The sequence below is a fragment of the Erythrolamprus reginae genome, chromosome 1 (genome assembly GCF_031021105.1).
Source record: "Erythrolamprus reginae isolate rEryReg1 chromosome 1, rEryReg1.hap1, whole genome shotgun sequence".
Classification (NCBI taxonomy): domain Eukaryota; kingdom Metazoa; phylum Chordata; class Lepidosauria; order Squamata; family Dipsadidae; genus Erythrolamprus; species Erythrolamprus reginae.
The window spans coordinates 41,351,163-41,423,251 of NC_091950.1; the positions used below are offsets into that span (position 1 = coordinate 41,351,163).

General features: G+C 40.1%; 2 protein-coding genes across 2 annotated transcripts in view; one reads left to right on the top strand and one right to left on the bottom strand.

Annotated features, from left to right (window-relative positions):
• Window positions 1-14,851: 14,851 nt before the first annotated feature.
• Window positions 14,852-51,829, bottom strand: LOC139166720 (homeobox protein SIX4-like). The gene is made up of 3 exons (XM_070750675.1): window positions 50,573-51,829; window positions 32,665-33,368; window positions 14,852-24,191 (listed from the first exon to the last, which is right to left on the bottom strand). The coding sequence occupies exons 1-3, from the start codon at window positions 51,481-51,483 to the stop codon at window positions 23,392-23,394; spliced, it is 2,415 nt and encodes an 804-aa protein (XP_070606776.1). The 5' UTR covers window positions 51,484-51,829; the 3' UTR covers window positions 14,852-23,391.
• Window positions 51,830-61,966: 10,137 nt separating this feature from the next.
• Window positions 61,967-72,089, top strand: part of MNAT1 (MNAT1 component of CDK activating kinase) — a 144,890-nt gene continuing 134,767 nt past the window's right edge. The window contains exon 1 of the mRNA XM_070750689.1: window positions 61,967-62,160. Within this exon, the coding sequence (XP_070606790.1) occupies window positions 62,072-62,160 (89 nt within the window). The 5' untranslated portion in view covers window positions 61,967-62,071. The remainder of the gene's footprint in view (window positions 62,161-72,089) is intronic.

Consider the following 72,089-nt stretch of genomic DNA (forward strand, 5'->3'; position numbering starts at 1 on the left):
CCAAGGATCTACTACTCTTTCAGTAAAATAATATTTTCTCATGTTGCTTTTGATCTTTCCCCCAACTAACTTCAGATTGTGACCCCTTGTTCTTGTGTTCACTTTCCTATTAAAAACACTTCCCTCCTGGACCTTATTTAACCCTTTAATATATTTAAATGTTTCGATCATGTCCCCCCTTTTCCTTCTGTCCTCCAGACTATACAGATTGAGTTCATTAAGTCTTTCCTGATACGTTTTATGCTTAAGACCTTCCACCATTCTTGTAGCCCGTCTTTGGACCCGTTCAATTTTGTCAATATCTTTTTGTAGGTGAGGTCTCCAGAACTGAACACAGTATTCCAAATGTGGTCTCACCAGCATTCTATATAGCGGGATCATAATCTCCCTATGTATTGAACTAAATAAATAAACATAGAAACATAGAAGACTGACGGCAGAAAAAGACCTCATGGTCCATCTAGTCTGCCCTTATACTATTTCCTGTATTTTATCTTACAATGGATATATGTTTATCCCAGGCATGTTTAAATTCAGTTACTGTGGATTTACCAACCACGTCTGCTAGAAGTTTGTTCCAAGGATCTACTACTCTTTCAGTAAAATAATATTTTCTCACGTTGCTTTTGATCTCTCCCCCAACTAACTTCAGATTGTGACCCCTTGTTCTTGTGTTCACTTTCCTATTAAAAACACTTCCCTCCTGGACCTTATTTAACCCTTTAATATATTTAAATGTTTCGATCATGTCCCCCCTTTTCCTTCTGTCCTCCAGACTATACAGATTGAGTTCATTAAGTCTTTCCTGATACGTTTTATGCTTAAGACCTTCCACCATTCTTGTAGCCCGTCTTTGGACCCGTTCAATTTTGTCAATATCTTTTTGTAGGTGAGGTCTCCAGAACTGAACACAGTATTCCAAATGTGGTCTCACCAGCATTCTATATAGCGGGATCATAATCTCCCTATGTATTGAACTAAATAAATAAACATAGAAACATAGAAGACTGACGGCAGAAAAAGACCTCATGGTCCATCTAGTCTGCCCTTATACTATTTCCTGTATTTTATCTTACAATGGATATATGTTTATCCCAGGCATGTTTAAATTCAGTTACTGTGGATTTACCAACCACGTCTGCTAGAAGTTTGTTCCAAGGATCTACTACTCTTTCAGTAAAATAATATTTTCTCACGTTGCTTTTGATCTCTCCCCCAAATAACTTCAGATTGTGTCCCCTTGTTCTTGTGTTCATTTATAAATAAGTAAGTAAGTAAGTAAGTATGTAAGTAAGTAAGTAAGTAAGTAAGTAAGTAAGTAAGTAAGTAAGTAAGTAAGTGTTGGAGCGCTCACAACCTCCGCAGGGAAGCTGTTCCCATCATCAGTGGACCATTGAGCAGACCCAAGAAATTCTGGGATATTGGTGGAATCTCCAATATATTCAGATCCCTTGATGCCCATTAGATTCCTTGTCCTCTTTGAGGAATAAAGAACTAAAACAGAAATGTAGCTGGCATGCAACAATGCAAGTATTAGCCTCCAGAATTATCATTATTGTCAAGAATGACGTTAGAATGGTTAAGCTCTCTCTGTGTATTTAGAAAATAAAACTAACAAGTGGTTTCAGCTGCAGCCAATGCTTTTGTTGTAAAGGTAGCTGCCTGCTAAGGGAAAAAAAAATAAGCTGGGAGTTCATTATGTGGGTTAATGGGGGAGGGGACAAGGAACAACATCACAAATTTGCTTGTTGGTATATTGTTAGGTTATGCCTGGCTACAGTCACCATGGTAGCCATTTCCTGAATGGACAAGCTTAGGTTATCAATCTGATACAATAAAACGAAGTCAAAATCACAGCCAAAAAAAGAGCAATCAAAGCTTTGACTGTACTGTCACCTTGACTTTTTTGACCCATATCACATCATCATCATCATCATCATTATTATTATTATTATTATTATTATTATTATTATATGCTGCCCTTCTCCGAAAAGACATGCCCTTGAGGAAACTCTTTTCTTTGAACATTCTTTCAAACTTTCAGCTGACACCTGGGAATCTCTTAGTTTATGGCTTTGTATGTTGTTGGCATCCAGCTGTTTGCAGTTGAGACTCAAGAAACCATAATTAAAGCAAACTGGGTTAGACTAATTTGTGAACTCAGCTCTTGGATTAATTTTTCAAGCAACTTGAAGGTATAAATGTGGATGGTTGTTTTTTTATAATTAGTTTTTTTAGATTAGTTTTGGGTTTCTTCACATTCCATTGTATTTATTCTTGTTTTGTAAGCGGCCCTAAATCTACGGAGAAGGGCGGCCTAGAAATCCAAATATTTAATAAACAAACTAACTAACAAAACAAACCAACCAACAAACAAATAATAAATAAATAAATAATATTTTAGTGAAAATTATTGCAAAGAGAGATGTAAATAATGATGTAGGTAAAAGCTTTGAAGGCCTTTTATCCAATTGTTGAAAATACGCTGACGTTCGCATGGGGAGGGGGCATTTCATACATTTGGTAGTGAATGCAGCTCCTATGTACTGTATATTGGTGGATACCAACCTTTTACATTACATCAGAGAAAAAATATATCCTATTTCTGTGCAAACTCCATTTGGTGAAAACAGAGTAAGGGCATACGTTCCAGGGGAATTAGTGGAGAGAAAGGTGACATGCGAGTTGAATTTTCCACCCAGATGCCAATATTGTTGGGGCAACCCTCAACTAAGGCCAGAAATGGGCTTTGTGCCAGGATGCAGAAATACAAGCCACCGCTTAAGCAGAGAACTATTTATGGATGCAAAAGACACATTCAGTTCATAACCTCCTTGTTCAGAATAGCTTCTCTGTCCTCTTGTACCCCAATGTGAAAGAGCTAATTTGGGTTCAAATCCCATTCCAGTCTGGATACACGGACTTGTAGGCAACGACTTGGCTGCTGTCTCCTGGGAGCTTAATGCAGTCTCGAGGAAGGGAGCAATGGTAGCATGCAACCACTGATGGTGTTTAACAAACAGCCCCCTTTGTTTGAAATGACAATATTTATTTTTCCTCTAGCAAACTCCTGCAGCCTCCTATTCTGCCCCCAGACACTGAAAGAGCAGCAGGGAAATGAAAAGCAGACACAACTTACAGCAGAGCTTTAAAAAGAAACCAAAAACCCGGCACAAATACATCAAAAATGTACTTTATACTTAAGGATCCTATTGCATGTGCGACTTCTATCCGTGTTTATAGCTCGACATGATCAGAAATATTCCAGATTGTTTCAGACACTAATTCAGGATTGTTTACGCTGAAGGGAATCCCAGATTGCTTTGAACGTTCCGCTCTTGGATATTCCTGGGTGACCATAAGATGCTTCCTGCAAATTCTGACCTCCACTTTTTAGGGAGTCAGATAGGAAAGTAAATTCTCTGTGTGATGCAGCTTCATGTGAGATGCAATGGGAAAGGTCTTGGCCGGCTATGGGAACAGTTTGATCCTGTTGGACCTGATGAAGTGGGAAGGGTTTTTGATGATGTCAGTGCAACCACCTGTCAATTAGATCCCTGTCCCTCAGGGTTGGTGAAAGCAGTTGGGATGGTGACTGCCAGGTGGACTCAGGCAATGATAGATTATTCATTGCGGGAGGGAACATTCCCAGAACGTTTTAAGGAGGCACAGATTCGCCCCCTCTTCCAAAAGCCATTGCTTGATCCCAAATGTCTACACATTTTTGTCCAATTTCCAGGCGGTTGCTTGGCAGCTTTAGAAGGTTCTGGATGAAACGGATTATTTTGATCCCTTCCATTCAGGATTTAGGTCCAGTTAAGGGATAGAAACAGTATTGGTCAGACTTGTGGATGATTTCTGCTGAGAGTGGGATGGGAGTAGAGCAATCATCCTGGCTCTCTTTGACCCCTTAGTGGCCTTTGATATCATTAACCATGGTATTTATTTATTTTATTTATTTTATTTATTTTATTTATTTTATTTATTTTATTTATTTTATTTATTTTATTTATTTTATTTATTTTATTTATTTTATTTATTTTATTTATTTTATTTATTTTATTTATTTTATTTATTTTATTTATTTTATTTATTTTATTTATTTTATTATTTATTTTATTTATTTTATTTATTTTATTTATTTATTTATTTATTTATTTTATTCAATTTTTATGCCGCCCTTCTCTTTAGACTCACAGCGGCTTACAACATGTTAGCAATAGCACTTTTTAACAGAGCTAGGCTATTGCCCCCACAATCGGGGTCCTCATTTTACCCACCTCGGAAGGATGGAAGGCTGAGTCAACCTTGAGCCGGTGATGAGATTTGAACCGCTGACCTTCAGATCTACAGTCAGCTTCATTCATTCATTCATTCATTCGATTTCTATGCCACCCTTCTCTGCAGGCTCAGGGCATAATACAATATATAAGAAATCTAAACTTAAACATCAGATCATTAAAACAATCATCCACATTCATCCCATATACATTCCAATTGTTGGTCAGAACCAAGTGTAACACTCAACGGCCCCAATCATGATGGCAAAGGTGAGTTTTTAAAGCCTTGCAGAAGGCCAGAAGGATGGGTAGTACGAATACCTGGAGGAAGGTAATTCCAAAGGGCCAGAGCCGCCACAGAGAAGGCTTTTCCCCTAGGCCCTGCCAGGTGGCATTGCCTGGCTGCCAGGACCTGGAGAAAGCCAACTCTGTTGGGCCAAAACCGGCCGTTGGGATTATTATTATTATTATTTATTACATTTGTATGCCGCCCCTCTCCACAGACTTGGGATACATGAAGCAGAAGGCGTTTCCGGTATGTTTTTTATTGGCTATGGAGTTTGGGGCTGGGCAGCACAGTCTTCCACTGGCTTGACTTTTTTCTCCAAAGTCTGTCCCAATTGGTGCTGATGCGGAGTGAGAGATCCATCACTCCTGGGCTCAGTGCTCCCCCCCCCCATTTCTTCTCCAATAAACGTTTGGGTGAGTTCATGTGCCACCATGGGATGAGTTATCTTCAGTATGCTGATGATACTCAACATTACATCTCCAGCCCTGGTGATCCAAGTGAGGCTATTGTCCTGTAGTGACTTGGCCATGGCGAGTTGACCACAGAGAGTTGGCTGCAGCAAGTTGACTGCAGTGAGTTATCTCATCACAACAGATTAACTCACTGCTGTCAACTCGCTGTGGTCAGCTCACTATGGCCAATTCACTGCAAGACAACCTGCCATGGCCAGCTGGCCACAGGACAACTCACTGCGGGACAATTCAACAGTTCAACCTAATTATTTAAAATAGCTAAAAAAATATTTTCATTTTTGTTAATCAGATTTCATTTTGTCCCTCCTTTGGCATCCTTTCTTTAGTGATTCTGCTCTACTAATTTCTTCAATATTAGTGTAGCTCTTGTCCTGCAGTGAATGGTCCCTTGGTGAGTTGGCCATGGAAAATTGTCCTATGGTGTGAGTTAGTTGTGGTGAGTTGGCTTTGGGGGTGGGGGTGGGGTCTGGATGATGGGGACAACAGGCTTCAACTAAATCCTTGTAAGAGCAAATGGCGTTGATTGCATTGTGCTTCAAAATCCAAAACATCTGCAATTCTGGGTAGATTTGCACTACTGCAGACACACTCAGTGAGCAACTTGGAGGATTCCTGCACAAAGAACAGGTGATGGCCATGTTGTGTGCCAGATGTGCCTTTCCTACTTCTGGATCTCCAGCACTCAGTCACTGAAGTCCCGATCATCTCATGCTTGGACTAATGCAATGCGCTGTATATGGAGTTATATTTTAAAAGAACAGTGTCCCCTCGATTTTCGCGGGTTCGAGCTTCGCGGATAGCCTATACCACGGTTTTTCAAAAAATATTAATTAAAAAATACATCACGGTTTTTTTTCTATACCATGGTTTTTCCCGCCCGATGATGTCATACGTCATCGCCAAACCAATAATGTTTGCAAATAAATAACAAAAAAATTAATTATTGTTAATAAATAATTATGTTTATAAATATCAGGATCACTAAGTGTCTTATTCAATAGTGAGTACCAGTAATAATGGTGAGTAAGTGGGTGTTAAGGGAATGGGAAATGGTAATTTAGGGGTTTAAAGTGTTAAGGGAAGGCTTGTGATACTGTCCATAGCCAAAAATGGTGTATTTACTTCCGCATCTCTACTTAGCGGAAATTCGACTTCTGCGGGCGGTCTTGGAACGTATCCCCCGCGAAAATCGAGGGAACACTGTATTCAGAAGCTACAACTGGTGCAGAATGTGGCGATGAGGGCCGTTCTTAGGGTCTTTACAGTGGCCCGTGTTACATTGCTGTTCCACAAGTTGCATTGGCTGCTGGCTTACTTCTGAATACAGTTCAAGATGTTCGTTTTCATCTTTAATCCCTTCATGGTATGAGCCCAGATTATCTGAGGAGCCATCTCACCCTATTGGGATTGGCTCACCCCTCTTTGCTGGCAGAAGGGGCGTGTGTGAGTGCTGTCAGTCAAGGAATTGTATTGGTGGGGGGTGGAGTCATGAAGAAAAGTCTTTTCTGCCCCTCCCCCTTCTGACCTTCCATAAGGACCTGATGACCTGGCTCTTCCAGTTGGCCTGAGGCCCCAATGGGGATGCATCACACTGGAAGTGGCTGACGAATTATGACAAGGTCCCATCTCCCCCCACCCCCCATATGCACCTTGCTCAGTAGTGGGTTCAAAATCCTGTTGTTACCTGTTTGTTCATGTGTGTGTGCTTGCACATGGGTAACGCTTCTGCACATGCCCAGAAGCCTCCTGGGTGGGTGGATGGAGAGTTCCCAGGTGGGTGGGCGGAGCCTCCCGTTGCTGCCACTATTGGTTCATGGAACTGGGCTGAACCAGAAGCAACCCACCGCTGATCCTGCTATCTGCCTCCTCGCCTTTTAATTGCAAATTATTAATATTATTATTATGTGTTGTGGTTGGCTCTGGCCCAGCTCTTGCCCCAAGCAATGTGGAGGTGGAGGTGGGGAAAACATTCACATGCCACAGGCCTGTTTTGCTCATGATAGAATCTCCCAATGAAGTCTCCTCTGACGAAGGAAGCGTGAGTGGCAGGGAAGAGGGGAGTTTTGCAGACAGCCCAGGAGGAGATCAATCATCCTTATCATCCCTGGATTCTGAACAAGAATTTATGACAGACCCACGCATTTGTAGAGTGATGCATAGAAGAGAACAACTGAAGGATTATTACAGGAGATAAGTGGGGCTGCTGTAATTAGTGCTACAGATAAAAAGAACAGCATGCTGGTTTAGCCTTGTGGAAGTTTATCTGATTCATAGTTTCATCAAGATTGTGGTTTTGCTGTTTCCCTCTTCAAGACTGTGTGGACTCTCTGGACTTTGGAATTTGGACTCAATTTCCCAGTTACTGGGTGAGAAATTGGATTGCATTTAACCTGTGCCTTGTGTGTACCAGAAAATCCCTTTGACATTTAAAAAGGGAGTTTTTTCTGCTTTTCTGTTGATAAAGACTTTTGGTTTTCCTTCTATCGTGTGGTGGGTGTCTTTTTGGACTAATTACCCTGTAATTACGGGCGATTGGGACACGCCGGCATAACAATTATGTATAACTTCAATGTTTGTGAGACACCCAGAGCTGCCTCTAGGTGAGATGGGCAACAAACAAGTCAAGTCAGTCAGTAAGTAAATAGTAAAAATTTAAAAATAATTAAATGTGCATTTAAAAATGAATAAAAGCTAGAAAATCAAATAAGACTCTTGGAATATTCTTGGGAAAAGTCAACTATCCTCCAGTATGTATTGTCTTCCATCAATACAGTGTTTCTCAATTGTTTTCTTTATGCCCCTCCAGGAAGAGATAAACATTTAGCTGTGATGTCATGATGTCACCAACAGGTCGCTACTAGTTCATGTGGGCCGGTCCCAACCAGGAGGCACCCACCTCTGACTGTGCCTAATGCCCATTAAAGATGAATTGAGGCTCCAGCCAATAGAAGATTAGGTAGAAAGCAATACGATTATACTTTCATAAAATCTGAAAGTTTATTATTTATTTATTTATTAGACTTGTATGCTGCCCCTCTCTGAGGACCTGGAGCAGCTCACAACATGCAATACAAACAATATGTATACAAATCTAATAGTTAAAAACAGTAAACTGTGGCAGCTCCTTGAGTGTTCAATGTTGTGTGTCTTTGTTTGTCCTTTTTAAAAAATGCAATAAAAATATTTCAAAAAAACAAAACAAAACAGTAAACTAAAATCCCATTATGTAAATAACAGTCAGTCTACTGAATCACATCCACACATAACATTTAACGGTCAGAGAAGAAGGGGGCATTATCTAGCTGCCCCATGCCTGGCAACATAGATGGGTCTTAAGGGTCTTGTGAAAGGCGAGGAGGGTGGGGGCAGTGCGAATCTCCGGAGGGAGCTGATTCCAGAGGGCCGGGGCTGCTACAGAGAAGGCTCTTCCTCTAGGCCCTGCCAGATGACATTGTCTGGTTGACGAGACCTGGAGAAGGCCAACTCTGTGGGATCTTATCGGCCACTGGGATTTGTGTGGCAGAAGGCGGTCCTGTAAGCAATCTAAAGTTGCTCTTCAAGTGAGTATGGGGAGGATCAATTTGGGGTTCGCCACATGCTTTTATAGCCTAAATAATTTAGAAAAATAAAACAAATGCTTGCTTGTCACATATAGAGGAAGGGTTCTTTTTTTCAAGCAGTGAATAATACCAATGGCTCGTAGCAGCAAAATTGTCAATACCATTTTGATTGAGACAGACTTTATTTTTGTTCTGGCTTCCTATCAGGCTTTCAGCTTGCCAAGTTACAGCCTTCAGCAAATCCTGGTTTAGAACTCCCTTTTGATGTAATCCCTCCTGACCTTTACTTCTTTCCCTCTTGCAGACCAGAATGGCATTATTGGCACCTGTTTGTAAGTACATTCCTCCCCTTCTTACAAAGCCAGTCTGATGCTGTAAGGGATACATTAAATGCTACAATTGCCCACAGGACTATTCTCAGTCTATAAACATGTGATGCTGAAGGGGGGGAAAAAACCTCAAACCAGAATGCAACTCATAAGATCAGCTAGAACCAAGTTGATGACTTTTTACTTGTAAAAGTCCACCATTCTTTTCTTCAGAACCTGCCAAATTATGTGGATGCTAAAACTCTATGGGATTTCTATTAAGAATTGTTTTAACTTATTTGAAACATGTGTATTCTACCAACCTATCAAAAATATTTGATTGAGCTTTGTCATTTAATTTAGTCTACTAATTGTCTTTGAATTTAATGTAGACACATGGAATGGGTATTTCTGAATTTAGGTTTCTAATATATTCTTTATTCATAGAAGTGGGACATAAATATTAAACTAGAGCTGTGTATATGAAGGACATATACTGCTCTGTTGAGTACAGTGTGCCAGAAGGCTAGTACTTATAGTAAAATTGGCCAATCAAACCAAGAGGTTTCTTGATGTTTACTAAGCTAAAACGTTGACATACTTGTCATGTTTCAAGATTTTAACTTAGATTTCAGCTATCAGTTTTGATGACAAGCTTCAGAAATTTTCTGAGCCTGGAAAATTGAGTCTCCAAAACCTGGAGTAGCTAAATTTATATTAAATGTATTAATATAAAACTTTAACCAAAAAACATAGCAAGCCCTGAAAACAATCTGCAGGGATTTGCTTCAAGACTTAAGTTGGTAGACATGTCTTTCTTGAGATCTGTTGTAATCATGTAGTTCTCCTGGCAGTACAAGCAACATCTGCCTTTGCTTGGAAGAATCAGAGGTTAAATGTCAAAATTTCCCTCCCAAAATTTAGGATTTTTTTTCTGTCTAGCCTTTTTAAAGTAAAGTAAAACACTCACAAAGGTGTTGGATGAAGGTGGTGCCGTGGATATTGCCTACCTGGACTTCAGCAAAGCCTTTGATACGGTTCCACATAAAGAGCTGATAGATAAATTAGTGAAGATTGGACTTAATCCTTGGATAGTTCAATGGATTTGCAGCTGGCTGAAGCGTAGACATCAGAGAGTTATTGTTAATGGCGAGTATTCTGAGCAGAGTCAGGTTACAAGCGGTGTGCCACAAGGATCTGTTCTGGGTCCTATTCTTTTTAATATATTTGTGAGTGACATAGGGGAAGGTTTGGTAGGGAAGGTTTGCCTATTTGCCGATGACTCTAAAGTGTGCAATAGGGTTGATATTCCTGGAGGCGTCTGTAATATGGTAAATGATTTAGCTTTACTAGATAAATGGTCTAAGCAATGGAAACTGCAGTTTAATGTTTCCAAATGTAAAATAATGCACTTGGGGAAAAGGAATCCTCAATCTGAGTATTGTATTGGCAGTTCAGTGTTGGCAAATACTGTACTTCAAAAGAAAAGGATTTAGGGGTAGTGATTTCTGACAGTCTCAAAATGGGTGAACAGTGCAGTCAGGCGGTAGGGAAAGCAAGTAGGATGCTTGGCTGCATAGCTAGAGGTATAACAAGCAGGAAGAGGGAGATTATGATCCCACTATATAGAATGCTGGTGAGACCACATTTGGAATACTGTGTTCAGTTCTGGAGACCTCACCTACAAAAAGATATTGACAAAATTGAACGGGTCCAAAGACGGGCTACAAGAATGGTGGAAGGTCTTAAGCATAAAACGTATCAGGAAAGACTTAATGAACTCAATCTGTATAGTCTGGAGGACAGAAGGAAAAGGGGGGACATGATCGAAACATTTAAATATATTAAAGGGTTAAATAAGGTCCAGGAGGGAAGTGTTTTTAATAGGAAAGTGAACACAAGAACAAGGGGACACAATCTGAAGTTAGTTGGGGGAAAGATCAAAAGCAACATGAGAAAATATTATTTTACTGAAAGAGTAGTAGATCCTTGGAACAAACTTCCAGCAGATGTGGTAGATAAATCCACAGTAACTGAATTTAAACATGCCTGGGATAAACATATATCCATCCTAAGATAAAATACAGAAAATAGTATAAGGGCAGACTAGATGGACCATGAGGTCTTTTTCTGCCGTCAGACTTCTATGTTTCTATGTTTCTAATGTATGTTGATGTATAATTAAATAGAGAACTTCTACAATAGACACGGTTAAACATAAAAAGTATAAATCAAGATTTTTTTAAAGAACCCTGGGCATTCTCAGTATGTTAACCAACTCCCAGAATTCCACAACAGCCATGGTCACAACTGAGAATTCTAGCAATTAATACACTTGCTGGCAGTGTATTAAAAGTATCTGACACTTGCTGGAGGAAGATCAGATTGAAGATTTTCCAAGGGGTATATACATAAAATAGTTTTCTCTTAGTTCTATGAACTTACCGGTATTAGAAGACTCCGAAAAGGAATTTGTTTGGTTGCTTCCAGGGCAAAATATCTACTCTTCGTGACTACTAGGAAAAGGGTATTTCCTTAACACCAATTAGTCTCAGTTGATTCGCCTTGCAACCTCAAAGCACCATTATCCCTTTTGCCAAAAAATATAATGAAATAACTTTCCCCAACTGGTGCCTTTCACCTGCAGTTTCCAATATGCATACACATCTAGGAATTCTGGATTTTGCAGCCCAACACATATGGAGCATCCAAGCTGTCATAGAATTCTCGTGAATCCACTGGATTGCAGTTAGGGAGAACCAATGAATCGATCAAATACTCATAACAAGGATTTGGTAATAGCCATATTAAAATGAGTCTTTAAAACAAAGACCTGTTTCATGTATGTTTGCATGTATGATTGGTTTTATAATAAGGGTTTTTAGTTGTTTTAGTATTGGATTGTCACATGTTGTTTTTACCACTGTTGTTAGAGGCCCCGAGTCTGCGGAGAGGGGTGGCATACAAATCAAATCAAATCAAATCAAATCAAATATATATATATAAATAATATAATATAATATAATATAATAAAATAAAATAAAATAAAATAAAATAAAATAAAATAAAATAAAATAAAATAAAATAAAATAAAATAAAATAAAATAAAATAAAATAAAATAAAATAAAATAAAATAAAATAAAATAAAATAAAATAAAATAAAATAAAATAAAATAAAATAAAATAAAATAAAATAAAATAAAATAAAATAAAATAAAATAAAATAAAATAAAATAAAATAAAATAAAATAAAATAAAATAAAATAAAATAAAATAATAAAATAAAATAAAATAAATGTCAACTTGGATATGGTCCTACTATTTGCATGTCCTCAGGGGAAAAAAAGTTATATTATTACTGTACTATTATTTTTATTGTTATTTTAAACCCTTCTTTAGAAAAATGAGATTTCCTCTGGAGTTTCCGTCCCTGTCCTAATGTTTCCCTCTTATTAGTACCCATCTGATGTATATAAATAGTGTTATATCTATGTATACTACCAATACCTATTTGACAAAAAAAAAAAAACTGTCAAGAGATTGAGTATCAAGATCCTCAATTTATAATCATAGCCTCTCTTTCCTGGAACCTTCCTCATGTGGAACAGTATCTTCTTTGGTAGAATCTGGAGTATACTTAAATCCATAGGCTGATCTAATTTTTGCATCTCTTGCTCTTAAAGGAAGGTCTTGAATGCTTTTAGAAAGCTCAATATAGGTCAAACTTTGTGGTTTAAAACCTATTCCATTGTGATCCACTTTATGTACTTTAATAGATTTCTCCCCATCAGCATCTGTAAGCTAAGTGCTATTACAGAGCCAACCTTTTGCTTTCATTTTCTTGTAACTTGCAGTTAAATGGAGTTTACTCCTTTGGAAAACTATAGATTATTTATAGTCACTAAAGAAGAGGCACAAATGCTGGCTTGCTACTGTGGTTGCTTTTAAAGGCTTTTTATTGATTAATGGTTTGCTCAATTCTTCCTGCTACACCCTGAACACTAAATCAAACATTCTAGTTTCTCAGAGGTGTTTGTTTTGGTAGACGATAGACTATATCGACGACAGGAATCAGGTACTGTACCTGTAAACTAGAAGAGGACAAAAAAAATCTACAACTTGCAAATAAGTGTACAGATTGTTCTAAACCCACCTGCGCTCACAAATCTCCATTGCTTATTTTGGTGCATTTTTTTTAAAAAAAAGATCTGCCAGTTTCAAGAGTTTTCTTCCTCTCTTCGTTGCTTACAGCTGAATTGATACCACAAGTGAGAGGTTAAGAGATTATTCACAAGCCTGGGCAAGAATACTTGACTTAAATGGGTGTAACAAATACAAGCACATTTTTATAGTGTTTTGACCTCTGCATGGTACTTGTTTCCTGTCCATTTCTGACCCAACTGAGAATATTTTTACTGACGCATTAGGTCTGATTTAAAGAATTGTGCTTTAGAACAATCTTCTCAAACCTTTCTGTGCTTCTCCTTCTATGTGATAGAAGAGCTCCTAGGATGATTTCTTTTCTGTAAGACGTTTTGCAAATGACTTAGAAGACGTTTTTGTATCAGCAAAGCACCTCTGCAGTTCAGACTCAAGTGAGAAGAAATATTTATTTTGAACTAGTCCCCGGTGCCCAAAAGATTGGGGGGGGGGGCACTGGGCTAGGGACTTTCTAGAATAGAATTATTTATTGGCCAAGTGTGATTGCACACACAACGAATTTGTCTTTTGTGCATATGCTCTCAGTGTACATAAAAGAAAAAGATACATTTGTCAAGAATCAAGAGGTACAACACTTAATGATTGTCACAGGGGTTGAATAAGCAACGAGGAAACAATATTAATGAAAATCTTAAGGATACAAGCAACTTAAACAGCAGTTTTATGTTTTAAGGTAATAAAGATCATGGCAGATGAATATGGGCATTGTAACCAGTGGGGTAAAATAAATGTAGCGTAAAATAATGCATTTGTAACAACAACTCCACCAGCTTAACTGCTGCAGTTACCAACACCTGATTGGTGTGCCAGCTCAAGTCTCAATTCCTGAAAATTTAGCAATCGGCTCCTCCTGTGAGTGGATATGAGCAGGCTCCAGCATACCACTGAATGCAATCCAGAAGCAACTAAAAAAGAAAATCTAATCTAGGCACTGCACTCACAAAAGCATTGCTCCCATTAATTCCATTATGTATTTCACTGATTAGATCAGATTAGGAATACACTAGTCTACCCAGTTTTGGTGATTGCAATTTAAAAGGGACATAGCGAAATTGAAAAGAGAGCTGTTGAGAAACACTTAAAGCTGGACACATTTTGCTTACTAATGAAGACCTAAGGGAAGTTGTAACCATGTTTACGTACAAATATTTTATCCCACCTAAGATGAAATATACAGTGTATTATCCCCATGTAAGATGAAATGGGACAGCTGAGAGATCAAGTTAAAATTTAAAAGGTCAGCCTGAGTGTAAAGAGGCATAAACTGTACAGCAGTGAAACAGATTGGCTAGCTAGAACAATGATGGACTCACTACTCTATCTGGAGGTTTTCAAACACAAGTCAGATAGCCATTTGTTAGGCATGATTCAGTCAATCCCAGCAAATGAAGAGGCTGGATTAAATCACCCACCATAGATTTCTTTATTGAAGTTGCTTGTTTTATACATGTATAGGTAGGAAATCAGAGTAGTTGATAACTGCTGTGAGAAATGTTTCTATAAGAACAATTAAAATGCTGCAATAAATGATCTAGTAACTTTTGACACCCAGATTATACTATTGTTCTGCTGCAGAACAGTGGACAAATAAAAACATTTTTGGTGAACAATTTCTCTCGCTCATTTTTCTCAGAAGAAACTGTTGCATAAGAGTTGATTCTGCAAAGAGTTTCTTTGACAAAGTAGATGCTTTACCATGGAAAATAGCAACACAAGCCATTTATAAATATAAAGTTTATTCAGTATATATTGTTTAGAAAAATAAGTTCACATTTCAGAATACAAACAAAAACACAATTTTCCAGGCACAAACCTCTACATCAATGTTTCTCACCTGTGACAACTTTAAGATATGTGTTATTCAATGCCTAGCCATACCTTGAAGTTGCAAAGGTTGAGACGCACTGCTTTGTTCAGTACAACATACGTACATAATTTTCCAATCTCTTTGGTTTGGGAGCAAAGCACTACAACCTCTCCAGAAATGCAATGCATCCTTAACAGTGCAGCAACACGCATGCCTCCTAACATCTACATTCCATGTAATTTTCTTCTTTTGTCATAAGGCACAATCAAAACCATATTGATTTACCAAAATAAGTTTTGTTCCAGGCATACAATTTGTGGGCAACAAATGGACACGGTCCAAGCAGACTGAAATATTAACATGCTTTTCTTTCTTGATTAAGTTGAGAAGCATAAAATTAAGTTAGTAAAATATTACCAGAAATTTAGAAAACATGTCAATCTATCCTTTAAAAATATGACTGCTGAGTGATGAACTGCAGAAACAGCTTAGGCATAGTTCAAAACCTCCACTACCTCTAGTAACATGCATTCCCCTGATAGCAGCAAAGAAAGACTGCTTTATTCCTCCCACAAACAGATTCTTGCTTACTTGTATTTAGTTGGACAATAGCCATTTACTGAAGGCTGGTTACTGTGAGATACACATCGTGATAAAAGGATAACTTAACATTCTTCACTAGCAAACTACATAAAGCTGAATGGAGCTGTGAAGGATTCCACAGGCTTCACACTGGGTCCACAATTGTTCACAACTTTTATGAATGACTTGGATGATGAGATGGTGGTGCTTGTTAAATTTGTAGATGACAAAACAGTAGGTTGTAGAAAAAAAGCTACCACATCCTCCAACCCCCCCCCCCCCCTAAATTTCAAAATATTCTGAAGAAGTTAGAGAAATGGGCTAAAGACAAAGAATGAAATGTAGCAGAAGCAAAGATAAAGCAGAATTGATGATGTTATTTGTGGAGGGGCAAACCTTGGAATTACAATTGGTAAGAAACACTACAATTGTCTGATATTACAGTAAAGAAGACAAACGGCCCTTGTAGGCTGAATCAAAAGAAGAAAGTTTCCAAATTACGAGCTGACAGATTTCCTTTATTTTGCATTGGTCAAGCTACATTTAAAATAATGTTTTCCAGTTCTGGACAGCATACTTTATAAAGGATTTAGTTAAACGGGAAAAGATTTAGAGAAAGGCACTAAAGATGACCAGGGAAGAGCAATTTACTGAATATATTAAACTTGCATTCTTTTCAAAGCAGGAAAAATATTGATTCCCATTATAAAGGAAGGATTAGTTAAAGCAGAGGCTAAACAGACATTTATTGGAGACATTTTAATCTGGGTCTCTGTACTAAACATAGGATTGGAATTGATGACCCAAATGGCTCCTTCCAACTCTATAGATATTTTTGCTGCAGAATTGTAAAATTGTACAATTTTTCTTTTTCATTTGGGCAAAATATAACAGAGAAAATAAATTACACAATAAAATAACTCAACTGTTTTTGCTGTCAATAGAAGCCTGACAAAATGCTGTGACTAGGTGTCCCAATAAGTTTTCACTCTTTAAGTGTCATATTTTATTCAGCCTTACCTGGAAGGCTGGAAAAGAGGTAAGACTGCATTAATGAATAGTCAAGATCCGCTAATGCTTATGTGAATTGTGAAACTCTTCTTCCTAGTCATTTTTTATGACTATGATATTGTATGGGATTGTAGCTTGAATGGGAATTAAAATTGTATTTTAACATGATACACTAATAAAAATATCAAGTTTTTAATAAATGGAATCCAGATGATATTGCAGTTTTGCAATATTTTGCAATGTTAGTCAGTATTCATATAAGTCAACTTCTACTGGAGAAAATTTGGAACAAAATATGATGCAAAGCTCGATTTTTTTCATGTCACCCAATTCCTTCCAGTTTCTCATATAGTATAGGTATATGTATGTGCCCATCAACATATAAAAAGAATGAATGGGTTTTCTAACTGTTTAAATCAGTGGTTCTCATCCTGTAGCTCACAGCAATATTGTTGTGGATTGGGGTGGTGGTGTTTGCCCACAAAGGTTTGAAGAAATGTTATGATTTAAATCAGGTCTTGGGGGTCCGTGGTCACAAAAAATATTTAAAGGGGGTCCCATAGTGAAGAAAAGGTTGGGAACCACTGGTTTAGATGAAGGAATGTTCACTTTTGGATACATAATTGTTACAAACAAATCCAGCCGTAACTTTTTAAAGCAACCAAAATTATTTAAGAGTTCATCCTGGAACAAAGCAGCGTGCATGGCTGAAACCGCGACATTTATCATCTACCACAGAGCTTTTTTGTCATAGCCATCATGATCACCTACAAACTATCACAAACCATTTCATAGAGCCCTGTAACTTTTCTTGGTTGAGCCTCTCTTGTATCCCTTTCAACCAAGTAACCGGGGAGTGCAGAAACATATTCCTTGACCAGTTTCCTAACTGCACAAGTATGTATTCATAAGTTGGATTTTTTTAAAGTGACCAATTGCCACGAAGAGTGATTGCACAGTTGTTCCCTCCTCCTGTTATTAAGTCAGGGAAACAATGCTGTGGCTGTCAGCCCTGGAGGGCATCTTTTTCTTTGGATCTTCAGGGCTGCCACACTTAGGACTGTGGGAAACTGGGAGGGGGGATTGCACGGAGTTGCAGAGATATCTAGCCATAACAACATTCTTTTCTCTGGGAGTCAAGGAGGTTCAGACTGCATCTCTAGTGGCATGACTAGGAGGCATTTCCAGTTGGGACGGTGGATTGATTGGACCATGTGATGGGCATGTTGGGTGCAGAAGAAGGGACTTTGACTTTTCTTTGGGTGGGGAAAACCTGGAAGCTTTCAGATTCGGGTTTTCCCAGATGTGCCAATATGACATCTCCAATAAAGTGGAACTTTGAGGAATTTCTAGCCTCGGATTCTTCTTTCAGTGGGGGTGTTACTTGGAACCCTGACAGTGGCCTGTTGTCTTTTAACCTCAGGTGGGAAAGGAAGAGAGCTTGGGTCAAGGCAAGTTCATTTACAGTATTGACAGCAGCACACGACCACATAGGTGGGTAGATGTGGTGGGAATGCCACATTTGGAGAGCATCTTCGTGGTCTTGAAACTGGATGCTCTGTTCCCCCCCTCCCCTCCAATTATTTCAAGCTAGAAATTCTAAACCTGTTTGGGTTTTTTAAATCATAGTTTCTAGGATGCATTCACAGCAATTGGAAAGTGCATTTCTGAGATGAAATAGCCATCTTGTGGGCAATTCTCGCCCTCCCCACATTTTACACAGTGAAGGGGTTAGTACATTTTCCCATTTCAAAAATGGCTGTGGGAATCAGGAAATCGTGAGTTTTATTTTCCTTTAAATAGAGTCCTTTACATCTTGGGAAGCCTCTACTGATTTCTGAATAGGAAGTGATGCTAAAGTGGAAAGGATAATCTTTCTGAATTACAGGCATATGACTTCCACAATTCTACTATGCATTTTTCTACATTACTAGAGAAATGTTCATCTCTTTAAAATAAGCTTACAGTACAGTACCAAACTGAATAACAACTTTGATACTGTTCTTACAAGTTTACTGAAAATAATAAATTGCATTAATTTAGATCACATACAGAAGGACAACTTACTCCTCTCAGAACAGATGATCAATTAACTACTTGGTTCAGCCTCACTCTGGTAGTAGGAATACTACTTTTGAAGAAATCATATCTACTAATCTCCCCCCCTCAGGACAATTTTGGGTGCAACCACTTAACCTGCTGTTTTATTCATTTAAGATGGACCGCTACATTTCAGCGACTTAAACAGAGCACTTACATGTGCAGCAGAAACCTGTGATACAGCTTCTTGTAGATTACACCATTTTGGGTTTGAAAACTACTATATTTTTCAGAGTATAAGACACACCAGAGTATAAGGTACACCTAGATTTTAGAGGACGAAAACAAGGAAAAAAGTATTCTGAACCAAATGGTGTAGCAATATATTATTTAATAAAATACCAGTGTAGCAGTACTTTTTACATTTTTTACAAACTTCAAACTTGACAGCTTTAAGACTTGTGGATTTTAACTCCCAGAATTCCTCCTCCAGTCATGCTAGATGGAGTAATTAGAAGGCAAAAACAGCCCTGTTTTTTGCAAAAAGGGGGCCATTTTTCACCAATTTTTTCACAAAGCCCGCAGAGCCTCCTGGGTGCTGAGGGACAGCAAAAGTACTCCTGTTTTTGTGAAAAATGAGCTGTTTTTTGCAAATATGAGATGCAGGGGCGGGGCTTTGGGAGGTCCAAAAATGGTTGTATTCGATGTGTAAGATGCACCATTTTCACCCTCTTTTAGGGGTGAAAAAAAGGTGAGCCTTATACTCTGAAAAATACAGTAGATATTGATAGGAAACTAATTTCTCTGCCAAATCAAAAACTAGTTGTGTAACTTATTATTTTTTTTATGTGTAGGAAAAGCAATAAACTTGAGAGATCCAATTATGATGTCTATATTGGAATAGCTCAAGAAAACTACATTGTGGGTTCTCATTCATGCATTAAAAGCTTCCTTCCACTATATGCACATTCTATCAGCCTTTGGTAAGATTTTTTAATTGATGGCAATTAAACTGGTAATCCAGGAAGATGGATAAAAGTTAGCAAGGCCATCTTTTTCACCCCATTAAATAAAACAAGAGGGAAGAAGGATCTTGACTTTAAAAAATAGCCTGTTGTCCTTCAGGTTCTTGCTATATGGGGGATTTGGAAAGGACCCATCTTTTTCCTAAGCACACATTATTGTTTACAAATAATGTTCCCCCCCACTTTAACGATCTAATAACATTTGCAACACAGGCAGCAACTGCTGACATGTTCTACTACTGCAGAGGTTCTTGAGATAATCTGTCCAAATCGTTCTTCCTCGTCTTTGGTATAGAGACAAGTTAGAAATAAAATTGGGAGAATTCTTTCATGCATGGCCATGTCGGAGGAGATTCCTATGTTCAGTTGTATCACTGGTGTTTATCCAAATCCAATACTTTTAAATACTACCAGTATATTGTTGATCTGAAATTTAACTTATAGCAATACAAAAGGATTGAGCATTTCTTCAGGTATTTCATACATTTGTGATTCTTATAACTGTTTCCCTCAAAGAAAAGATTCTCAAGGATTCTTAGTACAGTGGTACCTCTACTTAAGAACTTAATTCGTTCCGTGACCAGGTTCTTAAGTAGAAAAGTTTGTAAGTAGAAGCAATTTTTCCCATAGGAATCAATGTAAAAGCAAATAATGCGTGCAAACCCATTAGGAAAGAAATAAAAGCTTAGAATTTGGGTGGGAGGAGGAGGTGAAAGAAGAGGAGGAGGACAGTCACTGCCCAGAGCAAAGGGAGTGTTTCTTTTCTCTGGGTGCTGGCAGAGGTTTATTCCCTCTCCAAGCGCCCAGAGAAAGGAAAATGCTTTGTTCGCTCTGGACTGCCAAAGCCTCCTTAAGCGCCACTGAAAGGCTCTTCTAGCAGCCCAGAAAAGCCTGAGATGGCTGAGATTAAAGGGGGAATGGCAGGAAACTGGCTGGGCCTTCATGGTGCTCTCAAATTCCCTGGGAAAATTTTCCAGGCTCGGGTTCTTGTGGAAAATGGTTCTTAAGAAGAGGCAAAAAAACCCCTTGAACACCCGGTTCTTATCTAGAAACGTTCTTAAGTAGAAGGGTTGAGCATTTCTTCGGGTATTTCATACATCCGTGATTCTTTTAACTGTTTCCCCCAAAGAAAAGATTCTCAAGGATTCTTAGTACCTTTAAGTGATGAAGCAAGATACTTAATTTGAGTTTGGTATTTTGCAGTCATCTTTTCATGGACCTGTAAGCACCTTCCGATCAAGGGCGGATTGCTCTGACCTGCCGCTACCGATGTGGTTCACACGCAGTTTGAGTCCTCTCGCTTGCGTGCGTGTGCTTCCCCAGCGTGATTTTGCTTCTGCACATGCGCAGGAACAAAAAACACAGTGAAATCTCACAAGGGAATCCATCCATGTGTGAGATTTTGGCCATTTTTTGCTTCCCTGCATGCAGAGAAGTGAAAAACTGCCGAAATCCCACATGCACAAGTGTTCCCTCCCGAGATTTTGCTTCTGCACATGCACAGGAAGCAAAAAGTACCATAAATTTAAGAAAAAAGACAGTGGCGCCCAAAGGACTGGCACCAGAGCGGTTGCGTGCAAATTGTGCAATCTGGCGCCCGCTACCGGGGCGCAGTTGTCTACTGCCCTGGTAGCAACCCATCCCTGATAGTGACATGCAGAAAAACTGAATGAATAAGCTCTCTTTAACAAATCACTGCAATTCAACAAGTTGGGGATGGAATATGGAGGAAGAAGGGAAAATACTCTGAATATTTATAAGCAACGTACCATCTGCCAGAGGTACCCTGTATTGATTTCAAATCTACTATTATGGAAATCTCTCGTCCTTTATTTAGAAGAGCAATGGAGTTTTCAAAGGGACCTTGTGTATGTAAAGGAATTACGACCACTGTTTTGATCGCTGCCAGACTGACTTTTCTTTTCCTATGTTGGCGAATCGTAGACTATATGAGGTAGAAGGGACCTTCTGGATCATCTATAGTCAAAACCCTCCCTTCAGTACACGATTCAATGAAGTCATCCTGTTTGAAAACCTCCAGCTAAGAGGAATTTACCACTGTTCTAGGCATTCTTTCACTGCTTTTAACAGCTGTGCTGGTTAGAGCAAGGATTTAAGGCCACTAGGAAGAAAGGCACATAGGATTTAAAAAATAAACCAACCAGCAGCCATCCTCAAAACCTTGTAAAATTATCTAAAACTAAAACAGAAGTAACACTTTCACAAGTGTTTGTCCCAAAGCCTATAACTGCATTTGTAGTCAAATATAAGACTAGTCCATATTGTTGAGAGAGAGAGAGAGAGAGAGAGAGAGAGAGAGAGAGAGAGAGAGAATGAGAATATCAATAAGGGAAATCTTTAACAATAGGCAGAAATAATTTCCTGTTCAAAAATAGAGAAGGAAAAAATAAATTAAACTGCTCATGTCTCAATATGATAAAATGGACACCAATGGTTATAAATAGAATCATCCTACTAATAAAATCAATTCTCATTAGCACAATTCAAATAATATTTACATAGGGGGCAGAGCCAAGGGTTCTGGGTTGCATAATTTTAAGTGGCAAAATGTCTTCTTCCCCTCCCCTACTGATTCAAACAAGACAAAGAAAACTTGCCCCATTTCCAAAACTATAAAAATTGAGAGTACACAGAGAGCGATAATTCTGATGGGAAAACTTTTAACAACAAACACACACACACACATATACATACAACCCCCCCAAAGAGAGTAATTGCAATTGTGCTCGCAAAAGAAAGTAACAGTAGCTTGTGAGGTATTACCTAAAGCAGTGTTTTTCAACCAGTGTGCCGTGGCACACTAGTGTGCCGTGAGACATGGTCAGGTGTGCCGCGAAGCTCAGAGAGAGAAAGAAAGCAAGAGAGAGAGAAAGAAAGAGAAAGAAAGCAAGAGAGAGAAAGAGCGAGCAAGAGAGAAAGAGAACAACAGAGAGAGAGAGAGAGAGAAAGCAAGAGAGAGAAAGCAAGAAGAGCAGGAGAGAAAGAAAGCAAGAGAGAGAGAAAGACATAGAGGGAGGGAGGGAGGGAGAGAGAAAGAGAGCAAAAAAAGAGAGGCAGGAAGGAAGAGTAAGAAAGGGATGGAGAGAGAGAAAGAAAGAGGAAGGGAGAGAAAGAGGGAGAGAGAAATATAGCGAAAGGGAGGAAGAGAGAGAATTTTTTGTCCAAACTTTTTTTAGCCCCCCCCCCCCCCCTGTTCAATGTGCCCCAAGGTTTCGTAAATGTAAAAAATGTGCCGCGGCTCAAAAAAGGTTGAAAATCACTGACCTAAAGTACTCCTTTAAAGTTGACAACCGAAATAGCACTTTCTCAATGCCCACCATCTACAAGTAAAAGTGAATCTAGACCAAAAAAACACCCAGTATGTCTTTTCTCTTTTAGTTCTAGTCTTTTAGAAAGATAATTTTGTTCCTAACCGATAGCTATAGGTTAATAAACATTCTGAAATTACCTTGATTCTCTCCCTCGCTACTTGGGTAAGCCAAGCCATCTCATATTTGACTGGCATTTCCCCTTGCAGCTATGTATGATTCCTTTTGATCAGGCTTAACAAAAGTGAGCATTCATGCAAACAGTGCATGGGAACTTTGTATTCTTAGCGAAGACCTCCTTTTTAGCAAACTGGATTCTTCTTCAACTGTGCATTTTTAAATTTTTCTATATGCCTATGGGGGTTAAAAAAAATCCACTGCTGTGCTTCTAGTCTTCAAAGGAAGATATTTTTCTACTGAAATGCAAATACAAGATTATTAATCTTAAAGTTTTCTTTTCTTTTTTTACAAGTCTTGCATATCTTCTTCCATCTGTACCGTCTGGAGTTTAGCCAGCTGTTTCTTCTCCGTCCCCAGTTCTTCACAGATGGCATCCACTATATTGCTAGTAACATATTTGGTTTTGGAATCCAGCATTGCCGAACTGCTTCCTGATCTGCTTTCCGAATCAGATAAAAAGTTCTCCTTTAGAGCAGGAATGGACTGCAGGATCAGCCGCTGTTCTCGGGTGAAATGGGGATGTCCTTGCAAAGAAGGGTGGGGTCCAATGTCATTGCTTGCTACCCCACCCATCCCTGTTAGCGCCGGCTGCACTGGAGAAACGGACACCAGGTCGGGGCTGCTGATGAGAGAGCAGTTCTGAAGTGTTGCATAGTTTGCATTACTAATGGAAACAACGGTCGGCCCACTCGTGGTGGAGGGTTGCATGGGTGGGCTCTCAGCAATGGCTGAGTTGAGTTCTTCGGCATTTAAAAGGGAAGGTGGTCCAAGGGAAAAGTTGTGCGATATAGTTACGTTAACTAAGGAGGAGGCTCCTCCTGGCTGGAGGACCCCATTGGGTAAGTGGTCTGAAGGTAGACCAGCATGAAGTTGGGCATTTTGACCAAGGGGCATGACTTGAGAAAACACCAGGCTCGTTTCCAGCCATTCCTGTTTCACCGGCTCAACTGCCTGGCTGGTGTTTGGGATGGTGTACACCACAGTGCTGGGAGCAAGGGAGCCGAAAAATACTTTCCCTTGTTGTGCGGTCGTAGAGTCAGTAGTGTATGTGCCATTGCTTGATGTGCCTTGGTTAATGGAAAGACCTGTGGCGGGAGAGGAACAAGTAAATAGAAAACAGGACAACATTTTAAGCACAGTATAAAATTAAACGAAGAGTTAAAATTTTCATCTTCCCCTGTGGTTTAAAAAAATACAACTTCCACTCAATAATCTCTACCTAAAACTGGGAGGAAATTTTGCTATTCGTATAACCTTCTAAGGCTCAAGTGGTTTTCTTTTTGAGGTGTGACCCATCTACTGGTATTTTAATATTTATGGTTGACCATCTTTTATGGGGATTGTTGCTACTGTTTCATTTATTATATGCCACCGTGACTCCATATGCATTTGTTGGCGTATACATTTAATAAACAAGCATGTGTTATTCTTGAAACTACATAAAATGTAAAGATCAGCAGATAGCTTCCTCACCATATGGCATTGTTGTCCATTTATTGGACTGAGTGTTTATGATTGTGTAGCAGATAAGTTTTTTATAACAATGTATTTTTAAATAAGTTTTTAAAAAAAATTTAACATTAGATTTGTATTTATATTGTATTGCTGTTATGTTGTGAGCCGCCCCGAGTCTTCAGAGAGGGGCAGCATACAAATCTAATAAATAATAATAATTATTATTATTATTATTATTATTATTATTATTATTATTATTTATGGTGGTTTGGCCCAAAAGCAGTAAATAATGAAATTGTGATAATTCAATTTCAAAATTTTGTTTTTTTACCCTTTGAGGTATCTTTTAAATTATGAAAAGTATCCAGTATCTATACACGCACGCTCATACACACAGAGTATCATTTGGGGGGGTGGAGTTAAAGAGAGCAAACTATTGTCCAAAGCACTTGAAGGTAGGACAAGAAGCAGTGGGTGGAAACGTATCAAGCAGAGGAGCAAGCTAGAACTAAGGAGAAATTTCCTGACAGAACAATTAATCAGTGTAGCAATTTGCATCCAGAAGTTGTGAATGCTCCAACATTGGACATTTTAAAGAAGAGATTGGATAAGCATTTCTCTGAAGAGGTGTAGGGTTTCTAGCCTAGGCAGGGGTTGGAATAGAAGACCTCCAAGGTCCCCTCCAACTTTATTATTCTGTTAGTTTTGATAAGAACTCAAATTCTATTCCAGTGATTTTCAACCTTTTTTGAGCCACGGCACATTTTTTACATTTACAAAATCCTGGGGCACATTGAGTGGACAAAAAAAAATCTCTCTCTCTCTTCCTCCCTTTTGCTCTATTTCTCTCTCCCTCCCTCTTTCTCTCTCTCCATCCCTCTTTCTTTCTCCCTTCCTTCCTCTTTTTGCTCTTTCTCTCTCCCTCCCTCCTTCTATGTCTTTCTCTCTCCCTCCTTCCCTCCCTCTTTCTCTCTCTCTTGCTTTCTTTCTCTCTTTTTCTCTCTCTCTTACTTGCTTTCTCTCTCTTGCTCTCTTTCTCTCTCTCTCTCTCGCTTTCTCTCTCTTGCTCTCTCTCTCTCTCTCTTGCTCTCTCTCTCTCTTGCTTTCTCTCTCTCTCGCTCTTGCTTTCTTTCTCTCTTTCTCTCTTGCTTTCTCTCTCTCTCTTGCTCTTCTTCTCTCTCTGAAGCTGAGCTTCGCGGTACACCTGACCATGCACACTGGTTGAAAAACACTGTTCTATTTTAATAAAGGAATAGTAAAGTAATGGTAAAAAAATCTAAGATCTTGAATCAAATAATCAAACTGATAATTTATTCTCCTATGAAGATAAGCTATGAACACTGGATATGTGGAACCTTTGGCTTCTTGTAATATTCAATTCAATTATATTCAATATTATATTGAATTATAAAATGGTGATAGGGCAATATAATCCCCTGAAAGTTATTTAATTATAGCAACTCTGATATGAAGAAGTAGAGTTGTTCCATATCCTAAAAAATATCAAAAAAGTGGAAGAATTAAAGTTGTTTTGTTTTCCAAATTCTACAAGAATGATGGATAAATTGCCTTTCCAACTTTCCTTCCCCTGTTGGCTTACATATCACTACCCGGAATAGACTGGGATTAATAGAGCTCAATGTGTCTATAGCAGGTAACAAGTTCTCCATTACTAATAGAGGCAAAGCTCAAATAATTAATTGCTTGCTGGGAATTTTGGTAGTTGAAGTCCACACACCCCAAGGTTAAGAAATACCAATCTAAGTAAATACCGATCTAGGTAATATAATTTATTCCAAGTAGGAAAAACTCTTCAAATTTTCAAGCAAAAAAGCTCTTTCCCATGATTCTTTCATGATTCTTCTAGCCAAAGAGGCCAGAGGACCTTTTAATCAACATTTCTACAAGCTGACATTTGGATTTCCTCAATAAACTAGGTCAAGGGTGTCAAACTTGATTTCATTGGGGGCTGTATCAGGATCATGTTTGATCTCGTGGCCAGGATGGGTGTGGTCAGCTCGACGTTACTCGTGTCAGGGGCGTATGTGGTAGCCCAAGCACTCTGCCAACAAAAACAGGCTCCTGAGCTGTTTTCAGCTGTGGCAGCTTTCTGCAACCCTCTGCCAGTGAAAACAGATCTCAGAGAGATGCCTGCGGCCCTCTCAAACTCAATTTTTGCTGGCAGAGGCACTGGGGGCTGGTCCTTCACTGTCTCTAGGGCAGCCCTGCAGGCCAGATCTAAGCACCCCATAGGCTGGATTCGACCTCGAGTTTGACACTGATCTAGGTCAATGTTATGGTTCTGAGTTAGAAACCAGAAGTCTCTGAATTCTAGGCATCCATTATGCAAGAAAGCCATCTGGATAACTTTGGGCCAAGATTCTCTCTTTCAGCACAACCTTGTTTGCCACCTTGAGTTGTGCTACACACATAATTATAATTCCCGCGATTGCTCGAGGGCAATCATTCAGTGTCTCTATAAGGCCACAAGGTACAAATCCAGCCTCGAGCAGAGGGTTGGACCATAAGACCTTCCAGCCCTATAATTCTATGTTCTATAAACACAGAGATTATGAGTTAAACTGTTTTTTTCTGAATACCTTCAAGATATTTTTTACAAATTAGAGTGGTGAAGTGGGAACTATTTAGTCAGGTTTTCAAAGTCCTAGCAGCATATGGGAAAAGATATTTCCATCCAGTTATTATTATTATTATTATTATTATTAGATTTGTATGCCACCCCTCTCCATAGAGTATTGTTTTGTTTTGACCTTGGCCCAAAGCATTGAAGCTTAACGTCACAGCTGGTGCAGGGAATAAAGTCATGGATCTTCATCTTAAACACTGCTCTCATTATATATTAAAAACACAGTTATGTCAGAGGTGTATGGCTTACTCCACTAATATTGGACACTTGGTGCAGAGCTCAAAAAGAGTCAGCCATGATATATAAAGGGATAGATACGAATGTATGCAAATCTCAGTGAAGTTTCGGAAAACAGAGGTTGGTGAGATTTACAAGAGGTAGCACTATAATTAATAGTATAGTTTATTTTTCTCCAGGATTATCAACACAGGGTTATGTAAAGCAGTGAATAAATGCAAATGTGCTTCAGCTGTTCATAGGGAATGGTCGAGTTTAAAAGTCAGCTCCGGGGATGTGTGTGCGTGTGTGTGTATGCGCGCCTTTGAGTCACCATTGATTCCTTGTGATTTCCTGGACTGGCTCTCAAATAAGGTATTATATGTGAATGATACATAAGTGACTCAGGAAAATTGAGCCAATGGCCCTCAATCTTGTGAGCACCAGGGACCAGTGGCCCTCAATTTTCTGAATTTGCTGCTAGGCTTTGAAAACCTGAATAAGTAGTTCCCACTTCACCACTCTAATTTGCAAAAAATATCTTGAAGGTATGCAGCACCAGGGACTAGTTCCATGGATAAAGTTTTTTCTGCAGACTAGAGGGGGCATGGTTTTGTATGTTGCCTGCATCCTATGGATGGGGCTTTGCTTGTTTGGGTGCAGTTGCTGTCATGCCATGGCCCGGTGCCAGTCCATAGACTCGAGATTAGGGGCCCCTGAACTAGGGAGCTCAGTATGATGATTAGACTGTAATCCGTGGTAGTGCAGTGGTTACACGGCAGTTCTGCAAGGTCAACTCATTGCTCACTGCTTGACTCAGTCCTCCATCCTTCCAAGATTGATAAAATGAAAGCCCAGATTGTTGGTGGGGAAATGCTGACTTTGTAAACCACTTAGAGAGGGCTGTAAAGTATTGTGAAGCAATCTATAAGTCTAAGTGTTATTGCGGCTACTATTTTATAGTCACCTAAAAGCAAGATCACTGAAAAATAATGAAACATTACCAAATAGAATTGCATAGTAATAGTAAACTGGTGTGCTATCCAGATCATTCTGGTTAAAATCTCATCTGCTAAGATTAAAGTAAAATCAACCCCTCCTCCTAGCAATTACAGTCTGTGTCTAGTATGTCTGTGTTACTTTTTTGGCAACATTACAGAAGTTGTCAGTGATTACTTTTTTCCAGGATTTTTTTTCCAATTTCCCAATCTAATTTTCATCTGATAATCTCCTCTCCTAGTACTAATGAGTTCTGATCCTTTCCAGCTCTTTTGTCATCAAATATGGGCATGCAATGGAAGGATTATTATATTGCTCCACCATGCATATTTGTAGGGATTACTGTATACGATAACTCTGTAAATTAATCTGCTTTACATTTTAACATATCCCTATCAAATTCACACTTCCCAAATATGAATATACAGCATGTAATATACTGAATCTGTCAGTACTTACACATTACAAATGTGTAAGATGCAGTTTTCCAATTATTAAAATAAAAATAAAAACATTAGCGCATATTAATATACAAACAGAAAAACTGGTGGAAACGACATTTAACAAATAATATACAATAAAACCTCAATCACATTAAACTTGGCTTCATATCATTTGCAAGAATTAATGCCCTGGGTAATAATTATTATATTGTGACATAAATTAATGCAAATGACAAACATTGAGAGGAATCATTCACACTACTTTGAATACAATGGGATTTGTTGTTGTTTTTGTGAGACATCCAAATAAAATCTACACCCAGTGTATAAATGAAATCTATTAAACCAAAGATTTACTCTCTTGGACAGTATCTTCTGCACACCCAAGAGCAGCTGGCTAAGTAGGGCTGAACATTAATCTATATGGCTCCCTCTACTCAAAGACAAAGCTAGTCCTACAGCCAAAACAGGCAAAAGAAAAATAAATAGTGTAGATCAGTGATTTTCAACCTTTTTTGAGCCGCGGCACATTTTTTACCTTTACAAAATCCTGGGGCACACCACCAACCAAAATTACACAAAATGACACTCTAACACAGTACATATTATACATATAGTTAATAATATAGTACAGTGGTACCTCATCTTACGAACGCCTCTTCTAACGAACTTTTCAAGATACGAACCCGGTGTTTAAGATTTTTTTTCCTCTTCTTCCGAACTATTTTCACCTTACGAACCCAAGCAGCTGCTGTTGGGATGAAGGGGTTTCTTTCCCCCCCCTTTTTTGAAGAAAGAAAAGGGAGGGGCAGCTTGGAGGAGTAAAGATTTTGCATGCGTGCAAAGGCACTGAAACTGTGTCTTTTGAAGAAAGACCCACTCACCCTTTAGCCTAGCCTTGCTTCTTCCACCCGTCCCCTTTAGCTGCTCCTCCCTGCCCTCTGTTCGCCTCCCATCTAAAGTTTGGGATTTTCCTGAAGGATTTGCACGCATTATTTGCTTTTACATTAATTCCTATGGGAAACATTGTTTCATCTTACGAACTTTTCACCTTACAAACCTCCTCCTGGAACCAATTAAGTTCGTATGATGAGGTACCACTGTATATCACCCTCTGCAGGGACCTCTTATAAAAAGAAAAAGGTCAAATATCTATATACACCATCAGGATAGACATAACCAGCTGAGGCTGAGGCTTCATCTAGTGGTGGCAACATTTACCTCCAGTCCTGACCAGGATTAGAAATCGGGACCCGGGGGAGGAGTAGCAGCTTCAACTACTCGCCGTGGCCACACAATGACAAGTGTGCAGCAGCCTGAGCAGGGACCTTCCTGGGTGTGGATGAGAGGCGGCCTGCTATTGGTTCATCGCTAGTGGTCTGGATGAATCCTAGAAGGTGATTGGTCAGTGAGCGTTCCCTGTGTCTCCACTCTTCCTGTCGCTGATAGCTGGAGGGGTTGCGAGGGGAATGTTTATGTTCGGATGGAGGTGACTGGATAAATGGCCTCCGCGGGCCATATCTGGCACACTGGCCATAGTTTGGGGGCCCAGGTTTAATTTCCCCACGGCACACCTGACCATGTCTCACGGCACACTAGTGTGCCGCGGCACACTGGTTGAAAAACACTGGTGTAGATCATAAGATGCTAAAGCCTGTTGATATGGGGAAAAAGTTTGTATTTTCATTGATTCTCCAACAGTAGCCATCTAAAAAACTTGTTTTGCTGGATTTGGGTGTTTTTCCATCAATACCAGTCCACACGAAGTCAAAGTGTATTCTGTTCATGGAAAGGTTCCTTTTGTAAACAAAAGAGCCACCTTAGGGTCTAAGCCAGGGGTCCCCAAACTTTTTACACAGGGGGCCAGTTATACTTTTTTATTAACAAGTAAATTTAAACTTAAATCAACAAACTCCATTTCTCCTTCCTTCCTTCCCTCCTTCCTCTCCACTTCTCTCTTCCCTCTTCCTTTTCTCTCATTTGTTTCATTTTCCTCTCCCTCGTTCTTTTCCTCCATCATTTTCTCATTTTTCTTTCTCTCTCTCTTTCCATCTCTCCCTCTTCCTTTCTCTCTCTCTCTCTCCTTTTCTCTTTCTTTTTTTCTCTCTGTCCCTCTTTCTCTTTCTTTCTCTCTCTCTTCTCTCTTTCTCTCACTCACTCTCTTTCTAACTCTCCCTCTTTGAATCTCTCACACTTTATCTCTCTCCCTCTCTCTCTATTTCTCCCTCTTTCTCTCTCTTATTATATTGATTGGTAAAATCTCGTGTGCTGCCGCGGGCCAGTTAAATGACCTCACTGGGCCGCATCCGGCCTGCGGGCCATAGTTTGGGGACCGCTGGTCTAAGCCAGTGTTTCCCAACTGGTGTGCCGCGAGACATGGTCAGGTGTGCCGCGAAGAAAGCAGCTCAGCTTCTGGTCTCGAAACTTTTTGCGAAGAGCAAAAAGTTGTGAGAACGGAAGCTGAGCTTCCTTCTTAGCACCTTCCAAGTTTTCCGGCAACTGCAGCGCCCCGCCCGGCTGGAGCTTCCCTGGCAGCTGCAGCAGGTGAGCTTTGGGGCCTGGTGGGAGGGTAGCGGCAGCGGGAGGGTGGCGCGTAGCGGGAGGGTGATGGCGGCGGCAGCCGCAATGGGTAGTAGCCCCCCTCTCCCCCCTCTCTCCCTCTCTCTCTCAGCAGCCGCAGCGGGTAGTAGCCCTGGGGCAGCGGCAGAGTGGTCAGCTGTGAGGCGGAGCTCCGGAACAGCCATCGGTGCCTCCGTTCCGGAGCTCCGCCTCACAGCTGACGACCTTCCCGCCACCCCACGGTGCGGCTGCTGAGAGAAAGAGAGAGGGAGAGAGGGGGGAGAGAAAGAGATAGCAAGAGAGGGAGAGGGAGAAAGAAAGAGGGAGAGGGGGGAGAGAAAGAGACAGCAAGAGAGGGAGAGAAAGAGAGAGAAAGAGATAGCAAGAGAGGGAGAGAGAGAAAGAGAGAGGGGGGGAGAGAAAGAGACAGCAAGAGAGACAGAGAGAGAAAGACAGAGAAAGAGAGACATAGCAAGAGAGACAGAGAAAGAGAGAGAGAGAAAGAGACAGCAAGAGGCAGAGAGAGAGAGAAAGAGAGGCAGAGAGAGAAAGAGAAAGAGAGACAAAGCAAGAGAGACAGAGAGAGAAAGAGAGACATAGCAAGAGAGACAGAGAAAGAGAGAAAGAGAGACATAGCAAGAGAGGCAGAGAGAGAGAGAAAGAGAGTCATAGCAAGAGAGACAGAGAGAGATAGCAAGAGAGATAGCAAGAGAGAGAGAAAGAGAGACAGAGAGAGAGAGAAAGAGATAGCAAGAGAGACAGAGAAAGAGAGAGAAAGAAAGAGAGAGAATGAAAGAAAGATAGCAAGAGAGGCAGAGAGAGCAAGGGAGAGAGAAAGACATAGAGGGAGGGAAGGAGGGAGAGAGAAAGAGAGCAAAAAAGAGAGGAAGAAAGAAAGAAAGAGGGATGGAGAGAAAGAAGGGAAGGAAGGAAGAGAGAGAAAGAGGGAGGGAGAAATAGAGCGAAATGGAGGAAGAGATTTTTTTTGTCCAAACTTTTCTTTAGCCCCCCCACCCCTCACCCCCCACCGCGTTCAGTGTTCCCCAGGATTTTGAAAATATGAATAATGTGCCACGGCTCAAAAAAGGTTGGGAAACACTGGTCTAAGCCATTACGTATCTCTAACATTCTTAATTTCACACACACACAAAAGCAATAATTTAGTCTACGAAGAGGGGTGGCATATAAATCCAATTACCGGTAATAAAATAATAAATAATTTAATATGTGAAGGTTTACCTCGGGAAGTTGCTGCTGATACTGGGGACAGCTGCATTGGGGAAAAACTTAGGCCTCCGTTAAGTAACTGGCCATTGTTTGTTGAATTAGGGATTTGGACAACGCCATATTGGTTGATTTGGATTGGAGTGGTAAAAGTGACTACTGAGCCACTGTCTTGCAATGTTATTGCTTCTTCATTCTCTTCCCTCTTTACTTCCATGCTTGGTGCCAAGCCTTGGAAAGAGGCAGGCCCAGAATTGGGACTGTATGTTGCGGTGGGTGTGGGTGGTGTAATAGAATTGGACAGCGAAGTCTGGAGGATTTTGAAGTCTTTCACATCTTCTGCGGAAGGGACTAGCAGGTCGCCCATGGAGACTCCATTGCTCAAAGCACTGGGCAATGTTTTGAGCGGACTTGATGATACCGCCTGAGAAGACCCCACATTGAGGCCGTTGAGAAGGAGACCATTGGGGCCCTGAATGAAGGAAGTACCATTAAGAAAAACAGATGGATTGGGAGGCATCAGGTTTCCATTCAGTAAAACTCCTGAAGAGCTTAAGGATATTTTGGAGTTTCCAAGCTGCTGCATGTATACTTGCTCCATTGGGCTAGGGAGGCTTAGGCTGGTGCCGCCATCAGAGGTGCTGGCAAGGGAACGTGGAGACAAGTCCTCTTGCCCCTTGCTGGATTCATCTTCTGTGCTGGGATTACCATCCGACTCACTACAAATCAAGAGAGAAGCAACAAGTGAATTGATGCGGCATTTTTCACTGAATTTTTGAAATATTGAAAAGACTCTCACTGAATTCTTTTTTCATGAATGGGAGAAACAATTATCCTACCCACAGAAAACTAACAGATCAAGGAAAATAGCACAAGATTAGTCTCTGTTCTGTCGGGCTCTCTGGTAGAATCCTCCCAAAAATTCACAGGTACAAATTTCAGAGACACACACACGTTTGAAAATTCAAAACAATGTTCTTTATAATGAAAATTCACTTAAACTAAGCCCTCTTTTGTTATAGCAAAGAGCACTGGTCTCCAAACAAACTGGTAATTTATACAAGTCCCTTATCAGTCCTGTGATACTTAGCTTGCAGCTGTGAGGCAATTCACAGCCCTTCTTCTTTCACAAAGTGAAACACACTTTGCTCTGGTTTAGTTTCAAAGCAGGGAAAAATCAGCACCCAAAAAGTCAAAGTCAGTAAATCAGTCATGAAACACAAGGATCAGATAATCCTCCACAATGGCCAAACCCACAGGCTGCTATTTATAGCAACCTCACTAATTACCACAGCCCCACCCAACCACAGGTGGCCTCATTTTCTTTGATAATAATCTCTCAGTTGTTGCTGCCTATGCATCGCTCTCCTCATGCATGGCTGTATCATTAACTCTTGTTCTGAATCCAAGGAGGAGCTAGATAATTGATCTCCTTCTGAGGTGTTTGCCACACTCTCCTCCTCCCTGTCACTCATGTCTTCTTGGTCAGAGGAGCCTTCATCATCAGATTCCACCAGGGGCAAAACAGGCCTGCAGCATGTGGATGTCTCCCCCACACCCACAGTCCTTGGGGCAGGAGCTGGGCCAGAGCTAACCACAACAGTCTCTATGAGGATTCCCGTTTTCCATATATAAGCTGCTTATGAAAAGAAAAAAAATAACTAAATAAAAATTTCTCAATCATGGTACCGCCGTCCTATGTATTTCTATGTTAAAGAAAAAGACTCAATTTTTTTTAAATTATTAGTGACTAAATGCAAATATCCATGTAGGTTTTCTCAGCAACAATATAGAAATGCTTCCTGCCAGCATGCTTTGCTACTTCCCAGTATAGCCTACAATGTTGATGCTGCCTGATGATATTAAGCAGGTGTGAGCCTCTTTAGTTTCCAAGCCCAGGCATCTACATCAATCAGCTACTGCCACTTGGTGAGATATGCCAGCCTACTCAGAAATAAACAAACAAACAAAGGAGCAAGCAAGCGTTACTTCCATAGTCCTGCACACAGAATTGCAACTTTATAGTGGAATTCTATATAGTAAGTATATTATACAGAGGTTGCCATATGCAAAGTGACTTGCTCAGAATAGAATAGAATAGAATAGAATAGAATAGAATTCTTTATTGGCCAAGTGTGATTGGACACAAAAGGAATTTGTCATAGGGTATAAATAAGCAATCGGGAAGCAATCAATATTAATATAAATTGTAAGGAATTGCATTTTAAGGTTGAAAATGTTTAGATGCCAAATATGACATGATTTTTTAAATCTACTCTCAAAACATTCCTCAAAATTCCAAGTATCCTACCAGATCAGAAAGGCTGGAGGTCTTATTCTAGATTTTATTAGATCTATTTATTTATTTGTTAGATTTGTATGCCGCCCCTCTCTGAAGATTCGGAGTGGCTCACAACAATAAAACACAGTACAAATCCAATGATTCAAAACAATTAAAAACCCTTAATATAAAAACAATCATAAATCCCAGACAAACCATGCATAAAACGGAACGGCCCGGGGGAATCAATTTCCCCATGCCTGATGGCAGAGGTGGGTTTTAAGGAGTTTGTGAAAGGCAAGGAGGGTGGGGGAAGTCCTGATCTCCAGGGGGAGTTGATTCCAGAGGATCGGTGCCCCAACAAAGAACACTGTTCCCCTGGATCCCACCAGATGACATTGTTTCGTCGACAGGACCTGGAGAAGGCCAACTCTGTGGGACCTAATTGGTCGCTGGGATTCGTGCGGCAGAAGGCGGTCCCGGAGATATTCTGGTCCGATGCCATGAAGGGCTTTATAGGTCATAACCAACACTTTGAATTGTGACCGGAAACTGATTGGCAACCAATGTAGACTGCGGAGTGTTGGTGTGACATGGGCATATCTAGGAAAGCCCATGATTGTTCTCGCAGCTACATAGATCAAGGGGGTCAAACTCGATTTCATTGTGGGCCACATCTGTGGCGGCCCAAGCATTCTGTTAGCAAAAATGGGCTCCCGAACTCTGTTTTCAACTATGATGGAATCTTGCAACCCTTGGTCAGTGAAAATGGAACTCAGAAGGACGGCCCATGGCACTCCCGAGCTCTGCTTTTTCTGGCAGAGGCACTGCTTACTGGTCCTTTGCTATTTCCAGGCTGGCTCTATGGGCCCAATCTAAGCACCCCGTGGGCATTGCCAAGAGAAAGATGGAAGACATGAGACCGAACAATGCAGAAGACCTGAAGGCTGCTATTGAAGCATCCTGGTCTTCCATAACACCTCAGCAGTGCCACAGGCTGATAGTTTCCATGCCATGCCGCATTAAGGCAGGAATTGCTGCAAAAGAGGCCCAAACCAAGTACTGAGTAGATATGCATGCTTATACTTTTTAGAGATCTGATATTGTCCTATGTACAATCCTTGTTTTATTGATCGCATGTAATATTCTAATTTTCTGAGATGGTGGATTTGGGGGTTTCATGAGCTGTACCCCATAATCATCACAATTATGGAAAAATCACGGCTTGAACTATGTTGCCTTGCATGTAATGAGTCTCTCTCATATATTAAGTTTCATTACTGAAATAAATGAACATTTGCACAATATTCTAATTATTTGAGTTTCACCTGTACAATAATATATAGAAAAGAATGAAAGAATAATTGTTATAAAAGAACAAAAGAAATCTTACATGATTTTTAGGGAACTTTGATAATTCAGAACCCCGAAATTTAATGTTAAATGTTTAACTTGATTAATATGTCCACTTCTATACATCAATACTGGACAATTTAGAGAAAGGCAACCAGATGATCAGAGAATAATGATGATGATGATGATGATGATGATGATGATGATGATGATGATGATAATAATAATAATAATCACCACCACCACCATCATCATCATTAATTAGATTTCTATGCTGCCCTTCTCCTGGGACTCAGGGTGGCACACAATTAGAAACAAAGGCTTATGAAGACAGAGAATGAAAAAACTAGGAATGCTTTGCTAACAGACTTATTCCTTATTATTCCAGGGTTCAAAATTAAAAATAGAAAGACAACTTGTGATTGACCATCAGAAAAAAATATGCAACAACTAGAATTTTGGAGTATACAATGCTACGAAGTATAATACACACCCTCCTTTTGGGGGAAGTAAAACAAGGAAAGAAAATTGCTTCTATCTTTGTCTCCCAGCAATTTGCCTCCTTACAGCAAACAGCCAAAAGCCTGTTTCAGTTTAACTTTCAGCACAGCCTGATTAGCAGAAGGGGAAAAAAAATCTGCCTCTGCCTCCCTGCAGCAAGTACTTCTCCAAGTAGTATATTCAAGTACGGTAATATTAGTTTCAGAAACGGTGTCCTATTTTCAGGACAATATATTTAAATGCAAACCTAATGAAATATATACTAGAAAACCAATTTACCTAAACAGAATGATCATGGCTGTGCAAAAAAAGCAATGGGAACAAAAGTGATTTCCAGCTGGTTTTCCCATTGATCTGGTTTATGGGAAGCTGGCAGAGTGTGTTGGAAATCACAATCACCTGACACGGCTGACTACAATAACACTGTAGCAGCCACAACTTTGCAAATACAACTGGTGGGAATATTCTTGAAATTTCAATGCACATTTGTTTATTTATTAAACTTCTATGTTACCCATCTCACTTAGAGGTGACTCTAGCTGATTTACAACCAAAGGAAAACAAATGGTTAATCTGGACCAAAAGTTAAAGAAGCGGAATTGTCAGGGAATGTTTGCATATAAAATAATGCTGCAGCTTCAAAGGACGATTTTGGAATACAAGCATGCCTGATATTTTAAAACGCCATTTATACTTCTAGTTTCAAAAGTTTTCACTAAAATGCATGTGAGGATTCCTATTCTTATAAGGCTATTAAAACAGTTTCTTTACTTTATTTGATTAGCCAGCCAAATTTAAGTACTTTGCCAGTTCCACTGATTTAAGGCCATAGTACATAACTCTCTCACTGAGGTTCATAAAAACCTGAAAGCACTTAACTTTGGCTGGATTATATCCAAACTATTTAGATAATAGGTGGATTTAAAAGAAAGACTCTCTTCACAATCAGCATCAGACATTAGCCATGGGCCACTTGCTTGTATGTACCTAGGAAAGAAAAGAGCTGCAAAGATTAACATTCTTAATGTGTTTCTACAGCATCTTCCTCAAAGACAAAGCGTCGTATTACTCCTTCAATAGTGTTGAAAGGTTTCTAATTACTGCAGTGTGCAGCTTTTTACATCAGACAATTTTCATGAAGGAATAAGCTGATGTTTGCTTAAAAAAATGACAAAATGTATGCTGCAGTTATCTTTTATGTGGTTGAATTATCCACTATGGGTGGATTCCTACAACATGTGGCTAACTCAAGATTACATTAGTCACATAATCAAGCACAATGTGTGAACCTAATCTGATAAATCATGATGTGGTAAATCATACTGTGGTTTGTTTAGCTTTGACTGTGTGCTATGGGAACCCAGCAATTTTGATTTGCATAAAGCCATGGCTTAATGAATTGCAAAAATTCACCAGATAATGATTTGTTGAATAAATTATAAACAATCCACAGCCGGGATCAGCAAAGGAACCTCAGCTCTGGCAGAAAGGTGAGAAAATTGACCAATGATACATACCAATAATTTTATATCCTTTCAGAATAAATAATTTTGTTTGTTTGTTTGTTTGTTTGTTTGTTTATTTATTTGATTTGATTTGTATGCCGCCCCTCTCCAGAGACTCGGGGCGGCTAACAGCGACAATAAAACAGTGTACAATAGTAATAATAATACAAATGCATAAATAAAGTAATACAGCTTGGTTTTCATTCTTCCCTATTTGTTTCCTGAATGCATCTCCCCAAAGAGACAAAAACTATATAAAAAAGTACCGTAATTCCGGACATTAACAAAAATAATTAGACTAGAGAATTTTACTTCTTTAATTTAATGTCACTCTTATATTCTTGGAATGCTAGGATAAATTTCTTGCCTCTCAAAGCACTCCTACCTATGGTTCAGGGAACTATATGATTAATTCTGCCTGCTCAGCAAGATTGCTTAGAATAAGAGTCCAAAGAAGTTGCAATGTATAGTAATTCATGTTCAAAACTTGTATTGATCTGCTATTCCAAAATTCAAAAAATGTTGCTGGATCTTTGCAAACCTTGTTATGTGTATCAGCAAAAATAAATTGCTGATTTATGCTGTGGTGACACAGTAGTTAGAATGCAGTATGGCAGGTTAACTCTGGGCTTACTATTAAGTAAGGCAAAAGTTAGCAACACAGAAAAGAAGAGAAACCATTACAGTATGACATGCTCCTGTTACACACACAGGATTGAAACGAGCCCCTTACTTTCAGGATATAAATACCAAATAATTCTGTAATAAATACCAAATAATTCTACCAATATCACAGTAAGCCAAATGCAAAATTACCAACATTCATTATGGTATGAAAAAGAAATAATAGATTGATAGGGATCATAACAATGTATTTAATGCCCATCCATACATGTTGACGGAGAATTTCTTGCTTATATGGAGAAAAATGCTGAATTTTTTTTAATGCATTGGTTCCAGTGCTAGTCAAGTATTGTGAAATCTATCAGCTCTTCTATTCACTATGAAAGAAGTGTCTAGCACACACAGCTTGTGCTTATAACATATCTTTTTCAGGTATCTCATGTGTACAATACAGCAAAGTTCATTTCACTCATCCTTCTGTCTCTTTATCCAGGTGCTTTTAGAAAGCCTGCAGAAAAGGTATCAATACTGCAATATCTGCTATTCAATAGCAGACAATTTCTATAAATGGACATTTAACACGGATATTCAAGCTAATAGTTCTTCAATTAGATCAGTGATTTGATTTGGTCCCTTAAAAGTACAGTATGTATATGTGTGTGTGTGTGTGTGTGTGTGTGTGTGTGTGTGTGTGTATATATACCGTGATCCCTCGTTTTTTTGCTGGGGATGCGTTCCAAGACCACCCTTGAAAAACGAATTTCCAGGAAGTAGAGGAAATTGTTTTTTAATGTATTTAACAAGTATTTGGACTTTTAAAACCCACCCTTTGCATTAAACAGTCATTCTATAATGTTTCTCAGCTGGAACTACATGTGATATCCTACCAGTTTCTTTAATAGAGTACAGTAGTACTGTAGAAGAATTTTATGAATTTTTAATGGATTTAAAATTTTCAATGGATCTCCCTTTGAAAGCCCGTGAAATAGAGAATCCATGAAATAAGAAACGTGAAGTAGCGAGGGATTACTGTATGTATGTATTTATTTATATTTCTATGCCGCTCAATTCTCTAGGGCAGTGATGGTGAACCATTTTTTCCTCGGGTGCCGAAGGCGTGTGTATGTGTGCTATCACGCATGTGCGAGTGCCCACCCCCATAATTCAATGCCTGGGGACAGTGAAAATGGCCTCCCCCACCCTCCTGGAAGCTTCTTTGGACTTCTGGTGGGTCCTCCCCAGGCTTCAGAGCCATCCCCTCAGAGACTCTCCAGAAGCCAAAAATGCCCTTCCAGAGCCTTCACTTGAGCCAAAAATCAGATGGCCGGCACGCACATGCACATTGGAGCTGAGCTATAGTAACGGCTCATGTGCCAGCAGATATGGCTCCGCGTGCCATCTGTGGCACCTGCACCATAGGTTCACCTTCACTGCCCTAGGGCAATGGTGGTGAACCTTTTTTTGCTTGGGGGCCAAAAGGGCACATGCATGCACGATAGCATACATGTGCATGCCCACACCCATAATGCAATGACTTTCCCCCTCCAAATGTGTGTGCAAAACCTCCCCACTGCCCCTCCCACACATGCGCACAGCCCTCACTGAAGCCTCCATTGGGCCTACTGGAAATTCATTTCCAAACTTCCAGTAGGTCTGTTCGATCTATTTTTCGCCATTCACGAACTCTGGAGGCTTTCTTAAAGCCTGGGCAAGGTGAAAACGGCCTCCCCTGCCAAAAATCAGCTGACATAGCGCAATGCCTCACTTGCCCTCAGATATGACTCCGAGTGCCACCTGTGGCACGCATGCCATTGGTTCGCCATCAGAGTGGCTCACAGCAACCATCCTGACTCTTAATGGCAAATTATGTAAATTCAGCATGACCAAGAGTCATTTTGGTCACCTGGGTAAGGCTCCAGGCTAGAAACCAGGAGACTCTGAATTCTAATCATGCCTTAACCACCTTGAATCCTCAGAGAGGGGTGGCCTATAAATCCAATAAATGATGATGATGATGATGAAAGCTGGCTGGGTGATTTTCGATCAACCTCACTCTCTCAGCCCCACTCACCTCACAGGGTTGTTTTTATGGGGGAAATAGGACAAAAAAGTAGTATTAGACTACTGCCTTATTTATAAAAGTAATAGAAATAAATACTAATCAATAAAGACTTCTGTGAAATAGGTGGTTTTTGTTTTGTTCAACTTTGCATCTGACAGCTTTATTAGGCTTTCCTGTGTTCTAGGGCTACGGGCTACAAGAATGGTGGAAGGTCTTAAGCATAAAACTTATCAGGAAAGACTTGATGAACTCAATCTGTATAGTCTGGAGGACAGAAGGAAAAGGGGGGACATGATCGAAACATTTAAACAGGTTAAAAGGTTAAATAAGGTTCAGGAGGGAAGTGTTTTTATTAGGAAAGTGAACACAAGAACAAGGGGACACAATCTGAGGATAGTCAAAAGCAACATGAGAAAATATTATTTTACTGAAAGAGTAGTTGATCTTTGGAACAAACTTCCAGAGACGTGATTGGTAAATCCACAGTAACTGAATTTAAACATGCCTGGGATAAACATATATCCACCCTAAAGATAAAACACAGGAAATAGTATAAGGGCAGACTAGATGGACCATGAGGTCTTTTTCTGCCGTCAATCTTCTATGTTTCTATGTTCCTAGGATAAAGGGGAGGAAGATTTTTCCCAGGGAAAAATCCTAGGGAAAGATGGAGGCAGAAGCTGGGACTAACATTTTGTTCTTTTATTAAGTGGAATTGCTTCTAGTATTAAACCAAAGGAAAACAGCAGCCAAGCCAAGATCTGGTAATCAGCATAATAGACATCCAATGCAGAAGAATAAAGCAATATCCAGACTGTCAAGATTCCCCAAATGGCAGTGGCTGGTTTCAGACACAACAGGCCACTAATGGCATCTTGGACTGATGAATTTACCACCATTATGAGAGAAGGACCAAATTGTGTTAGCTGCCTTCAATCCTGAGTATTTCTCAAGGGAAGAAGGAACAGCACAGCAGGGGAGGGGAAGAAAAAGGTTATTGTAGCCAAAGCAGATCAGAGGGGGATAGCCATGCAAATGAAAGAGGAATCAGTTGTTTTTGTTTGATTACTTTCATTTTGCAAAATTGTATAAATATAACTAAGGAGAGGGGCAGCATAAAAATCTAATATATTATTATTATTATTATTATTATTATTATTATTATTATTATTATTTTATATACATCTCTATAAAAAGGCATCTTTTTTTCTGGAAGGACTAGGGAAGTGATACCAGAAACATACAAAAATTAACCCATAAGCAAAAATTAACCCATAAGCAATAATTAATGCACTGCAAAATAAGTAGGTATCTTCTCTTAAAAGAGAAGTTGATTATATTCCAAGGGAGTTCATACTATCATGAATGTTGCTAACAGCTGAAAGCAGTCTATTCTTAGACAGGAAAGGGACAACAGTTCATATTTCTATAAGGAAGGCAAAAAGAGCCAGTTAATTATCATGATTACAGTGGTTATGTTCATACAATTTATTAATCTATGGTTAGGTGAGCTATAGTTTAAATTAACCCAGCTGTCTGTGTTTGAAGAACTCTTAGAACTATAAACTTATCATGCAGGTTTATTTTTAACACATATAAAACCACAAACTAGCCACTAGCCAACCATTATTTAGCCACTTGTAATATACAAACTTCTCCAAAATAAAACTAGGGAAATCTAGGCTGAATTTCCCATTCAGCCACAAAGCTTATTGAATATATTCACATAACTAATGAAGCCAGGTATAAATGTAGCAGTTTATTTACATGATGTACAAATATCAGTTTTAATTTGAAGTTCAGCTTTTGAGAATTGCTAATTTATTGGTTATGATTCAGAATGTCTGAACAACCACTTTATGAACTACATAGCTAATAATTTCATTGCTATTTTGTGAATGCAAAGTATTAGTAGCTTGGTCTATCCATCATGTTAGCTGATCGTATATCACAACTGATAAGGTTTGATAGAATAATATTATTCTTTTGCTGAGTGCATGAACCAAGGTTATATGTTTCAAGGATAATAACTGCTTACTCTTTTAAATTGCAGAGATGATGCTTTTACATAAAAAGAATGTGTGTCTTTGTCCTTGTGCACAAGCCAACAGTTATTGGCTGGTGATCATTACAGTCAGTGTGCTGGTAGTGAACCAGTCAATTGATTGGACTTATAGATGCTGTAGAGGTTAGGTGTCCATCATTTGGCTTGGGCCACATATAAAATATGTAATAATTTTAATGTTAATAATAATTTGTATTATTATTGTTATTAATTACAATTGTATCACCACAGCCAGCTGTTTTGTTGGATTTGGCATTAATTCCTACATAGAAACATAGAAGTCTGACGGCAGAAAAAGACCTCATGGTCCATCTAGTCTGCCCTTATACTATTTTCTGTATTTTATCTTAGGATGGATATATGTTTATCCCAGGCATGTTTAAATTCAGTTACTGAGGATTTATCTACCAAGTCTGCTGGAAGTTTGTTCCAAGGATCTACTACTCTTTCAGTAAAATAATATTTTCTCATGTTGCTTTTGATCTTTCCCCCAACTAACTTCAGATTGTGTCCACTTGTTCTTGTGTTCACTTTCCTATTAAAAACACTTCCCTCCTGGACCTTATTTAACCCTTTAACATATTTGAATGTTTCTATCATGTCTCCCCTTTTCCTTCTGTCCTCCAGACTATACAGATTGAGTTCATGAAGTCTTTCCTGATACGTTTTATGCTTAAGACCTTCCACCATCATCATTTGTTAATACTCTATCCAAACAGTTGGGTTGGCAATATATTAACAAGCCAACAATGTATGGTTGTATGTATTGATGTAATATAGCTTTAAAATGTATGCTATGTTCTGATTGGCTGTAGTATTGCATGTTGCCATAAGAGGAAGCTAGAGATCATGGCTTACTCTCTCTGTTGTTTCATTTTGATTGACTCCTTCTCTTGATAGTGATCTCTATGTTATGCTCTGTTAATCTCTCTGATATTCTGATGTATTTGTAAGACATAATATCTTTGTTGAATGTATATGACAAAGATAAACTGGTAAGAAGATTATTGTACTTCTAGAGATTGACTAATTTGAATGTATATGACCTGGACTGTTTATTTGGACTGTGCTATTTTTTAAAGTAAACACCAAATGCATTTTAACGTATCTGTGTGACTGGATAATTACTCATATCTACTGCAATATCCCGTTTCTATGTGCATGTCTTTGATAACTCAAGAGTTGCTCTGCACACACCATTATTATTATTATTATTATTATTATTATTATTATTATTATTATTATTGATACCTAGGATGCTGGCAGCAACCTGTATCAACCATCAGCACTAGACAATAATATTTGTGATACATTTTTAAATGTTCAGTTGACTGAGTTTCATGTTTAATGAATAAAAGGTAACAATAATAATAATAATAATAATTGTTGTGGTTCCGTCTGAGGCCCCTCAGGGAACGGCTGACCTTCTGTCGGTTTCCAGCTCAGAGGGAGAGGCTGAGGAACAGGAGGTGCAGACAGACGAGGAGGAGGAATCCCAGGCTGAAGAAGAGGGAGGACAGCCAGAGTCCCACCAGGGGGAGCTCTCCCCAGCAAGCAGCCTGGATTCCTTAGAGGAAAGTGCACAAGCCATAATTGATCTGCGACAACGAAGAGCTACTCAGAGACGGAATCAATTGGCTAAATACTTTCAGCATTAAAGTGGCAACAGCTGGGTTTGGGTGTGGTGCTCTTGGGAAAGGCTAAAAGGCAGACCCACCCTTCCTGGCTTGTGGAGTTTTATCTTTGAGAGTCGTGGGACCTGGCTGTGAACTTTGGCGTCTTGGAATCCTGGTTTGTGCCTTTGACTATTGAAACCTTGGGGGGGGGGGGTGCCAGCAAGAAGCTTGCTGTATTGTCTGGACATCAGGACCCTGCTGTAACGTATTATAGCCTGTCTGTTGGGAAGAACAGGTTTTCCTCTGTGCTTATTTTTTCCAGCTATAAAATACTTTTGGCTTTTACCAGAGTGTCTGGCTGTTTTTTCCAGTTGGTGTTGAGGTCTGGGGGAACCCAGACAGAACAAATAATAATAATAATAATAATAATAATAATAATAATAATAATAATAATAATAATAATAATATAAAATAAAATAAATATAATAATAAAAATAAATAAAAAACAAACATGCCAAAATACTTTGGGACTTTTAAATTCAAACTAACAAGGTTTTGGAACACAATACACCGGATCTCACCATTGTAGAAAAGAAAAAAAGTGTGAATCATTGATATACATTGATCACCAGGTGACAGACGAACTGATGAAAAACAACAAGAAAAACTTAGCCAATATCAGGACCTTCTCTGTGGCGGCCCCGACCCTTTGGAACCAACTCCCCCCAGATATCAGAGTTGCCCCCACCCTCCTAGCCTTTCGTAAGCTCCTTAAAACCCACCTCTGTCGTCAGGCATGGGGGAATTGACATATTCCCTCCCCCTAGGCTTATAAAATTTATGCATGGTACGCTAATATGTATGATTGGTTTTAATTTGTGGTGTTTTTTAAATTAACTTAAATATTAGATTTGTTTTACATTGTATTGTTATTGCTGTGAGCCGCCCCGAGTCTGCAGAGAGGGGCGGCATACAAATCTGATTAAACTTAAACTTAATCTTAAAATCAAACTACGACTCTGGCATAAACCAGTAGAGTTTATCCCAGTGGTAATCATCACACTGGGTGCTGTGCCAAAAGACCTCAGCCGGCATTTGAAAACAATAAACATTGACAAAATCTCGATCTGTCAGTTGCAAAAGGCCACCGTACTTGGTTCTGCACACATCATACAAAACTAAATCACATAGTCCTAGACCCTTGGGAACTTTTCAACTTGTGATATTGTGATACAAAATCCAGCATTTGCTGTGTTTTACTGTTTTTTGTGAATAAAATAATAATAATAGAACTTGTGGGCTACTAGCTGTCCAAGGACCGCATGGGGCCTGCAGGACATGGTTGGGTCATGGCTGTTATAGACCATCTATTATGATCTAAAACAAGTTGAAACTGTGAGCAATGACCCCGATCTCTATAAAATAGCATTGCTATAGCCAGAATTTAATTTTAATTTAAAACAATCTAATTTTTAATGAACTTTCTTAAGTCCACAACATGGCAATATTGATGGAAACAGAAAGAGAAGGCAAGTGATAAAGTGGATGGGTGGAATCAAAGAGATGCCTTGGTGTGTCCCTCGAAAAGCAAGCAGTTATTACAAAGCTCAGGATGGCAAGTATTTGTCTATGCAATTTTGATGAGTCAAACCCAACTTGGCAGATCCTAGCTAAACAAAAGAAATGTTTATAAAAAGAGAAAATGCAATGTACCCTACATGATAAAGATTGGCCCTGGTTTATGCTCCTTTCCAAAAGCTTGGAAAGGACAAAAAAACCCACACCAAGATGCTTTTAAAATGGAAAATACCCAGGATCTTAATAATAATTTTACCCACCAAAGGAAAACTGTTTTCAAAAGCTCGGCAAGACCCAGAAGGTAATTATCTCATTAACATCACACACTCTCTCCGCAAGCCCCTTTATTCTTTTAGGAGCTGTGGCAAGTCCAAACATCCACACATGCCTTCAGCCTTCTGTACCCTCCACCTGGCTAGCATTTGCTGACTGGCTTTCCTTGGTCTCACTTCTGACTTGCCATTTGTGCATTTGATGTCTTTGCTCCAAAGATGCAAAGAGGCTGGGATCAGCACAATTGTGCCCTTACTTGAAAATAGAGGTCTTTGATGCTTAAAACAAAACAAAACAGGGCAGGCAGCGATTTTTCCTGTCTTCAGTCAATCCCCATAAAAAGGAAGAAGGAAGGGAGGGAGGTACCTTGTGCAGAGGAATGTTACCTGGCTATTATTGCAAGACAGATGATTATCTGGGGTGACCTCTTGTCAGACAGCTTTTCTGTCCTTTTAAAAAGTTAGTATTTGGAAGGCCCTAAGCCAGGGGTCTTCAAACTTAGCAACTTTAAGACTTGTCTTCAACTCCCAGAATTCTGGCTGGAGAATTCAGGGAGTTGAAGACCACAATCTTAAAGGTGCCAAGTTTGAAGACCTCTGACTTTTGTATTTCTCAGAATGGTCAAACCAGTATTTCCCAATCATGACAGCTTGAAGGTGTATGGGCTTCAACTTTCAGAATTGGCTGGGAATTCTGGGAGTGGAAGTCCACACTTCTTAAAGTTGTGCTGTTTGGTTTTTTAATTATGATAGGGTTTTTAATTATTTTTAATATTAGATTTGTGCCATTATAATATTGTTTTTATCGTTGTTGTGAGCCGCCTCGAGTCTTCGGAGAGGGGCGGCATACAAATCTAATAAATTGAATTGAATTGAATTGCCAAGAGCAAAAACATGCAAATATTACATTTTAGTGATCGAAACATTTAAATATGTTAAAGGGTTAAATAAGGTTCAGGAGGGAAGTGTTTTTAATAGGAAAGTGAACACAAGAACAAGGGGACACAATCTGAAGTTAGTTGGGGGAAAGATCAAAAGCAACGTGAGGAAATATTATTTCACTGAAAGAGTAGTAGATCCTTGGAACAAACTTCCAGCAGACGTGGTTGGTAAATCCACAGTAACTGAATTTAAACATGCCTGGGATAAACATATATCCATCCTAAGATAAAACACAGGAAATAGTATAAGGGCAGACTAGATGGACCATGAGGTCTTTTTCTGCCGTCAGTCTTCTATGTTTCTATGTTTCTAGTAATATTCAAGTCTTAAAAGTGCCAAGTTGGAAGACTTTTGCCCTAAGCAGCTCCCTGGAGCTCTAGAAGGGATTTCTGCAGCATCAGGAATTATGTCGGTAAATTTAGTTGGAAAATAAAAAAGACCTACAGATAAGATTTCCCCAAAGGAAGACTGAATAAACAAACTGTGCCAAGTCCTGTTTGCATATTCACAAGTGCTGGATTCACTAGGCAATACCATAAATTACCATACCTCCCTATGGCTGGGCATGATGTGAAACTACAGCCACAGAGTTCTCTGGCTCCAGTGGAGAAGCCAGCTAAAAAGACATCTGGCAGGTTGCTTAGAATCATAAACTGTGGAAGACCCTGTTCCCATCTTCTGAGGACATAAACCTGATCCATAATCAAGTTTCACAACAAGAAGAGCAAAGAAGTCACCAACCAAGAGTGATTTGGGGGGGGGAGAGAAAGGCTCACTAGCCAAGCCGATGAGCTTCAAGTTTCAGTTTTTTTGCTTCCTGGGTGACATAACCTGGGAAATAATTATCGCTGTCAAACAAAATGAGTGGGGAAACAATTTCCTCCCAATCTCCAAACACAAAGGAATGGTCAAGCTACAGAATAAACAAACAAACAAATAGATTAAAAAATAATAATAAAAATAAGAATAGGAATTATATAAGGGATGTTGAATCTACACAAGCAGCATCCTAGGAAGAAACAGAATTTTCCAGCTGTTAAGGAGAAGGTTGCCTGAAGACCTAGAGAAAAGATTTGGCCCAAAGGAGAAAGAGAAGGAAAGACCCAAAATACTAGCTGGACATGCAGCAGGGAACAATGTTGTAGAACATGGCAATGAGGTGCCTAGGACAAAGCACCAGGGGTTACAAAGTTTTTAATTTTTTTGCAGAAAGAGGACACATCTTGGGCAAAAGCACTAGAGGATCTGAGCTACAAAGAACTCTTGAGGATTAGGGAAAGAAAGGTTTGTGAAAGTCTGGGGAAGCTATGTCCTCAGGCAGATTTTTAAAAAAAGATTACAAGGAGAAATGTGAGCCGAAAAATGTGGGGTGGAGACCTTGGAGACACACTGTGAGAGAAGATGGGGACAAAATTATGTCTAAAGGATCAAACAACCTATTAGTTTACTGTCAAACAATCCCTTTTTCCTTGAATCCAGCAACTAAGAAGCAGAAACGTGGAAAGAGGATAAGCCAAGGTTGGGAGTGGTAGCCTGCAAAGAAAGGGGCTGCTGAAGGTAAGCGCCATATTTGCTAGGAATGAAAGCCAGGCAAGGACAGAGGGCAAGGGAGGGGGAAGGAGGGAGGGAGGCAGACAGGAGGGGAAGGAAACAGGAAGAGCAAGAAAGAGGCAAGGTGTTAGATTGAGGCAAATTGCTCTGGTGGGAATGAAACAAAGCCAGACCAGGAGGTTAGAGAAAGCAGCAAGGCAGAAGGCCTGGGGGAGGCCCAAGAATTGAGGCCCAAGGATAAGAGTTTGGGAAAGCAGCAGCAGAAGCAAACCAGGTGTCTTCCTTGGAGACATGTTGGTTTGTTTTTTAAGAAATCTTTGCCACGGCCCCAAATTCCACAGGCAGCCTTAGAGAAGAGGGGACTATTTGCACTCCAGTCAACAATGCAGGAAGGGTTGTAATGATGACCTGCACTGCAGGGATGTTGTGAGGTTTACCAAGCATATATCTATCTATATCTATCTTTAGATATATCTGTCTGTCTGTCTGTCTGTCTGTCTCTATATATAGAGAGAGATTATCTATCTATCTGTCTGTCTGTGTGTGTGTGTGTGTGTGTGTGTGTCACATTTTTGCGACAGAAATCCGACAGAAAAAAACATACTACAGTATATATTTCTGTCAAATCACTAAAGGATGAAAGCTGAAAGAATGAGATACATACATACAAAGCTGAAAGGATGAGATCCTGTGGTCTAGAAGTTAATTCTCTGCCTATGGCTACAACAAGGCCAAAATAGATCTATACTAGTCTCCCTTCATTTTCAAATTCAACAGAAATATGTTACATACATACATACATACATACGAAGGACTTTGAAAGGATATGAGATGGCATAAGCAAAGAAGGATTAAATACCCAAGGAAAAACAGAAGTCAAAAGGTAGAGAAGGTACCAGAAGAGATGGAAGAGGATGTAAACCAAAAGGAAAGTGTGGAATTGACTAAACTCAGGAGAGGATGGGGCTCATGTCAAGTCTCACTATATGCCTCTATCTGCTAAGGGTCATTTATTTCAGACCCTCCTGGTTTTCTTTAAATAAGGCCTTAAAGCTTGGCTTGGTTCCCCCAGGGGGTTAAGTAGCACCAGAGGCCAATCTAGCAAATGTAAGTGGTTTCAGATCTCCTACATTGTTTCTGTTGTTTTACACACTGTTGGTTTTTAACCTTTAGTCCACCAGCTAGAGTTATTGTTGGGGTGGTGGCGGCTGGGGGTGGATAACAGAATCTTTTTAAACCAGTGTTTCTCAACCTTGGCCGTTTGAAGATGTGGACTTCGCTGGCTGGGGAATTCTGGGAGTTGAAGTCCGCACATCTTCAAACGGCCAAGGTTGAGAAACACTGGTTTAAACCTTTAAAGCTGATTCGAACAGAGATTTTGAACATGCGCAGCGAGTTTTCCTTCCTCGGAGGAATTTCTGAGGGGAATTTCTCCTGGAGCTTTCATTTGCTCTGCTTTCCCGCCATGCCCCCCCCCCCCACTCGCGTGGAAGTTAAAAGGCTCCCGTGGCGTGGGGGGGGGGGTTAAAGCCGTTCCCGCGGACACGCGGCCGCCTCTCTCGCTCTCTCTCACCTTTTGGACTGGGGCTCCGCCGGGTTGCGATCCCGTTGCCGCCGGTTTTTGAACCAGTTGCTGACCTGCGTGAGGGAGAGGCCGGTGACTTTGGCCAAGTGGCGCTTCTCGGCCGGAGACGGGTAGCGGTTCTGCTTGTAGAGCTCCTTGAGGGCGTTGCGGGACTTCTCCTTGAAGCAGTAGACCGTCTCCTCGCCGTCCCAGATGGTGCGGGGCAGCGGGAATTTCCTGCGCAGGCGGTACTTGTCGACGGCGCCCAGGGGCCGGCCGCGGGCCCTCTCCGCCTCGGTGTAGCGCGCCTTGTACCAGAGCTCCTGCAGGAGCGGGTGGTTGGCGGCGTCGAAGCTGTGGCCCTCCAGGATCCCGTAGAGCTCGGCGTAGAGTCCCTGGTGGAAAGCCACCAGCGCCCGGGCTTTGAGCAGGCTCTCGTTGCCACGTAGCAGGTCGCTCTGAGGCAGCGACCACAAGAACCGGGCCAGGCGGTCTAAGTTCCCGCCTTGCTGCAAAGCCTCGCAGACGCAAGCGACGTGGTCCGGGGAGAAAGCCAGCAGAGCCCGGGGCGAGGAGGACGACGAGGACGACGACCGGGGCGAAGGCGACGACAAGGGAGACGCGGCGGCAACGGCGGCGCTCCGCAGCAAAAGTTCCGAATGGAGTAGAACTTGACCCGCGACCCTACCGGCCGCTGCTGCTGCTGCTTCTTCATCCTCTTCCTCGTCCTCTTCTTGCCCGGCTTCTTCCTTCCTAGCAAAAGGAGCCGCCGCCGCTTGGAGACCAGGAGGCGGTGCAGGCGAAGGAGTCGAGGTTACCTTCTCGGCCGCCCCGCCGCAGAACATTTCCAGGACGTTCTCTTGCTTGATGATCGTGGCCACCACGCCGGGAAGCGCGGTGGTGGGCGAGGCAGAAGACATCTTCGCCCTCCCCCCCTCCCGATCTGGGTGTTAGGTGGAGGGGCTTCTCCCCCCTCTTTTTTCCCCTTCCTCCACAACCCCCCCCTCCCCCGAAAGTGCTCGCACACCCCTCCTGCCGCCGCTCCTCCTCCTCCTCTTCCCGGACCGCCACCCGGCTGGCGTTTAGCTGATCAAGTTTCCCCTCCGCCACGTAGGAACCATGAAGGCGGCTTGTTCTAGCAAAGCTCGTGTAAACGGATCGCGGTTTCTTCTCCCCCCTCCTTCCCTCCCTCCTCTCCCCCCTCCTTCCCGTCCTTTCTTTCTTTCGTTCCTTCTTTCCCTCCCCAACGTGACTCCTCGGCGCTTCTCTCGCCTGCTACATATTCTTAGCAGCCCAAGCGGTCGGCTGGATTGGGGAGGGCTCGCTGATTGGCCGGCTCTCCTTGGTGGGGGCGGAGGATCCGGCGTTTCTATAGAAACCGTCAATCAACTCCTCCCTCACCCTCGGCTTTTACGCTCGGCGCGACTTCCTCCTTGCGAATGTGAAGTTTACCTCTCTACCTGGAGGCTTTAGATTTGGCTTTCTCGCCCCGCTCCGGTTGCCAAACAAAATATTACAGCTGATGCTTCTTAAGCTTGTTGCGTGGGTAATTTTTGTCTTTACACATTGTAGGAGAGACATTCCAACGCGCGAGCCAAACTTTTGGGGAATTTCCAAAATTGAATTAAGTCAACTCGGGTTGGGAGCTTCTGAACGGGAGACTCGGGGTCGGCAGCGATGGAGTAGATGCAGTGTTTCCCAACCTTGGCAACTTGAAGAGATTTGGACTTCAACTCCCAGAATTCCCCAGCCAGCAGTCGCTGGCTGGGGGATTCTGGGAGTTGAAGTCCAAATCTCTTCAAGTTGCCAAGGTTGGGAAACACTGGAGGAGAGAGCGAGAGCGAGAGCAACTTCGGGTCGAACCAGAGACAAGAGGCACGATACGCGTTAGGGTAATCGGCGGATTAAGGCTGCAATGCTGGTACTGAGTTTCAAATTAACCCACTGGGACTTGCAGAAGAGAGAGAAAGTTTGAGCGAGTTTACTTTGGAGAGGAGCCAGCTCGATCGATTCACGCTGGGATTGCAATCATTTACATACTTGTCTGAGTTCAGTGGAACTTCGGGTTGGACTGCAGCCCTAAAGCGCACACTCTTAACCCTGAGTGAAACTTTACAGAATTCAATGGGGACTTTCATTTATAAATGCCTAGACTTGATCTGTTGCTTTTGTTATTTAAACAACAAAAAAGGATTCTTTCCTCCCCCCCCAAAAGACTTTTTTGGCAGATACTATCCAGATGTGTAAGCTTAGCTTCACTACTAGAAGATAAGACTCCTAACTGGAAGTAAGGAACTGAACTCATTGGGATTTATCTCGAATTGCTTTGCATTTTTTGTGCTTAGGATTCCAGTGCAGTTTTAAAAAGTATTCACTTCCATAACAGTTGTATGAAGAAATGTGAATGGCATACACACATTTTACAGATGGCAACTGGGGTTTGAGAAAGATTTGTCAAGGGCAGTTGCTTTTTAAAAAAAACTTTAGAGAAGGCTTAACTGGCTACTGCTATTAACTTTTCTTTAGATGCAACTTCTTCTGAGATCAGTTATGCTTACTTCCATATCAGCATTTGATAGAATTATAACTTTCATTTCTCATAAATATTTTTATTGATTGATTGATTGATTGATTGTATTTATATGCTGCTCATTCTAAAGTGGACTCAGAGCAGCTAACAAATGTGATAAATACAATAATATTAAAATGCAATCACAAATATATAATAAAATGGGTAATAACAATTAATAATATCCTTAAAAGAAACACACACACAGAGCAGACAATCTAGGGCCAAAGCCACAGGAGTTCAATATTTTTACATTCTTCTACCCCAATGCCTTTGTTTTGTAAGCCAGTGTTTTTCAACCAGTGTGCTGGGGCACACTAGTGTGCCGTGAGACATTGTCAGGTGTGCCGCGAAGCTCAGAGAGAGAAAGAAAGAAAGGAAGAGAGAGAAAGAAAGCAAGAGAGAGAGAGAGAAAGAAAGCAAGAGATAAAGAGAACAAGAGAGAGAGAGAAAGAAAGCAAGAGAGAGAGAGAGAACAAGAAAAAGAAAGCAAGAGAGAGAGAGAAACAGAGGGAGGGAAGGAGAGAGAGAGAAAGACATAGAGGGAGGGAGGGAGAGAGAGAGCAAAAAAGAGAGGAAGGAAGGAAGAGAAAGAGGGATGGAGAGAGAGAGAAAGAAAGAGGGAGAGAAAGAGGGAGGGAGAGAGAAATAATGTGAAAGGGAGAAAGAGAGAGATAATTTTTTTGTCCAAACTTTTTTTAGCACCCACCCCCCCACCCCGCCCACTCAATGTGCCCCAGGGTTTCGTAAATGTAAAAAATGTGCCGCGGCTCAAAAAAGGTTGAAAGTCACTGTTGTAAGCAAAGAAATTGAAAGCCTTCCAATTATAAATCCCAATATTTCCCCTCATGTAAAGGGCCTAGAACAAAGCTGGCATTAAACAAGTACAGTATAGGTGATAGCTACATATAAGTGAACGATAAAGAAATAATCAAGTATGAACAAAAGCATGTTCTGATATATTGAAACAGTAACCTGCTACAGAACAAACAGATTCTAAACAGTGATAGGATAGATCAACTTTCCACAACTGATTTTCTGGATAAACATTCCCATAATTCTGGGTGAGAATTGAAATCCAATACACCTAGAAGGCTCATGGGTATAAAAGGTGTAGGGTTACTGGACTGTTTTAAATATTTTATATGCAGACTACACAATTAAAACCAAATGACAATAACAAATCAATCAGATTGAGCATAATTAGCTAAACCACACATAATTAGGCAAATGAATCCAAAATAATGAATTTGCCTAGGGTTGGATTTTGGTGCTTTATAGCAGTGTTTTTCAACCAGTGTGCCACGGCACACTAGTGTGCCGTGAGACATGGGTCCCCAAACTACCATTCCTGCCAGGACATCCCTTTTGTGTTCATCAAAACAGGCCCAGGTTTCACACTGAGTATAAATACATTTAGAAACTATATTATTAACTATATTAACTTTAATAGGAAAGTGAACACAAGAACAAGGGGACACAATCTGAAGTTAGTTGGGGGAAAGATCAAAGGCAACATGAGAAAATATTATTTCACTGAAAGAGTCGTAGATGCTTGGAACAAACTGCCAGCAGACGTGGTTGGTAAATCCACAGTAACTGAATTTAAACATGCCTGGGATAAACATACAGTATATCCATTGTAAGATAAAATACAGGAAATAGTATAAGGGCAGACTAGATGGACCATGAGGTCTTTTTCTGCCGTCAGTCTTCTATGTTTCTATGTTTCTTCTATATGTATAATATGTATTGTGTTAGAGTGTCATTTTGTGGCATTTCGGTTGGTGGTGTGCCCCAGGATTTTGTAAATGTAAAAAATGTGCCGCGGCTCAAAAAAGGTTGAAAATCACTGCTTTATAGTATACAAACTCAGCCCAATTAGTTAGTGCATTTCTTAGTGTGTTGTACCAAACTTCCAAAACAGGATATAGTAACAAAAATAAGCATATTGTATTGAACTAAATGTGCCTGTTTATTCAGATCAGATCCTGTTCAGTTTAGCATTTATTTCCAAAGGGAATGTACATGAGATTGCAGTTAAAAAGTGTCATTGTTGCAGTCTATTCAGAATGACTGAATACAACCCAGGTACTGTGCACAGGGTTGCAGCCCAATTGGCAAGAGAGCTCAAATAATATAATGGCACTTCTGACTAGATAAGTCTAGAAGGTAAACATTGTCAAAATGCTTAGCTTGGGAGGTTAGCTTTGTCAGACTCTGTTTTTCCAGGAAATTATCAATTGCACTTTACTGTAAATTTCATCATTAATTTTACAAAAGTAAACATTTCACCATTCAGTAGAATCAGCAACTAGTGGTAAATCCTAATTGCTCTTCTAGGAAGGAGCAAGAAGACAGTGACAGATGGGAAAGATGTAAACAAAGATTGTCTCCATAACAGAAAGAGGACTTCAGAGCAGCCTGGCCATTGCTGTCTGAGGATGATGAGGATGTAACTCCATCTTTCTGGAGGAAGATAGCCATATATCCATCCTAAGATAAAATTCAGGAAATAGTATAAGGGCAGACTAGATGGATCATGGGGTCTTTTTCTGCCTTCAGTCTTTTATGTTTCTATGTTTCTGTTTCTATGTACTGGGTCAAGAAGAGCAACTAGAATGAGGTGGGATGATTGTTCATTTTGCTATATTCTCTGGGCTCTATTATCAGAATATTTCTTAATTCTGAAATAAATGATGCTAAGGATGTTGGCTTGAGAATAAATTAGTGAATTTTAGGGTGCAATCTTGCCAAATTCTTTGGCATAAACTTACTTTGGCTCCCCTGATGCTATCCTGCCTGCACTTTACCAAAAGTTTGTATATCTTCAATAGAATTACAGCTTACTTTTATATAGGTTTGCTCAGTGGGAAGTCCCACTGATTTCGAGATTTGCAAACACAGATTTAAGCTTTCAGCCTTACCCACTAACAAAGTTTCCAAGCTTGGTGTTTTCTATATAGTCTGGTCTATGGACATTTTTGAACTGCTGTACTGCAGCCATTTTTGACTAGGGATGATGGCCTCCATGGAAGGACATCAGGAAGGTACCAGCCTGAGAATGCCTAAAACAGAAAATGGAGATTGGGTCTATGTTATAAAAGTATAATTGTAGGGTAGAACCCATGAATTATATGCTATATAAGGGCACAACCCATGAATTGAATAGAGTAGATTAGAGTAGAGTAGATTAGAGTAGAGTAGAGTAGGGTAGTTTCTGTTTTCTAAAGACCAGCAAACCTTTTATTTAGATCAAAGGCTGTTTGGATGCTAAGTGATTTTTATCAATGTCTTATTTTGATGCTCTCTAAATAGTAGATACTTTCTATAGAATAGGAGAGGAGAGGATTTATGTTATTTATTTATTTTGTCCAATACACAATAATACACAATGAAGGTTATAGAGGATATAGTAGAGAAGAAATACGAGATATAGGATATAGGATAGGACAGAACAGAATAGAATAGAATAGAATTCTTTATTGGCCAAATGTGATTGGACACACAAGGAATTTGTCTTTGGTGCATATGCTTTGGTGCCTAAGTTAGTGGGACTTGCCTCTGGGGAAAACATCAGAAGACACACATTATTGGTGAATGCAATGTTAAGGTATGTAATTATTTCAAAGCAACTTTATAGATCCTAGTGATCAATTTCCTGGTTGGTATTGAGAGGGGTGGTGATGGGGTGGAATCTTAATTTGCCATATCTGGTTTAATGCAGGTGTTTTGAGCATAGCTGCCATTTCACACAACTTTTGCAGCTCTTCAGAAGGGCAATAATCTGAGTTGGACTTCAAAGTCTTCACCTATACACTGCTCCAAAAAAAATAAAGGGAACACTTAAACAACACAATATAACTCCAAGTAATTCAAACTTCTGTGAAATCAAACTGTCCAAAGGAAGCAACACTGATTGACAATCAATTTCACATGCTGTTGTGCACATTCAACTTTGTACAGAACAATATTCAATGAGAATATTTCATTCCTTCAGATCTAGGATGTGTTATTTGAGTGCTCCCTTTATTTTTTCCCCCCAGCAGTATATTTATAAGCTGTCCAGAGTCTCTTAGCAGTGAAACTGGTGGCAATAAATTTAATAATTATTTTCAACACCCCCTTCACGAAGTTTTTGGAAATGTGAATCAAGATGGAAAAGCTTTGAAATGTATCTCTGTCTGTAAATAGAAAGTCTTTATTTCAAAGGGTGACCCGGGTGGGTTGAATTCCAATATGGGGGTTGAACAAGCTGCATTTGCACTTCTCAATCGATTTTGGAGACGGTCCTGGCAATCGGGCTTTGTGGTCGTGAGGCAATAGGGATAGGAAGCACAGTCCCATTGCTTGCCTCCTGATGAGAAAGGGATCGCCTTCTTCACACGAGCTGGGTTTTTCTGGACACCGGGCTCAATCTTAGCCTGTCTTCGCATCACACGTTAACTATTTAATCAGCCCCAGGTCACATGTTATCACACACGTTCGGGATCACAGCAACACCTGGTGCAGAATGAAACGTGCTAAGTTTGCAGATCAATGGAAACACCCCACTTTTGAGATGTGGCTACAAACCAGTTCAGAAGAAGGCTGTTGCGATGGTTATTCTGCGTATTCCAGGGTCCTTTGTACTTACAGAACACGCAAGCCTGGCATTCGTAATACCTCTGGTAACTTGACCGGAGTGATCTTCTTCCTAACCTGCCTGGAGATGTCTCTGGTTCTCTTTGGACCCGGAAAACAAACTTAAATCCGAGTTAGTGGTCTTTGGGGTAAACCCTTTTACATAAGCAGGGGGTTGGACTAGAAAGACCTCCAAGGTCCCTTCCAACTCTGTTGTTGTTGTTGTTGTTGTTGTTGTTGTTGTTGTTGCTGCTGCTGCTGCTGCTGCTGCTGCTCTTCTTCTTCTTCTTCTTCTTGTTCTTGTTCTTCTCCTCCTCCTCCTCCTCCTCATTATCATTATTATTAAGGTTTACTTCGGTTTAGAGCAGAACGGTCGCTCACAAGCAACCGGGACCGGCCGACAGACGAGTTTCCTTTCCCACACGTGTGGCTCCGGGGATGCTGAATGGGAATGGGCGAAGGGGTAGTAGAACGACTCAGTCACAACCAATGGTTTTCAGGCAGCCGAATGCCCGGTTTCCATCTGGGAAATTAGATCTGGGAACGTCCAGGCAAATACAGACAAGGCAGGCGGAATCGCAGACTTGGTCCTTAGCCACACGCCTCCTTTTCAAGGGAATGAAAGCAGAGCCGCTTTTGGTTCTGCTGGAGGAGGTTCAGGGGCCGGAATTCCTCGGGGTACTGAATCTGCCCACCAGAGGGGCAGGTGGGAGGGAGCTGCTCTCCAGTACATACTGAGTTCGAGGAAGCCCTAAGTGGCAGCAAGGAAATGCAGGCAACTTTGCTGCCTCTTTCCAATGGCCACCCGGAGTTTAGCAGCCCAGTGGAGCCCAATTTACGCGGGTAGTTCTTCTGTACAGGCGCCAAGTCCGGGCATCGGAACAACTGTAGTAAAGGAGACGCAGCGAGGCGACGGGCGTCTGATCGTCCCGGAACGCCTCCGCTCGAATTTGCCCCGGACAGGCACTGGCTGACGGAATCGCAACGAGGACGATTCTCTTAGAGCTAAGCATACAGACCATAATAGTCGACGATGACTTGGATGTCGCTGCGATGGAAGGCTGTTTATTTATATTTATTTATGTGTGTGCTGTATACACAAACACATATACACACACGCATATCTACACAAATATATACATATGTACATATACATTTGTATGCCGCCCCGAGTCTACGGAGAGGGGCGGCATACAAATCTAATAAATAAAATTAAATAAATAAATAAATAAATAAATAAATAAATAAATAAATAAATATGCCCATAGGGTCCATAGGGAATTGGGTGGCATACAAATTGAATTAGATAGATAGATAGATAGATAGATAGATAGATAGATAGATAGATAGATAGATAGATAGATAGATAGACAGACAGAGAGACAGAGAGACAGACAGATAAATAGAGAGACAGACAGAAAGACAGACAGACAAATAGACAGACAGACAGACACATAGATAGATAAATATATATATAGATAGATAAATAAATAGATAAATAAATAAATAAATAAATAGAAACATAGAAATATAGACAGACAGACAGATAAAATATGCACACAGTTGCATATGCATTTATGTATATGTATACACACAGGATAATTTCAGCCTACTGTCATGGACGTCATCTTGACTTTATTGGCCATATCCCTAATTTATCAAATCAGTTATATGTCTATTTCTGTCCATCGTCTTGATGTCAAGACAATTGGGTTAGATTCACACAATCTGCTACACCCAAACCAAACAAACCTCTACAATGTAGAGTCTACATGGTGCACCATTCTATACGAATCGAAGCTTAATTCTACAATCAGAGTCTAAGGCAGAGGTCCTCAAATTTGGCAACTTTAAGACTTGTGGGCAGCCAGCATAGCTGGTTGAATTCAGGGAGTTGTTGAAGTTCACAAGTCTTAAAGTTTCCAAGTTTGGGGACCCCTAGTCTAATATGATGTCAGAAGCCACCCCGTAAATTCAACAAGAAAACTTAGATGCGTCAAAATGGATACACTTTACAATTGGATTTATTCCAATGGAAACTGATGGGCTGTACGATCCTTTGCTTTTAAGGCAGGTTCCAGAATCTTGAAATGACTTAATACGGTGGATGAGCCTTTGATTCAATTGCCCCAAGCACACCTCGTATACATCAATCTTCCATTCGCCTGACTTCAAAGAGAGACTCACAACTAAATCTGGCTTTTCAGAGATATATGCTTGCGCTTGCGCAGTTGACAGTTTTCACTCAAACTACCAGGTATCCCTGCCCAACTTCTTTCAGTCAAGCTGCACTGTCTAGAGGTGACATGATAGCAGAATTCCAGCATTTGAAGGGCTGCCACAAAGAAGAGGGGGTCAAATTATTTTCCAAAGCATCGGAGGGCAAGACAAGAAACAATGGTTGGAAGCTAATCTAAGAGTGAAGCAATCTTGAATTAAGGAGAAACTAACATTTATTTTTATTTATTTATTTATTTTGTCCAATACACAATGAGGGTTTTAATGGGTATATATCTATATACACATAGTAAAATACATGATGAAGGTTATAGAGGAGATACTCATAGTAAAATATATCTAAGAAATAATAGAAAAGAAGATATAGTAATAGAACATATAAATGAAAGAATAGAAGAAGATATAGAGGAATAGAAGAAAGGTATAGGAGATATAGGAGAGCAATAGGACAGGGGACGGAAGGCACTCTAGTGCACTTGTACTCGCCCCTTCCTAACAGTGTACTCCCCCCTTCCTAACAGTGAGGACAATTAACTAGTTGCCTTCAGAAATCATGGCCGCTCTATCACTGGAGGTTTTTAGACAGTCACTTGTCTGAAGTGGTATAGGTTCTTCTGCTTGTGTAGGGGGCTGGACTAGAAGATCTCAAAGATCCCTTCCAGCTCTCCTCTATTCTACCTGTCCCTTAGAAAGGGTAGGCGAGGCATCTTTTGCTACAAATAATGGGACAGGAGCTTTGAAGTCAATTCCTTTCCTTTTCTACCACCATCACTTGCACATCACCACATCTGGATACTTCCCTTGCTCGAAAATAAATGTCAATTTCATTACCAATTCCATTCAGTCCTCCAAGCCAAAACACTGATAGATTAGCAGCCTGATCCCTATACTGTATAGTGATACGTAAACTCAGAAGTAAATTTGAGCTAGGGCAAATGGTCAATTCATTTAATCCCAAACAAGCTCATATGAAAGAATCTTGGGTCTCGTTTTTTATGCATACTTATTGAATAAATATTTATGTGCCTCTCTTCCAGTAAGTTTTCGTAAAACGGTATTAAAGGAAGCAAAGTTTGCTTTTGAATCGGACTGACTAATCTAATGCAACTTTTCTTGATCATTTACTTCGACTGTCTGCAAAACTGGTTTCCAACACGATCCTTGAGAGCCGCCCTAGACCACAATAGCCGACAACGATTTAGGTAAATACTGTACTATTGAAATCGACGGGCTATATTTATGAAGGACACGCTCCGAGTTCTCGGAGAGGGGCGGCATACAAATCTAATAAATTATGATGATGATGTTGATGATGATGATGATGAAGCTGTTGTTGTTGTTGTTGTTGTTGTTGATGATGATGATGATTATTATTATTATTATTAGGCAAAATGGAACGAAGTGGTAGGAACCCATCAACAGGCTTCAGGTTTAATCCAGAGACATTTGAGGAGGGAACAAATGCTATGCAACGCCATGTTACTTCTGAATAATTGTGATGCATAGGATCTTGTTGGAAGGATGCGATCCAATGCTCACTCACTGAAGACACTGAGGCGTCACTTTGGGGATGATAATATACCGAATTGGGGAGCGTATTGCACTGTTATTTTATGGCTTTTCCATTGTTTTTGCGGCTGCTGTCTCTTAGTAATTCCTGAAAGTCCCACGGGAAAGGAATCGTCTCCTCTGAACTGATGTTAGCTCTAGTTTTTGTAAGCGTTGAAGCTTTTTTTTTTATTTATAGAAATAAATCCACCGATGAATGGAACTTATTTCCGAATAAGCACGGCGATGAAACAGTGCTTCGCATTGAGCTTAAATACTTCCTGAAGAAATTCGCTTCAGTTCTGCCTTCCCCGCTTTTCACCCGCTCTTCTTTTTTTTCAAAGCACACATACAGAGAAAGTAATTAGTAATTTAGCAAAGGGCACATAAGACACTTTTCCCTGTTGCGCAGCGGAACGATTCTTCCCTCGCCAGAGAGCCAGACGGCCGCTTTTAAAGGACGGACGCCGTGTTTCTGGAATGAGAGTGACAGCGGCTCCGGCGGCAAATTTAGTGGCAAGATTGTCGTCATGGACGACCAAGGTTGCCCCCGATGCAAGACCACCAAGTACAGGAACCCTTCCCTCAAACTGATGGTCAACGTTTGCGGACACACGCTGTAAGTGGCTCTCTGGCTTGCAAGAGGAGCGGTGGGAGGAAGGCAGGAGGCGGCTTCGCTGTTAGTTAGGGCTTGGCGTCCCAAGGCTCAGCAGAAACGGAGGACGGGAAAGCCTGTTTCCAAAGCTATGTTACCTCTAAAACAGGTTCAGCTTTAAGACTTGTGGACTTCTACTCCCAGAATTCCTTAGCCAGCTTTGCTCTGGAAGTTGCAGTCCTAGACTCTGAGCACCTACTTTACTATACTGTATTATATTATTATAGTATTATACAGTATAATATTATAATATAATATGGTATTAACTTATACAGAAGCCGGGGTGACACAGTGGGTAGAGTGCAGTACTGCAGGCCACTAAAGCTGACTGTTAGATCTGCAGTTCAGCGGTTCAAATCTCATCACCGGCTCAAGGTTGACTCAGCCTTCCATCCTTCCGAGGTGGGTAAAATGAGGACCTGGATTGTGGGGGCAATATGCTGGCTCTGTTAAAAAGTGGCATTGCTAACATGTTGTAAGCTGCCCTGAGTCTAAGGAGAAGGTGGCATAAATAAATTTGAATCGAATAAATACTATGCTATGCTATGTTATACTTATACATGCTATGCTATGCTATGCTACGCTATGATGATGTCCGTCCATCGTGTTAGATGAGGACCTTGACATCTAATGGGTTGTGGGCTGTACACGATGCACCATTGTCACAGCGTTTGCATTTGCAGCCCTGGCTTTGCGGACTGTTCGCTTCTCTACTGCTCTGAATGTTCTTCTGGTCTCAGATGTCTGGCAGCCTTGGTAGATCAGCATGCGCCATGTTGGTCGATCCCATGCCAGGATTTCCCAGGAGGTGGTGTCGATATCAAGGAACTTGAAGGAGGCTTTCAACGTGTCTTTGTAACGCTTCCTTTGTCCCCTATGTGATCGCTTTCCTTTAGACAGCTCACCATAGAGGAGCTGTTTACGTATGCAACGGTCTGGCATCCTAGGAACATAGCCTGTCCAGCATGTCTGGGCTTCCATCAGCAGGGTAGGAATTGATGGCAGGCCTGCTCTGGAGAGGACCTCAGTGTCAGGCAACATATCCTACCACCGGATCCTTAGAATTCTACAGAGGCAGGTCATGTGGAAGTGATTCAATTGCCAAGGCTCACTGGCAAATAACAGGGTAGTTAGCACTACTGCTCGGTAGACTTTGAACTTTGTTCCACATGTTGGTCATTAGTCTGCCAAATTCAGAGCTTGCCTTAGTGATTCTGCAGTTGACCTCAATGTCAATTGTCACTGCACAGGAGAGAGTTCTGCTAAGGTATGTAAATTGGTTCATTGCTTGTAGCTTTTGTCCCCTACTGTGATGGTGGGCTCTTAGTAATTGGCTTTTGGAGCTGGCCGATGCATCACTTTGGTCTGCTTTATGTTGATAAGGAGACCAAAGTTGTCACATGTTGCTGCAAAATTATTCACACTGGTTTGTATTTCCTGCTCTGATCCAGCATAGAGGGCACAATCGTCAGCAGAGGAGGTCATGTAGCACAGTCTCCTTTATCTTGGTGACAGCCTGGAGTCTTCGCAAGTTGAACAGTTTCCCATCGGTTCTGTATCTCAGGCTAACTCCCATAGAACTGTTCCGGAAGGCATCTGACAGCTTGGCTGAAAACATTATGCTGAACTAGGTCGGTGCCAACACGCACTCTTGCTTGACGCTGTTTGTGACAGAAAAGGCCTCTGAAGCTTCTCCATTGTCCAGCACAAGATGCATCATACAGTCATGAAATTGACGTACCATCAGGATGAATTTATAAGGACACCCAAATTTTGACATGGTGCACCACAGGCCTTCATGACTGACATGTCACACCATACCATACCATACCATACCATACCATACCATACCATACCATACCATACCATACCATACCATACCATACCACTTATATTACATTACATTACATTGTATTTCTATGCCACCCAACTCCCTAGGCACTCAGGGCGGCTCACAACAAAAACGAACATGAATCAATAGAAAACATTTCAATTTAAAATCATTGCAGCCATTCATACATTCATGGGCAGACCTCACAAGTAATCCCTCTCCCCAGGTCAGTGGCTCCAGGCCTGTCAGAAAAGCCAGGTCTTTATGGCTTTCTGGAAGGCCAATAAGATGGAGGTAGTGTGGATCTCAGGAGGTAACTGATTCCAGAGAGTCGGGGCAACCACAGAGAAGGCTCTTTCCTGTGCACCCGCCAGCTGACACTGTTTAGCTGATGGGACCCGAAGAAGACCAACCCTGTGGGATCTTACTGGATGCTGGGAGGTATGTGGTAGAAGGCGGTCTCAAAGATACTCTGAAGATAATCTTGAAGATTATCTAGAGCAGGGGTCTCCAACCTTGGCAACTTTAAGAATGGTGGACTTTAACTCCCAGAAAGCTGTCGGGAGAATTCTGGGAGAATTCTGGGAGTTGAAGTCCGCCAGGCATAAAGTTGCCAAAGTTGGAGACCCCTGTTCTAGAGATAATGGAAATAGATTAGATTAGATTAGATTTATTGGATTTATATGCTGCCCCTCTCCGCAAACTCGGGGCGGCTCACAACAATAAAAAAAAACAGTACATAATAACAAATCCAATGCCCACCAATCTAATTACAATTTAAAATTAATAAATTCATAAAACAGTCCCAATATATATAAAAAACAGATACACAGTCAATCAATCAAATGGCAAAACAACATGGGCAAGGGGGAGATGTTTTAGTTCCCCCATGCCTGACGGCAGAGGTGGGTTTTAAGGAGTTTACGAAAGGCAGGGAGGGTGGGGGCAATCCTAATCTCAGGGGGCAGCTGGTTCCAGAGGGTCGGGGCCCCCACAGAGAAGGCTCTTCCCCTGGGTCCTGCCAGACGGCATTGTTTAGTCGACGGGACCCGAAGAAGGCCGACTCTGTGGGACCTAACCGGTCGCTGGGATAGGCTGCAGTGAGGGAAATACAGTTTGTAGGTGTTTAAAGGTGTCCTTGTTTACGTGCTAGGAGACCAGGTCCTAAGCCCTAGATAAGTTTTAAATGATACAGGGAATTTCAGTGAATCTCTGTACAATAAAAATATTGAAAGTTCTCATGATATTAAGTATATTTATTATTATTGCAATGGTGAGTTGTTTGCATTTTAAGACCAACCCCCACTATATTCATTTTTAGTGTATAAGATGTAAGTGTAGTTGCATGTTGTATCAAACAGTTGAACATAGTCATATTTTTACTGTGCTTCTCTTCAATCTACTCTGAAAAATGTTTATTGTCTCTTTAGTGTAACACCCACTTTCCAGAGTGCTACTGTTTTTATATAGGCATCATTTTGAAGCCAAAGAAATGTGTGGCTGAAGGCAGTTGGTGGTAGATAATTTCTAATAGATGCTAAATATTTATTTATTTTTTTACCTACTGGGTTTAAAAGGAGACATTGGTTGTGGAATCCTTAGTGCATCCTGAGTTTGGTTGCTTGTTGTTTATAGATATTTCATTATTGATCAGGTAACATCATCAGAGCATGGGATTTGCTGCTTGTTTATATACAGTAGCTCGTCCCGCCTTATTGATGGAGGTGTGTTTTTCTCTTGGTAGGTCCTTGATTAGGATATTGTACTCTGCTTGACTGCTTGTCTTGTATTAATCCTTGCTTTCTAGGTACTGATTGTTGGGGAGCAATTGTTCTGACCCTTTTGTTTACTTTTTAGTTTTTTGTATTTTCTCTTTTGAATGGTGTGTAGACGTGGTTTATATGAAGGATTGCATTTCTTTTTCTGAAAATTGTATCAAGTCAAGTCAAAGATGCCAAATTATAGCATTCCAGATAAATAGCTGTCCAGCAGGGGTGAAAAGCTCCTGGTTTGCTCGTGCCTATTGGTCATCAGAAAGCTGATTGCGAAGGGAACGTGAGGCTCTGCCCATCTGCCCGGATGCCGCCATTTGGGTTCCTTTTCCCTCTGCCCATGTGCAAACATTCTGTGCAGGTACAGAAGGTAAAAGAACCTAAATGGCAGCATCCGGATGGGTGGGCGGAGCCTCGTACTCCCTTTGCAACTGGCTCTCCGATGACCAATAGGATGAACGAAACAGGAGCATTTCACCCCTGCTGTCCAGCCTCTACTTGAACTCATCCAGTGACAAGCCTTGAATGTTGTGTTGTTACATTCTTGAGCCTTTGCTCCCAGCAAATACCACAGTCCATGACCTGATGAATTTCATCAGTAAACATTTATTTCATTTCTAGATAGTAATATGGTAATAACGATCATGTCTGTCCACATTCTAATTGAGTGTCATTTCATATTTTCTCCCTTTAGGGATATATTTGTCTCCTGTTCTCATCCTTCTTTTTTAACCTTTTAGATTCAGAATTGTTTTACCTATTAGGGCCTGAAAACTATTTCTGGCTCCCAGAAGTATAGAATATTTTCTATGTTTCTTAACTCTGATTGTTACTCTAGGAAGGTTCCTTTTGCATCCACTATCAGATTTATGAACTGAAAAAACTTTGTTCTTTCCCAGAAGCTAATCTAAGGCTATTCACTGTTCTGGTCCTTTGATTTTTTTTTTTTGCAAAGCCTACACATTTTCTTATATTCAATTATATGTCAAATTGTTTTCAAGCTAGAACAGTAGACCCATTTTTCACCCTCCCCAGGTTCCAGAGGCTTTCTTGGAGCCAGAGGTGGGCAAAAACAGCCTCCCTCCCAAGAGACCCTCCGGAGGTCGGAAACGCACTCCCAAAGCCTCCATGCGCACTTATCTTGCACCCAAAACAGGCTGCCTGGAGACTCCTGGGAGGGGTGGTTTGGGGTGTGCCAGCTGAAAATAGGTTGTACTGGAGTTGAGGTAGGGCAATAGCTCACATGTTCACAGATAAGCCTGCATGTGCCAGCTGTGGCACACATGCCATAGGTTTGTCATCATGGATGTAGTGCAACCAAACATGGTTTGTCAAGTGAGTGGTGTTGTTTTAAGTTAGATTTAAATAAATGTACTTTTTTTGCATTTCCTGCCTTTAACTCTTTTGCTCAGTATTACCTAATTTTCCAGAGCTATGCATAATAGTCTACGGAAAGGGGCGGCATACAAATCTAATAAATAAATAAATAGATAGATAGATAGATAGATAGATAGATAGATAAATAGATAAATAGATAAATAGATAAATAAATATTGCTTAAATTGAAAGAGAATCATGTGATGGTGTGTATATACTTGCATATCCATAGAGGAAGGTATTTAACGTTATCAAATATAAAGAGGGAAATTTTCTGATAAATAGTATGAATGAAGGAGCCTTTCTGTATGAGCATTTACGGTTAGATCATAAAAGAAAGATTACTCGTTAAAATACAATCAAAACACCTTTCTACTTTTTATCCTTTTTGTTATATTAAAAAAATTGTTGCAATAATTTTCAAAATGTCATATTCAAAATAAGAAAACTGTTACCGGTAATTTTTTTAAAACTTTGTATCTCTTTGCTACTAACTTGTGGTGAATCCATATTTTTGAAGTACATAACCTGAAGAGAGGGAAATTGATAAACCAGTTAAAGGTTTTTATGATTTTATGAATTATTATTATTATTATTATTATTATTATGTAGATTTGTATGCATGCATGTTGGAAGTTATTGAAGTGAGATATTCTGCTCTCTACTAAGGTTCTAGAATGATTGCTTTTGCTTTTATTTATGTAATGTTATACATAATATTTTGAAAATGCAGCCAGACAGGTTCCAATCCCAAGGAGTAGGAGTAATAAAAAGAAAAATGACAGCAGAGGAATAAAGTGGTTGACAAGGCTAAATAATTTCAGTTGCTTATGTTTAGGGTTTATTACAATTTGAAAGAAAATAGTTCATTGGCGAGCTAATTGCTCCTAGAGGAAGAATCATAGGTCATTGGTAGACATGCTGTTATATTGAAGGACTCAAGTTTGATTTTTCCTGCTTTTATTTAAAAGGATCAGAGAACAAATGATTAGGAAGATCTCTGCCTGATCCCTGGACTATCCTTGCCAATAAATACAGCTAGACTAGATAAAGAAAAAGTAAATTTCTCTATCAGGGGCTGCTATGTGGAAACCTGTGAGTTCTGAGCAATCAAGTATTACTGTTGATTGCTTGTTTATTTATTCAGCCAATTTGTCCTTTGTTTTTCAGTGGAACTGAATATTAAAGATGGATAAAAAAATCTTCAAAAAAAATACAATTTTTTTTGAATCTAGTGCTGTAAAGATGAACAAGTAAAGATTGGGTGAAATAAATGTGATTTGTCTGCTATTTTAAATGTAGAGAGATTGGGTTAAATCAGTAGTATATTTATTTATTTTATTTATTTATTTTGTACAATACACAATGAGGGTTTTAGTGGGTATATATCTATATACACATAATAAAATACATGAAGAAGGTTATAGAGGAGATACTCATAGTAAAATATATCTAAGAAATAATAGAAAAGAAGATATAGTAATAGAACCTATCAATGAAAGAATAGAAGAAGAGATATAGGAATAGAAGAAAGGTATAGGAGATATAGGAGAGCAATAGGACAGGGGACGGAAGGCACTCTAGTGCACTTGTACACCCTTTACTACCAATTCGTGGGCATACTACCTTCCGCTGCCAGCTCTACTGGTTCTTAGAACCGGGCTGAACTGGGAGCAACCCACCGCTGGGTTAAATGCATTGCTGTAGGGCTGTCTCTTATTTGCTTGAAAAAATGTGTGTGTGTCTTCAAAAGGAGCTTTCCTGCAGATATTAATCTTTTCTTGAGTGTAAGCATGCCTGCCATACTTTGAGAAAGGGAAAAAAAAGTACTTCAGCTATATTCCTTGAAGGTCAAACACCCTGCCAGCAAAAGCAGATGCAGCACTATTGTTTTCAACAAAGCTGTATCAGCTGCAAATATGATCCAGAGAGAGGGATGCAGTTTTTATGATGTACAGTTTTAAAAATAGAAAACCGGATTGCTTTTACATCCCCTTTAGCCCTCCGTGGCTTCAGATTAGGAAAAGGATTTCACACGACAGTTATTTCTTAAATGCAGAATAGATATTTTTGGCCCACTATAATAGTGGTGCTGCTGAAATACATTTGCTAAGAGATCACCAAGGCCTGATTTTATATTGTCTGATGAACATGGGTGAAATTTTACAGGAGCAACTGATTAGGTTAAGATCTAAATTGGAATTTTTATTTAAAAAAAAAAACCCATTTTGGGAGCTTGTTAAACTATATTTACTTATGCAACCTTATTGAATCCTCTGGAATCTTTGTAATAGTATACAAGTAGGATTCAACTTATTACCACAATTGGGACCAGAAAGTCTGTCTTAATTTCATTAAATGAACCATCACTGTGGGTGCACATAATATTACAATTATTTTTGCTGCAGTTATTAAGCAAATCACAGGGTTGTTAAGTGAACCTAGATTTTACCATTGACTTTGCTTGTGGAAAGCCTCTTGGGAATATTGTATGTGGTAATGCTGCAGCTGTTGTAAATACATGTTGCTTACCAAATGGCTGAATTTTGATCATGTGACTGTGGGGACGCTCTTAAGTGTGAGGACTAGTAACTTTTCTGTGCCACAGTACAGTTGCTAAATGACTGGTCATAAACTGAGGACTACTTTGCAATTTTCTCACCCTCATAGTGTGTTCAATAAAGAAATAGTGTTAGTGTACACAAAAAGGCTGCAACCTGTCATTCTTAGCGAAAGTTGTTTATGAAACTTCAAGTTGGGTAAACATTGATGATTACTTAAAGGAGGTTTATTTGGTTTATGCTTTTTAAAAAGTAAAAGAAAGTATCATTGAAACTGCCAAGCCTTTGATTAGGGTGTGGGATTGTTTGCAACTTTGGATATTCTAATGTGAATTCATTTTGACAAAGGTTGGGGCTGAAGGATGATATAGCCTTCAGTTATAACATCATAGCTAGCCAATGAGTCAAGCACCCATTTGGTTGGATAATGTGACAGTTCATTTTGGAAACCTGAGAATCTGAAATTTATATTGGGGTGAAAAACCTGGGAACTTCAGTACTGACTTTTCACCAGTTAGTGTCAATATGTATCTAAATAAATTTGTACTTTGAGAAAAATGAATGCCTCAGAGTTCAATTTATGATGGATGCATTACTTGGAACCTGAAGAAACCAGTCAGAAATATATGTAAAAGCCAAAAGAAACGTAGACTCTTGCATTCTGGACACAATGGAATTTTTTAGACATAATCTGTTAAATCAACTTGTTTAGACATAATGAGAGCAAGCTAGAATGTCAGAATTATTTACTTACTTACTTACTTACTTACTTACTTACTTACTTACTTACTTACTTACTTACTTACTTATTAGATTTGTATGCCACCCCTCTCCGTAGACTCAGGGCGGCTCACAATACAATAAAAACAGTTCCTGACAAATCTAATAATTTACAATTTAAAATTTAAAATAGTTAAAAAACCCCATTTTTAAGCAGACATACCTACAAACATACCATACATAAATTATATAGGCCCGGGGGAGATATCTCAGTTCCCCTATGCCTGACCACAAAGGTGGGTTTTAAGGAGTTTGCAAAAGGCAAGGAGGGTAGGGGCAGTTATAATCTCTGGGGGGAGCTGGTTCCAGAGAGTCGGGGCCGCCACAGAGAAGGCTCTTCCCCTGGGGCCCACCAACCGACATTGTTTAGTTGACGGGACCCGGAGAAGGCCCACTCTATGGGACCTAATCGGTCGCTGGGATTCATGCAGCAGAAGGCGGTCTCGGAGATATTATTTTTATTATTATTTATTTATTTATTCCTTCCTTCCTTCATTTATTTATTTGATTTGTATGCCGCCCCTCTCCGTAGACTCGGGGCGGCTAACAACAATAATAAACAGCATGTAACAAATCTAATGTTTAAAATAATTCAAAAATCCTTATTAAAACCAAACATGCACACAAACATACCATGCATAAATTGTACAGGCCTAGGGGGAAAAGGGTAGTTCAGTTCCCCCAATTATTCATGTATTTATTCTCTGTTGAATATGGAATAACAAATTATAAAGAAAGATGGCTGCCAAAGTTCATCTGATAACAAATGTTTCCATTTATATTTTTAATTAAATTTATGGTATATGCAGCCCAACTTCCAATGACTCTCCTGGCTAGGACTAAAGAAGAAATGCTCTTTCTGAAAACATATGAGTACACATTAAGGTATTGATAAAGAAGAATAGCTCAGGCTGAAGTGAGGGATCTTTGGAACTCTCTGAGCTTGGCTGTTTCTTTGCATAGGTTTTATTACCTAAACTAGGTAACATGAGTACTGCTCTGATGATGTTATCTAGTTTTGGTAATGAAACCTCTATATTTATCCCCTCAATCGAAACATTTTTAAACCAAATTAGAAAGAATGACCAAATTAGAGGAACTAAAGTCAAAAAACAAACTTATAAAACTCAGCCATTTGAGATAACCTGGTGTTTTTCTTAGAAGACTCGACAGAATCGGCCACACAATTATTAATGAAATAGAAACATTTGGAAGAGTTGCTGGACTTAAAATTAACAAAGACAAAACAAAAATATTAACTAAAAACTGTATCCAAACTCAGATCAAGGAATTAGTCCAGAAAATAGGTCTACAAGTAACAAAAAAAGATTAAATATTTAGGACTCTGGCTTTCTGCCAGACACTCCTCATTGAAGAAGGATAATTATATCAAACTATTACACAAAATGAAACACGATCTAGAAAGATGGACAAGAATGCAGCTTTCATTAATTGGGAGAATAGCCATCATAAAATCCAACATCCAACCAAGATGGTTGTATCTATTTAAGATGGCATCTATAAAATTAGACAGAATGTTTTTTAGAGAAATAAATTAATCTAAATTCATTT

What these genes read in the sequence shown, in the direction of transcription:
- LOC139166720 (XM_070750675.1), bottom strand. Translation starts at nt 51,483, where the DNA reads ATGTCTTCTGCCTCGCCCACCACCGCGCTTCCCGGCGTGGTGGCCACG. An exon ending in GCGGAGCCCCAGTCCAAAAG is followed by an intron (nt 33,369 to 50,572) that starts GTGAGAGAGAGC and finishes CTTGATTTGTAG; the next exon opens with TGAGTCGGATGGTAATCCCA. An exon ending in ATCAGCAGCAACTTCCCGAG is followed by an intron (nt 24,192 to 32,664) that starts GTAAACCTTCAC and finishes CTCCCGCCACAG; the next exon opens with GTCTTTCCATTAACCAAGGC.